Raw genomic sequence first — 52,967 nt, 5'->3', positions numbered from 1 at the left:
GAAATTCTAGTATTTTAATTTGTTCCTTAATTAGCTAGCAAATGAATTAGCTTTGGGTTAGCCTTCAAGCAAAATGTCCAGCTGTGCTAACAATGTTAATGGGAGTATATACTTGCCACAGTTATTAAATTGGCATGCATGACACCGAAGTCTCGGTTCCACACACACCACACCATTTTTTGGATTAGCCAGAAGAGTTGAGGCTGCCAAGATGGTGGCCCACCTGGGCTTTAAAACCGCTCTTCAGAAACCTATGGGTGACATCGGAGAAGCTACATACATCTTAATGTACAACCCATGGTCTTATCAAGGCAGAATACTCATAGGTGTGCATAAATGAAGTGTAAACGTTTGATAAATACCAACATTTTTGTACTTGCGAACGTCCAAATTTTTCTTTGTACAAGTGAGTTTAGCTTTTCGATGCATCATTGATGAATCTGGTCTAGGATAATCTTTCTATGAATGGATTAGTTGGCAAGCAAGCTTTCTTTATTTGGAAAAATTGAAGAAATATGACTGATCATTATGGAAGCAAATGGGGTGGTCTTTTAAAATACATTAATGCAAGAAATGATGTGTTACAGGAGTGTTTGGACTTATTGATCATTCTGAGAGAAAATAAAATAAGTCGTATTGGAAGATATGAATCAAACGCATTAGGGAACATTTGCATTGGTTTATTTAGAAAAACTGATACAATATGAAAATTTAAAAAAAAATAAAAGTAAGAGACAAAAAATACCAAAAAGGCAAATATTACATTAAACAACACTTGCAGAAATGGTATTCTTCATAGGCCTATATCGAAAAAATCCATTTACCCCCATAATTGACATAATATTGGTAATTTAAACACGCAGGGAGTATTGAATTGTGAAAAGGTGTTACAGGAAGTAGTAGATTCATGCTAGTTAGCATGACACGGCGAGGACCGTCCCTCCCAGGAAGACACCAGCCGACATCGCCTCCTGCTCCTCCTGCCTGGTTGTTGAGGGCCGTCCCGGAGAACAGTCCACGGTCCTCTTCTCGTATTGGACATTGCCTCATCACTCATTCTTATTCAGCGAGCGGGTTAGCAGGTCTTGGCCCCCTAAACATCTGGTACCCGCTGCTTTTTCATTGCTAGGTTGAAACCGCGTTTTTTTGTTTTTGTTTTTGTTTTTTGTTATTGTAGTCGAGGTCCATTTACATTTCGTTGGCTTTGCATCCTTAAAGAGTGGAGGAAAACACACATTTAGATTCAGGCAACGTGACTGCATGCCATGAGAGACCAGAACCGCTAGATGCCTGAAATAAGAAGCAGCAGCAGCAGCGAGCAAGTCTGAAAAGGACCGGTTGTTTAAACCAACGCGGATTTGGGATTTCACCCAGCAATACAACTGGCACAGCAAGGTGAGCCTCTGAAAACCTATTATTTATGCAGCCAAATTTTCTGTACCGAGTGGGCTTTGGGGGTGCACACAGCCGCAGCTCGGTTAAACAGTACTGTTGTGGTGGTAATGATGAAGAGGCATCATTCTCCTCCTCCAGTGTCTGCTGCTGGTGTCGGAGGCCATCGGCTCTTTGCATCTCCCTCTGCCCGAGTGGAGATCAATTGTGGTCGTTGACCTGCCTGACAATGTCTGCTTCTTGTGTCGTTTTTCCACATGAGTATCAGTTTACAAAGTATGGGCAAAGTGTGGGTACTTATTTCCAAGTGCCTTACCCAAGTCTTAATTTAGTCCCACATTTTATCTTGCATGTTTGTTTGATTTTAAATCATTATATGGAGGAACTGCTTTTAAGTCTGACCCTGTTGGAGGAGCATCCGAAGCAATTGAAGTTTCTGCATATTGTGCAACTCAACTTGTAATAACTTGTAATTTCCTAGAAATTGTGTTAGTGAACAGACAGCATGTGCTGCTATCCCTCAAAATGTTCACAACTTTATCGTTTCGACATTTTGATCCTAATTGACATTAATGAAGCAAAGTGGCTAGAGCTTGACATTATCCTTTTCCTAGTTTCTTTCCCTTTGTTTCCTCCCTCCTCTCTTCCCCTTCTTCCCTCTCTTCTTTCCCTTTTCTACCTCCAGTCACCTTCCCTCCCTCTCCTCCCTCCCTACATCTCCGCTTCGACCCCCCCCTCTCCATTTTCTCTTTTTCTGTATACACTTGAAACCCATCTGCCCTTCTCCCCACTTCTCTCCACTTTCTCCTTCCCCTTTGTCCTCTCACCCCCTTCATTCATCTCTGTGTCTCTCTCTTTTTTCCCCTCCATCGATTTGCCTGCTGGCGTTGCTAAGAGACAACAGCAGTCGGAGTGCTGTGAAGGATAGAGGGAAAGAGGTGATGCTCAGGGAAAGAGGTGAAGATTTTAAGGGGAGATTCTCTTCTCTTCCCTTCTCTTCTTCTCTCTGTGTTTTGATTTTGTTTGTTCTGAATGGACAATAGATTAGATCAGTGGCTCCCAAACATTTAATGTCAGTATATTTCCTAACAGATGCAGTTTAGGCGGTTGATAAGATTACATCTTCCCGTCTGGTTTAGTAGAGAAGTCTGAAACTATCTGCGCTATCTGGCAGCCCGGGGACCTGGCAGACAGCTAACCATCTAAACTGTCTTTATTATACTAGCTGGTGGACAGGTACTGCTGGAATAGGCTTCTGCAAAATACACACAGATGACAGTGCTTGTTGGTTATGTGAGGAACTAAAAAAAACTCATCTTCAGATGTCTTGTTTTGTCTGACCATCAATACAAAACCCCAAAAATAGGCAATTTACAATGACACAGAATAGAAAGAAGCATGGAGCTGTGAATGCTTACCAGTTTTCCTTGAAAAGATACTTTAAGTGGTTAATCCATTATCAGGCCAACAAGAGGATGAAGGATATAAATCTCATACACCCACTGTCGATACTGTACCCAGACACTTTGCATTCATGACCTTTAACACAGTAGGACCTGAACTGCTATTAAAGCACCTCTATGATCATTTTCACCAACTGATTTAACCAAATTCAGTATCACTTTGTAATAGGCTAAAACATACCCAAACCAACGTTGTTGTAATGAAACAGACTTCACTTTATCATTTTGTCTTTATGCCTAAATAACTTGATGATGAACATTGAGACATTGAGTGCTGAAAGTCGATATTAAAAAAACATCCTTAGATATTAACACACGATATCTCAGCTTTTTTATGCTTCATCAGGAATGTATGGGTTTACTTTGAGTTGATTTGATTGACAGTGGTTAAATAAAACCAGCAGCCTGATTCAAATTGAGATAAATCTTGATGGAAATAATGTGAAATCTGATTTTTCTAAATGAAGCCTTCTCCACGTTCAACCAGAGAGAGAGAGAGAGAGAGAGATATACAGCAATGCATTGTTTTTAAATACCTCAAATAGCTTTAACTTTAGCAGAATAAAACTGCATTACATGTGATATTAGCAAGCCTCCTCTCTTATCTTCCCTTTCTCTCATCCCATGTGGACATATTTTTAGAAAAACACAACAACACTTTATTTTAGAAAACCCAGAGGCTTAAATGTAAACAGGGACATCCTGACACTAGCTTAGCAATCCATGTAGTGTCATAACCTTCAACTTGACTTACTGGTTTAATCATGTAGCTGTTAGAAATAGACTGACACCCAAGTCAAATCAAGGGCAACAACCACCCTCAATATCTTAACACATCAGTGTTTTATTGTGGTTTTTCAGTCCTAACAAAAACTGTTTACATTGTCATATAGAAATTTGCTTTTACGACCCAGCTTTTGAAAGTGTTTCATTAAACTATATCTTTTTGAATAGGTCCTGTTGTAATGAATGCATGAGTTGCCACACACCATGTGTATCCAGTGCATTGTGCACAATACCAAAATTCCCATTCTGGATTTTTCCTGGCTTTAAAAGAGGCTTAGAGCTGCCTCAACAAAGCACTCCTGGCTTTGTAATCATGGCCAGTTTAACACCTAAACCCCCTTCTATTCTAATTTCATGCCTGTATTGACACTGTGTTTTGGCGTAGGTTCACATAACGCTGTCCTATTTGAGGCAGTCTTCAGTTTCTAGATCCATTTTATGTCCTATTTTTGTTACTAAGAGCACAAGAGCAGAATGAATATCTTCCCCATAAATTTTAATTTGGAGGTTAAACAGCTCAAAATCTGTCCTTTACTTCACTTGCAGTGGGAATGCTCATGTTGGGCTCGTAGCACTTTATCAACCCCTAACCTCTTCTCCTCCCTCCTCTTTTCAATATTCTCATTAGCAAGCAATGCTTAATTTGTTTAGCTGTAGATTTTACAGCTATCTAGTAGTGCTTATAGCTAAGTGACCAGTAAAAAAGATGTTTCCCTCTGTCAGTTGAACTTAAATTCTTTCCAAGCATGAATTCTCTGCAGATGAGGTATAAGCACGCTTACAGAATTGTATAAATCAGCAAAATAGACGCCTACAGAGTCCAAGATGTAAACAACTGATGTGCCAAGTATACACATTCAGAATTCTCTTTGTTTAATATTTAATGTTTTAAGATTTTTCAAATGTACACTGGCAACCATAACGAGTTTGGCCCTTACAGATTGTGTGTGGGGAAATTCCTGTTTGAATACAAGAATGCAGACACAAGAGACTACAAATAAGAATGAGAAATATATATATATATATATATATATATGTATATAATATTATATTTGTCCTCTGGAGATGTTAATACCCCAAAAGGTCCAGTATATGATGATTATATTTTTACATTTGGAATACCTTTTTCATTGAAGTCAGAAAATATTGTTTTGTGTATTTTAATATATGAAATAAAATGCATATACTATGACACGTGATGATTTGTCATCAGACCCTATTAAATTTAATTCAGTTAGAACAACCTGTGACAAACTAACGTAGAGGTACAGTAGGACAGCCACTGTCGCGAGGCACCGATGCATTTACTATATCATTGGCAATAAAATTGGAAAGGGCCTGCACATAAATGTGTCTCACCATAAAACACTAAAAAGCAACAGTGACCTTGGACGCCTGAGAGAGCCACTGAATGAAAAATGTACAAGACAAAAACCACTTAATGTGCTTCAGACATGTCGTGTGCTCTTTCTGCCTGAACCACTTTACCATAAAATGGTTCTGTTCAAAACTTGCAATGTAGTGTCCCAATTTCTCAGACCAAATCTATTCTATCAGAGAGAAACCCTGGTGCAGAAATATGCAAAGACTTTAGAACCTGAATATCTGTTTATCTACTCTATATTAAATAATAGGAAGAAGAATTTTTTTTTTCTCAAATTGACCACCCGCTCTATGTATACAATCTAATCAGGAACATTAACATCTACTCTGTGGCTTGCAAATCTGCAACACATACAGTGTGAGTCAAGACTCAAGTCTAGCATACGCTACAGGAACATGGTGTCAGCTGACAAACTAAGCACAGAGCCAAGAGGTTGCTAATAGGATTCTCACCTTTAAACCATGCCTGTGTACACACACACACACACACACACACACACTCTCTCACACTCTCACACTCTTTTCTCATTATACTCCAGCTATATTCTGAGAATACTGAGAACAGATTTGAAATGTAAATCCCTTCTCTTGAATGCCATGAGTCGTGTCAGGGTCTGTGACCAGCCAAACACAGCAGTGCCAACAGAGTCAGCAGACAGCAAAATAACCGCTAATGTGTTGACTGCAGAAAAAAATGTGTTTCACTTCTGAACACAAATTCACACATTTACAGGACAGTGCTTTTCAAAATAAATGCTAATTGCGATTTGATTGCAGTGGGGGATTCCAACTCAGACTATAATGTTGAATATTTTAAGCGCTTTTTTTTTTTGTAATTGTGGTAGCTTTAATGTGACTATTACAAATAAACAAAACTAACCAGCTGTTACCAAAAATGTGCCAGCGTTACAGGTGGTGGCTGTTGATTTCCTGTCCCTACTAGAGCTGAATGATATGCAAAAACAAAATCATATTGCCATTATTTGATACACATTGCAATGAGTCACAATTTTAGTGGGAATGCTAATTACTGCATTTCATTTTCCCTGAAAAGAATTTTTAAAAATGATAATGATGTGATTTTATTTTCCTAAGGTCTGTACCAAACACACATGTTCCCTTGAATTTGAATTGTTGGTTTGGGCATCTCTGTAGCACAACAATGCGACACATTTGACTTTTTATTAAGAACTCCTGTGATTTGGATATTGCACTTGGCCATATAGCAATTTCAATTAATTGTTCAGCCCTAATCCCTACTCTGATTGACGTGTCTTTCCTTCCTGGTATTGCCTTTTGGTACTAATGAAGTTCTGTGCAAAATTCTGTGGCCGGTCATCCAAAAGAAAGTAGCCCAGTCCCTTTTTAAGCACCAGATTTTAAACTTCAAAACTTATTCATGAAAGCTCTCTGTGGGCAAAATGTGTGTAAAATCTGGCAGTGACAGCAAATTTAGTGCTTAATGAGCTGTAGAAATTGTATGATGTGCATCCAGTTTGAACACTACCTTGAGGTAAAAGCCTTTCAGTGAAGTTAAGTGTATGGGCTTTCATGAAAGGGCACCAGGCTATTTCATTGTTTTTGGTGGAGGGTGGGTTATAATGCAAACCCCTCCAGCGAACCCCTTCCATCCCTAGAAACCAAATGTAGTAGGACAGAAAGAATGGGTGTGATTCTGAATGATGAAAAACATCTTTTTCTTCTTTCTTCTTTTCACAGGCTCACGTACACCCACAAGGACAAACATCTCACATAATCCTATCATTTTAAACTACTTACAGTAACTGTATTTTACTCTCTCACACACACACACACATGCACGTACAAACTCAATCCTATCACTGTAAACTACTTAACTTTCTCACACACATTGAAATCCTTTACTCACACAGGTATTTGAATCAACAGTAAAAACTGTTTAACGTAAAACCAAAGAAAACCCCTGAGCCGAGTACTGTACCGTTATTGATATGAATTACTGGGAATCAATTGTCTGACTTTTATTTGTGTTAATCTCCATCTTGTCTTGTTGTTTATCTCTAATTATTTCTCCAATAGAAATCACATAGCTCCTCAAACCATCAGATGAGATAGCACAGCCAATGTCTGTCCATTTATTTCCACTCTGTTTGTCTAGTTGCTAATCAATGGCTTCTGTTACCCCTGATAAAAGCAACCGCAATCATTGATAGACGACAGGGAAATACCACTTTGTGCTCATGGAGCAGAAAGTGGAAACCATTTAGATCAAATCAGTGCAAATTTTAACTGAATGATTATGTAATTTGTTATTTCCAACAAGTTCATCATGTCATACAAATATACAGACGGGTGACAAAAGGAAAAACCAACAAAGTATCTCAGTGAGGTGTTGGGCCACCATGTGCAGCCAGAACAGCTTCACTGCTCCTTGGCATTGATTCTACAAGTCCCTGAACTCTACTCTTCCAAAAGATATTTCCTCATTTGGTGTTTTGATGACGGTGGAGAGAGCCGTCTAACACATCGGTCCAAAATCTCCCACAGGTGTTGAATGGTTGACATCTGGTGACTGTGAAGGCCATAGTATATATTGACCTTATGGTTAATGGAGAGATATGGAGAGTGGTATTGTTCCTCTCTCCTCCGGTCCTGGAGTGTGTGCTCAGATCACACTGCTCAATTTGATTCTGTAAATCATCTGCACATCTTCACAAAATATTTGTTTGTAGATGGTTGTTGACATAGTGACTTCTTGCACAGCTGGTTAGTTAACTCCTGTTGCTGACAAGCTAACTGCTGACTATTCTAGCTCTAGAAGATGGAGAGAAACTCACCGAGCTTCTTTCTATTTTGTTTTCTTTGTACTGTTCCATTTACTCTCTCCTTGATTATCAGGACTGTACATAATTTCATTCAAAGAGTTTATTGACGAGTGTAGAAAGCAATCCGTGCTTATGAATGAACTGCCAGCGAACTCTTAGTGAGCAACTCGTCTAAGGTCTAACTTCACACAATTTAAAAATGTATTTGTTTATTATGAAATCTTGTCTCATAACTGGCTGTAAACCATTCCTCTTTTAAGGAGCAGTCTATACTCAGACAGAGGAGGCAAAGATCAAGGTTAAATTTCCATGTTTTTACAGATTAACTTTCACTGATTGTGATGATTCCAATGAAATTACTTGTTTTCCCAAAACGTATCTGTCTGGGGAGTATTATGTAATGAACTATACTAAGAAGTTTTATTGACTGTCTGCTCCCATCCTCCATCTCTTTTTCTGCACTTGTTTAAAGCACCAGTATACACTATTAAAATGAAGTTAGTTTTCAGCTGTCCGCTAAGACCAAACACTCAGCAAAACCCATCGAGCGTTACCCGCTTGATGAAATCAATGCCCAAATATCAGATTAAATCTCCCAGAAGTCACAGTTTGCTCTGCAGAGAGTTCAAACCCAGCTCAATAACATAATTATAGATCATCATCCAGCTCACGTGCCCATTTCTTAAGGTGGAGCCGCTGATGTTCATCTTATCATTAGAAACCTACAGTGGCGGAACTCAGAAGCCCTGTCCAATCTTGTCTAATTAACACATCAGGAAAAGCCTCAACTAGGTTAATCTGATACCTAGGGAGCAGACAGAGTTTTATTAGAGCCACACAAATCTAACTGGGTTAGCGTCTCTTCTCTTCTCTTCTCTTTTCTTCTCTTCTCTTCTCTTCTCTTTAGCTTTCCGCTGTTCTTTTGATGACACAGTGCGCCGTCACATTTGGTCCAGAGAGATTTGAAACTGGGTTAACACGCAGGTCATTCTATTGATAAAGCCTCAGAAAGGTTACTCCCTCTCTCAGTCTGCCTCTCTCTATTACTCATAATGGGAGATGGCTTAATTGCACAATACACTCACAACCGAATTCACAGAATAAATTGCACAGAGGCACAGCGTGGAGGTGTCAAACTGATGTTCTTTTTAATGAGAGGAGAGCTTTGGTTGACAGACAAACTGTGAATAAGATGGATAGGCTTGGAACAGATGTACTTGATTCCAATCAACAGCGTGTTCATAGATGGGAACAGACACACAAAATGTTGGATTTGTTGTTGAATAAACGTGTGATCTGGCAGGTTTGTGGTGGCCTGTGTGAGCAGAGACATTTGGACAGATTGATCCAAAAAGTACAGAGTGTGAGACTGCCCCAATATCTGCTTTGTCTTCTTACAGGTGCACTTTTGTAATTTTACTCTTAATCCAGAAAAATGTGCCACAAAAATGTATTTATATATGTATGTCATGTATTTGGAGGTGAATCTGACAGAATCTATATTAGAATCTCTTTTTCGTTTCCCCTGTGTTATTGTATTTTCACAGATAGTCGGGTAGCTGCCAAGGCAAAATTATGTATTTTTTTTTAATGTGATAGTAATGTAGATATAGCACTTTGCATGTACATCATTACATTAAAGTTATAATGTACACACCTATAGCTCACCCGATTAAGCGCGTACCATTAAGGCCGAGTCCTTACTGCAGCAGCGTGGGCTCAGATTTGGCCCAGGCTCTTTGCTGCATGTTGTCGTCCCTCTCCTTTGTCTTTCCTGTCAACCTACACTGTTGCTATCAATAAAGGTTGAAAAATTTATTTGGCAACACCTATTGTTACTGGTGGCAGCAGCTGCAGCTGGGAAAGAGCAGCTTTTCCAACTATGGCCTGACTGGACACATTGTGTCACATTTCAACAAACGTTAGATAAAGATAAAATTGTGGAGTGCATGTGTGCACAATTTCCTGTGAATCCCCTATGTATCTATAGGTCATTTCAAACTAGTGCAGGAATGGCAGTCTCCGCCAGTAATAATCAAAACGGCTGTACAGTTATTGAAAGTAATTACACTGAACGGAAATTACAGACAAAATGCCAGCCAAAAATAGTATCAAAAATTAGGTTTAAAATAATCAAAATCTTACATGTATTAATGACATTAAAAGGGACTTTCATTTATCTTGTTGCATTACTCTTAGACAATGAACTTGTTTGGCTTTTCACAGCCACAAATTCATACTGGTGTTTTTCACTGATATGTCGAGTATTTTTCTCTCTTTTTCTGTCTGAGTTTGAGCGGCTGGTGTGGCATCATAGGAAGAGAAAAATGCCACTTGTCAGCATGATGGCTGTCTGCAGGTAGCTGTTAAATCACTTGCGATGACAGTCCCAGATTCCCCCGAGTAGCCCCTGATCAAGGACAACTACCAGTTGTGTAGCAATTGTGTACCTGCTACAGAGAATCTAGCTTTTATAATGTAATACAGCATAATATCAGACAGGTGTTTTCAATATGTCAATATGGCATTATTTTTGGGAGATTAATTGTGACAGGCGACCACTCTGATCAATGTGAGAGGCTTTGCCAGCTGTAAAATGTAACTTAACGCTTTCTTGTGTAGTTCTTTACATGCCTTTCCAAGTGGTGTGTGTGTGTGTGTGTGTGTGTGTGTGTGTGTGTGTGTGTGTGTGTGTGTGTGTGTGTGTGTGTGTGTGGGTGTGGGAATGAATCAATCAATTAACTTTTTATCATCTATTCATCAGTAACCTATCAGCCCATGTGTGTCTGCATGTCACACTCGTTATAGCCGCCTCGTTCCATACGGGTGATAGGAGACAGAATAATCCATCACATCCGTTTACTGCTCATCTGAGGGCTTTATTCTCTCAGGATTATCGTACCGTCTTTAAATGGCCTGACCTCACCTGGGAGCACATGTATGGACAGCCATCATAACTCTTTCACTTCACTGATGATCAGCTTTGAAAATGCCCCATCCTGCAGTTCCAGATAGCGAGTGGTTGACGTAGCTGTTGCTATTTTGGTATCAGCTCTACGGTTAGAGTCATCACTGGTACCTTGAAACCGACGGATCTAAGTCTTATGGCCAGATGATTTATGAACATATTATCATCAGAAATGCTCAAGTCACTGATTTTCATACCTTCTTCCACAGTGTTTCCCTGTTAATCCAACTTGTAACGAATAAGCTGCTGGCTCTGTTCCTAAAGTTTAAAAAAAAAAAGTGAGTTTCTTTCTGTTTGTCTCTCTGTTGTATGGCAACACAGATAGGAGCAGCTCCCAGGGCTGCTGTCTGTCAATTGTTCACTTCATCTCATCTGTCTCCCAGAAACCTTCTCATCCCTTTTTGTCTCTTTTCACCATCTCATCTCTCTGTGGAGCGAGAAAGAGCACCCAAGGGAGAGAGTGAGGAAGAGGAAAGGGATCCTTCCTGCTCTCTTTTCAAGAAAATGTGTAGGGCAGAGGCCTAATTCATCAACTTCCCCCCCAAAACCAGAGAGACACGTCTTCCTCTGAACCACCACCTGGATTGACTTCAAAAATTATACCATTAGTTTACTGTGGTTGAATATGCATCAATAAGCTGTGAGATTTCAACCGTGTTATATGTAAATGGAGACAGGTTGGGGTTTATAGTTAAACCCCCTCTAGTCATAACTGGATGTGTCCCTCGTAACCAATAGTAACCTCTCTCCTGACACTCATGCGTCCAGTAAAGCTGCTTTCCACTTTTAAATTCTGGCAGCCAGGTTCCCCTTCCTCTGAAAGAAAATGAGAAGTATGAGATCAAAACTGTGACACCTGACTCAGACATACGACGTGAGGATGACGTATTGTCATGGCAACACTGACATATTCTGACTGGAAAATTGAAATGCATTTGCAGGTAACACATGGAGTATCCAAAATGACTCTGTGCAGCTGTTTATGGTGCAGAGACGGTGTGGGGCAAAATAAATCAGCACTTTATTGTAAAATAGTAACCACTGCTGATTGCAAGTATCTGATTTTATTGTACCAATTAGGATGTATTTCTTTCATATATTAAACCCCTATTATGTACGAAATGTTACTTTCTGTGCTTCTAATTGTTTATCTAGAAATGATTCTTAACTGAAATGTTGTGCCCTCTGGGACATAATGTTTTTTTTTCTTTTGATTTGCTTAAAATATAACAAGATTAGGCCAGACATGACTCAGTGTATATTAGTGCACTGTTGTCAATTCTGAAGTTGCTTTATAAACTTGGCTCCATACTGACTGGTCTTTGAAAAAAAAATACATTATTCAGTCTCTGTGCACCACAAAATATTGACTATTTCAACTTATGTTGAAATGCATTCTCTCCCCTGTTGACACTGCTCCTGGCTCACAGAGCTCATTCTTGGTAATAACAGCTGTTAATCTGAAGTTTCTCTTTGTGTATCAGTCTACTTTAAATTAGATATCTTATGTGTGTGGTGTATGTGCATTGTGATAAATGTGACACATACAGCAGATGTGTTGCTGACTCCTGATACAGTGCTAGACAAAACGTTTTGTGGCCCACAACATGGAGTTGTGTTAACGAGCTGAGAAATATATTCCTGTTTTATCACAGTAACTGTCTGAATAGACCATAGAAAAAAATATTAAAGGGCCAATCCACCCCTGATACCCCTGATGATGTCATCGGCGTCGGTTAAAGGCAGGGCACTTGGGCTGTTGAGCCGATTGAGAATATGAATGGGACTGATAGTGTTTGATATGTAAAGATTTTGATGAAGTCTTCAGATGTAGTCGGCGTCAGTCAGGTTCATCAGAAGTTGTTACCGATCAGTCGCTGATTGTGTTGTCTAGTGTATTTACTCGCTCCCTCCTGACTGTCAAGTTAACGACTAAACAATCTGCGTTTGGGTGAAAAATTCTTCATGTGTGTTTTTCCAGTCTTTGTAGGTTTCAGTTAGTCTTCAGGTTTGTCCCGAGCTGAAGTTGTGAGTGAGTATGGAGACTGCAAAAAAACAATTATAACAGAACAGCTGTGTTACAAACTGGGGACATGGAGTTTGACATGAATGTAAAGTTGAATCTTGGGAATTGTATGACCCAGCTTTTTTGGAGCTTGATTTATACAAGGAATTAAATATATATAAATGTGCATGTTTGCTGTAATTGCATCCAGGGGTAACGCTGTATGTTGTACGTTTTGAATTTCAAAGGCCACCAGATGATTTGCCACATTCTCGCCTTGTTTTAACTGTGTCATTTTGTTCTCGTTGGGCCTGAACTCTTTTTTTGAGCACCTCTTGTGTGTTTTTGCTTTTCTCTCATCTCCTGTTGTCATTTACATACAGTATAGCCTACAATCCATAGAAATGTGTCATTGTTTTTGGTATATGTGCATTTATTACCTCCACTGTACATAGTAATGTGTAAGCACGGAGGAAAGATGAGCAGGCCTCTTGCCATCTGTGAACATGGCAGAGGGGAGATGGGCACACTTGTAATGATAACATTGTTTACAGAGCGTACACTTGGATGACTTACGTTATCACTGCTAGGGCTTCACATTGCATCCAGACAGCCCAGGGGTCTATAGAGGAAGGCTTACCAACAGAGTTTGCATCAAGGGCTGAATTCCAAATAATGTCATTCCTGCCTGCCTGTGTTTGGATGGATAGTCTCTGCAGCAGTAGCAGCTGGCACCGGGCCTCAGGATGAAGGACTCTCCTCCTGGTCTTCCCTTTTGTATTCCTCTCGTCTCCCTCTTTGGGACTGAAGACTAATGGAAAGAAAAGGAAGGGAGGGGAGCGGAGGAAAAGCCCAGAGACACTAGCAGGGGTAGCAGGGACGACGAGAGGGGAGAGAGACAAGTGGTTGGTTCATGCTCTCTATGTGGCTAAAAATGAAGGAGCACCTTACGAATGCAGACATGCCATCTGCGTACTCAGGCAGTCTCGCTTCTTGCACCTCCCATGGTGATTGGGTACCTGCAACTTTGAGTGCATAGGCTGCTGTGAATAATGTAGGAGATGTGCACATAAACAAACAGCATTGTTCTTGTAATTCAGCGTAGAGCTAGTTGGTCTTGGCTCTTTATTTTAAGTAAATAAAGAGAAAAGGGATTATACATTTCTCACAATGACAATCGTGTTCTCAGTTAACACTGTTTGTATTAAGATAGTTAGCTCGACATTAGCCGCAACAGTGGGGCCAGCCCTATAATTGCAAATGTCCATGACTGACTGACTGACCGACTGAGTGATCATAATTCCACCATTGGTCAGCCGAATTCCACGTGACTGAGTTGGAGTTTCCCCATTGGTCGTGGCTCTCTTAAAATGTATTGGTGCAGAGAGGCAGAGCGGCGGTCTGAACTGTGTGAGAGACAAAATAAGAAAGGTCTCTTTAGCAACAAAATAAAAATAGAATAAAATAGCTCAGCGTACTCAAAAACATAAAATAAATACAACAACTATGTATGTTTTCAATTTTGCACAATGACCATAATTTGTCCAGCCACATACCAGGTTTTGAACTAGCCTTGTTTATGTGTTAGTTACATCACATACACAATTTCACATAACACTACAAGCATGTGCAAGAGCGGGTTTTTCATCTAAATTTCTGTGTACTTCAGGGATGTTGAGCAGTGTCCCAATTGCTTAACAGTCACATAATATCACCTCAGGGATTTCACACTCGCAGTGAAATATAGTTTGTGCCAATGTAGCAGAACCAGTCTTTGACAGTATGAAAAGCTGTGAACAGGTCAGTGTGAAAGCAATGGAAATGATCGGTCTTGTTGTAAGGTGCATGTAGGTCACGCAGCCCTCACCTAGATGCATATTAGAGAGAGAAATACAGCATGGATTAAAAGGCGAGCGGGGAGCGAGTGTGAAAGAGAGCGTGTGTGACAGCAGGGGTGTGGATAAGAGGCTCAAAGGAAAAACTGAGGTGACAAAAGAGGTGGAGGTATTGAGATACAGGGAGTAATCAAGGCTTAAATGTAAAGCAGTGTGGAAGATATGAGGAGAGTGTTTGACTGTGTGTGTGTGTGTCAGAGAGAAAATCTTGGCATGAGACGCATGTGTGAGAAAGTGACAGTTGTGTGTGAAAGTGAGCAGTGCTGCAACAAATATTTGAGATCTGAAGAAACTTGTGACAGACGTGAAATAGAGGTGCTAGCATGGACCTATTCTAAAACTGAGAGTATAGGTTTTTTTTTTAGTTTTGTGATTTATACTGTTAATTTATGTTGCCTACAATAGCATGCTTTACAAAAATAACCCAGGCCACTTCACTGCTGCCTTTATTCAGCTGTCAGGGAAGAAATATTGTAAGTGCTCTTTAAGTGCACCCATTTTTTCCAGTGATTGGACAAATGCGATGCTATCCAGTTCAGATAGAGGCTGTAACGACTCATAAATCCAAAAAAAAAAAAAAAAGTTGAGTTAACAAGTGAAAAGAGAAAGCCGTGTCCTTTTTCTTGAGAGTAATGACTTGGTGGTCAAGTCTATATCTGCACAATCAGACAGTACGGAAGCATTGAGAGGGAGAAGGGCAGGCTGAAAATGAATTAAAGGACAAATACAGGATGATGATTGATGATGATTGAAATGCATAACTATTATACCATGAAAAGGATTTAACAAATAATAGGATTTCCTTTCATTTGGCTTGAGCTGAACTCTGTTTTTCTGGCTATCACGTTTCTCTGCTTCTCTTCATTTTGTTTTCATTACCACCTCCTCTGCCTTACACTCCCACTATTCAGAGGTTGGAGTAGCTTTACAATGTAAGCACACAGGCTTGCATTAGCCAGTTAGCTGGCGGACTCTGCTTAATACCAAAAGTTGAAGTAAGGTTGCAGAGCATAATGCTGCTGTTAGATAACGGACAACAACCTTTTTAACAACTTAATGAACAATATTAGCAGATAAAGGTGTCGATCTAGCCTAGGAGCTGGATTCTTTTTTTGTTTCGACTAGGGATACAGGAATATCCTGAAATAGTCATGAGCAGTTCTTTTTGGTTTAAAGGTACTTTGTGGGGTTTTTGATGACCAGTACGTGAGTTACGTGGTTACGCATTCCTGCCACTAGTTTCATAATATTCTGCTTTTTGACAATTGGTGGTGGTAAAACCTGAAGGAATGACGAAATGTGCCGACGAAGGCAGTGAAGAAGAAGACTGCTAGCCAGGAAATGTGGATGTAAACCACCAAGGTTACCTGGTATGGGGGACATTATGACGTCATGCTGTTTGTGACACTCAAGAACGCAATAAAGCAAGAATGACACATAATAGAAATTCATACTTACACCACAGGTAGAACAAGTGGAGTCAGATTAGATCTCGTAGCACCTTTCATCATAAATGTGAGACCAGATATTTAGCATGCAACATGTTGGTATGAAAACTATTTGCTAGTTTATGAGATAATTGGCTTATTTAAGAGGAAACTTGAAATGAAAACAATAACTCAACAACAGTACATAGCAGAACCTTCATATTCAGACCACAAGTCCTCCATATATAATAGATGATCTGATTAGATTTTGATGTCCCTTGCTGGATATCTTTGTGTATTTATTCATGAAGGTCATGGCGGACATAAGCAATCTGAGTTCTTCTTGCCTCCCTTCATGATGAAATCCTTTTTCTGTTGCTCAGTGTTCTGTATTTTATCAGGTTTTAGGATCTGTGTTTTCTTTCAGTTCCTCTCCTCTGCCTTTTCTCCTCGTTTGAAGTGAGCATTGTTTCAAAGTGAAAATTTGACAACTGTCTGACTATAAAATATTCCAGTTTTAGCTTGGATGTTGAAAAGGCTTTTCACCCGCTAATCACCTGCAAAATGCCCACTGGGTTCTGGCAAAATTGTCTTACGAACCAGGCAGTCATGAAATATAAAGGCATGGTTGAGCCTGTTCGTCTGCTAATCCTCGCAGTGCCACTACCCTTTAATACTACAGTAGAGTGATGCATCATGTGTCAAATAATAAAACAATGAATTGCAAGGAGAAGAAATCTTTTTTCAATGTTATCATTACAAAACATTTTTTCCAGTTTTTATTGAAATATATTAGCAGTTCAAGTCCAGTGAATAACCTTAGATGATACAAAGGTAAGCATAAAGGTAAACTGCATAAGGTTTAAAGTTAGTTAAAGTTTAGGTCACCAAAAGCTGAGAAATCAAAGGACAGTAGTTAATTTCCAGTTTTCCTACAGCAATGAAAGTAAATGAAATCTTAAAAGTTAAAACAAACAATTCTTGCAGGTGCCCCAACTTTAGTTCATGACTTCCTGTACAAAGGCAGTGATGAAATAAACTGTTACTACACCCTCAGGCGTATTATTAGGACGATACTGTACATCAGGAAGTAGTGTGGTCAAAGTACACACAGACATTACACTTTTTAAATCTCAGTAACAACTGGAAAAACATGTGTTCACTGGGAGTGTAAATTGATAACACACTTGAAATAGACAAACAGAAAGAGAGAGAGAGAGATGATGATGATGAAAGTAAGGTGTGTACACCTTTTCAACATTGCCTACTGTCCTGTGTAGAGATGCCCCATTAGCATTCAGTCTGTTGCGTTTAGCCCCTCACTCACTATCATTTTAATAATAGTGTAATTTATTGCCTGAGTAATGGAAACTAATGAATTGCAAAAACAAGGGAAGGCCATTAGTGGCTGTTTGGTTCTCGTTAGGTTAATGTATTGATCGTTGTGTGCTGTTGGTGCGTCATGATGTAACCACGTATAACACCCCAACAAGGAATCATTAGAAGTAGGTCACTTTGTACAACATTAGTGTTTTATCATGTTACTGGTCTGTAATCGGCAGTACAGGATTAAACCCATTCAGTGAAATGAAAAGATGTGAAAGGCGTGTGGGTGCTGTGGGACACAGTGCTATGTTCTGCATATGGTGGGAGAATTCTGCCGCATCTGTAACATTGGATGATTTCACAGGATACTAACAGACACACACACACACACACACACACACACACACACGCACACAAATCAAACCACCACCACCACTGGCTTAGTGCTGGCTTCTGTTCACAGACCGGTTCTTGTCATGTTGGAGACGGTCCGGTTCAGCTGAAAGAATGTGAGTTTGGCAGAACGTCATCACAGCTGTGGTGTGAAAGGGGGTCAGCCCATCAGGGTTCAGCGGTACAGTGTGTGTGATGTGGCGGTGTGTGGCGGTGGAGGCGCTGTAAAATTGGAGAGAAATCAGGCCCGAAGCAAAACATTCATGTGAACAGAGTGTCTTCTAATGTGCTACCCTGGTAAGGCTAATTCATCTTACACTGTTCTGGGATCAAGGTGTAAATTATTGTTCAGCAAATGAGACGTTGCCTCACTTGAAACATCTTTTAGTCAGCATGAGGCATTATCATGGCCTGAATTACATCTTAGAGAGTTAATGGCTCATGTTTTTCAAGTCTTTTCAAGTTCGGATGTGGGTAGGTGTGTGTGTGTGTGTGTGTGTCTGCATGGACTTGTTTCAGGAAAGCAGCGACCAACTAATTTCTAACATATTTCCTGCCTGAAAAAAATGATGTGAGTAGAACATTACATTAATGTGATAGTTTAGTCACATTCTGCGTTTTCTACGTTTTCTACTTTTTTGGCCACTTGGAGGCAGCTAGTCTAGATTTGTCTGATGTTTGGTGCTGGTAGTGTACAGTGGGTATCTTTCTCTGAAAAGAGATGCCTGCAGCTGCTGCTGGAGGGAGGTTATTGACGGTGCTCAGGCTGAACCAAAAACATAAAGTTGTCAGCCTTAAATCCAAAACGATGAGCTGAAAGATGCTAAAATTCTGTGTAGGTGAGAGAACTGCAGAATTCATAATGACGCTCTCTTTGTTCACTACAATACACAAAGTCATTTGACCCATTATCTAAAAATATTGATTAGTGCAGCAGCTTTAAACTGTACTGTAACTGTAATTAGCAAATGAACAAAGTTAGGAATTGGTATTTGGTTTACCCTCTGCACTGAACTGTAAAAACAAGTACCATCACCTTTTCAAAATTTTGGCATTTGTTCTTATGACATTCCTATTTGTGAGTCTTAGTGCTGAGTCTGCAAGACAAAATCCAACTTGTTCTTACTGGTGCACTGTTCAGCAGCACTTTGAGAATGTACTTATTGAGCAGTCCATAGTCCTTTTACATTTATATTCAACTTGTTAATGATTTATTTCATTATATTGCTCAGTCCAGCTGTAATCCATGTCCTCCCACATTCAGGCATACACCTTAGCTTGAGGGGGTGATAATATCTCCCCACCGTTAATGTTACAGATTCCTATGTATAATAAAAGAATAGCTGGGGGAAGCTGAGCCTTGTCGCGGTAGAGATGCTCGGAGCAGGTCATAGTTTGATTCAGGAATCTGTTGCCATTAGAAAAAGCCATGTTTGTGACCTCTCTGGCACCTCATAGCAGCACAGCAGGGGGGGTGAGTGTTTATCACTCTTCAATAGTTAGATCACACATTTATTCTCACTCGCTCCTCTCTCTCTCTCTGTCTCGCTCTGGCAAAATTACAGAAAATGTGTGCTTATACGACACGCAAACACCCTCACACAGTATTAGAGATTCATACACACAAACAGTCAAGCATTACCCTTTTGAATTCCTCCAGCAGAAAGATGTCTGACGTGTTTAATTGGCCACTGGGGAGATCTCTCTCTCTCTCTCTCTCTCTCTCTCTCTCTCTCTCTCTCTCTCTCTCTTTCTCTCTCTTCTCTCGTCTCATCTTCCTCTCTGCTTCCCTTTTACACTCAGCAGTCTTTCAGCCGCCCTTCCCTCAGTTTGACTGCAGATTAAAGTCTAGACTTGCTGAAAACAAAGATTCCTCGTTCAGACTCACCAGTTTTCTGTCACTTAATTCAAAATAGGGTGAAATCTCAAATTAATTTCCGGGACGATTGTTCTCTTCAAGTTTCCTATTCAAACATGTCTCATAACTATTAACTATTTATCTGCAAATTATTTTTTGTTCTCCCGGCTCTCCCAGACCTGACATCAATTGACATACAAACAGATGAGGCTGCTGTTGTTTTAATATTATCTCATGTTAGATGAGGTAAATTGAATTATTCTTAGAACATTGTATTATATTATATACATTATATTCTGTCCAATATACAAACACATGCTTCTTAAAAAAAAGTAGAAGTGGTTCACTGCTTTGTTTAACAATGGCCTGGCGCTGTAGTTATAAATCAACCGCTTGCCACCTGCCCTGTTTGTCATGCTAAGGATGGTTCCAGAAACCTTATGGATAATAATAAGCAAATAATACGTCTCAGCCAGCTAATAATAGCAATTAATTAATTAACATCGACAGGTAAAAGGGCAGCGCTATTTTAGCTGTCGGCTTTAATCTAGTGAATGTGTCCTTGACCTTTGTTAGAGGATGTCATTGATAATGCCGTTATTGTATGTCCTCCCCACTTTTTAAATTCCTATCCTGGGAACGTACTGCTCCCATGAACCCTCTGACTTGTTCCTCAGTATGCAAATTCCCATCTGGTGTGATTATCTATGACTGTTTGTCAGTTTCTGAGAGCACCAGGAAAACTGGTGTTGGTGCTTTCATCTCCAACGCAAAAAAAAAAAAGTTTCCACCTACCTTGTTAACCTTTAAAAACCAACCAGTGTCCATTATTACAAACTCATAATATGCAGCTCGACTTAATTATAAATTCTAATCATAGAAAGTATCCCCAACAGTCTTCATTTTAGGAAATGTGCATAAAATGATGCAAAGGGCATCCAGAATAATCATTAACTCTAATATAATAGCTTAACCACAAAGAAATACAGTCTCCAGTGTTTCAGTGGTATAAGCATCGTAAACACCTGCCTCCTTAAAGTGCTCACAGAAATATGTGATATTATCATACAGTGGTTTCTGAGCATTTAAGAGCATTTAAGACTAACAAGATTTTAGTTACAGCACATTTATGATAAATACACTTTATTAGATAAATCTGTACAAGCTATTGCAGTCGAGTACAACATCGCTGCCATAAACATTGTCAGAAATGTGTAAATTCAGTTGTATGTTTATTGTTGTCATAGTAACAGGTGGTGTTGTGCTGGTCCACATTATTTTGGGAGAGTATTAAACACATCTCTCCATAAAATGCAGTGCAGTACAAAAGCTATGAATTCAGTGCTAAAACTTAAAATTGAATTAACATTTCTATGACGGTGTCAACAAACACTGAACATTAAAAGTACACTTCATGGGATATTAGTTGTATTGGATTCCATTAGATTGTATAAGTACACAAACAGAGGTCATATGACATTTATAAAACTCCTATTATTCTCTACAGATTCTGCTTGTCTCACAGCACCGTGTACATTTTTCCAGGTCAGGACACTTTTTTCTGAAGTGATCTTTTGCCATAGGACCCGGGCTCTTCTAATTATAGTCATGCTGACAGTACTAAACCAGGAACTTGCAGAGCTTGGAATTATTCAAAATGCTGCTGCCAGGGTCTCGGTGAAGACAGAAATAAGAGACCATATAAAACACATCTATTTAACCTATACTGGCTTCTTTTGTCAGCTGGAATTTATGTGGAAGCTCTTTGAATTATCCGTAAAGATTTGAATGGATTAGTTCGTTCATAGATTTAGGACAGCCTGTGATTTTACACCTCAGCTCTTCTGCTGATCGTATATATATATATATATATCACACTTAATGTACAACTTTCAACCATCTTTGTTTTAGGTATTCAGACACAAAACTAAGAAAGGCACAATATACACCTTTAACAAGAAATTAAAGAACTACCTCCCCTCTTATTTTACTTGGATAATTATTTATATAATTATTCATTATTTATTCGTTTCTTCCTTTTAAAGTTCTTTTTGTTTAATTGTTTTATTTGTATTTATTTGCGCCATTTATTGTGTATGTTGTAAAGTATTAACATCCTAAAAACCTGTTTTTTTATTTTTCTCACTACATGTATTACAATGCAAAAATAATGGTAATAATAGTTTTGTTTAATTTTTGTTCACAATCGTCTTTAACCATTCCTACTTTCATTTGTTAAAAGCTACTTTGTTATGGCACTAAGTGCTTCAGTTTCATGATAGAGGAAACTGTGCAAAGGAATGCACAGCTTGCCTTTTGCTTAATTAAGAGAAATTTCTACTCAAATAACCTAAATAGGTTTGATATCTTCATATTCCATAATATGCTATTGAACTCGTAATTGTGGAAATAGTTACAATCCACGCTGCAATCAAATGAGATTTCAAAGGATCTCAAACTTCTCTGTCACATCCCCTTTTTGAAGCCAAATAAGTAAATAAATTGCCTATAACCAGTAAATTAATGTTCAAATGAAAACTTCCAGGTTAAAAATGAAAAGTTAAGATGCCAGAATTTTTATACTCAAAGACAAATCTCTCCTCTCTATATTAATAGCAGCAGCCTCACAGTGATTATTTTTAGTTGGATGCGGTTAACAGTTAGCACAGAAACGCTATTGCAGCTATCAACATGTAAGTTTTCCTTTTTTATTTTTAAAGCGTGAGCTCTCAGGTGATTATTTCAAGATGTATTTTTCAGACAGTGATCCGACTGTTCGCTTACAGCAGGTATGATCTGTCAGTCCTTGGAAAATGTTAGAACTGATTTCAGATCACCTCATCAGTCCTAAGTAAAAACACTGAAGAACGTCGCCGTGCTGATCAGAGTGGCTGTATGACACAATTAACTGAAGGCAGGAACGAAAGAATAATCTCTTTCCATAAGATACAGATAGTGGGTTTCCATGACTACAGCCCAGTTGCAGAGTGAGGCTTTCTGCTTGCAGTTTATAAAAATGGAGACACTTGAATTTGCTGATAAATAAGCCATTATCTTCTTTTCAAACTGGCTGCTCATTGTGTGTGGGATTATTTTCTCATCGTCCTATATTTCATTTTCGTGTTTTTATTTTCTCTCTTTACTGTGTCGCTCAAGGCTTTCTCTCTGTGTTTCAAGATGGTGAGTTCCATCAAAGTCAAGGATGTTTCTCTCGAATACATCGAGGCACAGACGTAAGATCCACATTGTTGTGGAAATTGTTTCTTGAAGTGCTTTTCCTGTGAATAAAGCTCAGAGGTCATCGGCTGTGCACCTTCCATTTGAAATACCCCAACAACAGCATTAAAATTTGAAATCATCAGCAAGAGGAAGTGTTGATGCTGATGAGGTTACCAGAGGTCAAACATTTCTGTTTTGTAATTAGTCTTTACGTGTCACAAAATATTTTCTTAGTCTCTGAGCTATTTTATTTTATTGTATGTTATGGCTTTGTAATAAATTTGGTGTCTAACTTAGAGACTGAAGCAAAAGCAAGATTTAAAACAGTGTAACTTCACTGATTCAGAGTCAGACTTGCAGAGCATCTGTGTGCACTGTAATCGGGTACGTAATCAATAAAGATGGAAGGGAGAGTGTGTAGAAAAAAAGAACATGTAGAAGGAAACCAAAGGAGAGAACGTGGTTTGCGGAAGTACAGGCAGGGCGAAGAGGATAGGAGTGCATAACAGAAATATGGATCACATTAGTAACATTAACTAAGACCTATGGTCTGAAACCTACATTTGTAATTTATGCTGATGGAGGTTGTGGCCTCTCTTGTATGAAATTGCAGTGAAGCATTCGCACTTTTGCCAAAAGCCACACGCAGCCAGGATAAAGAAGAAGAAGAAGAAGGTGAAGGAGGTGGGTACAGAGAAACGAAACCAAAATGGCTTCAGTTTTTTTTTGTTTTGTTTTGTTTCTTAGTTCCACCATCCACAGTGGTGATTGAGATGAAAGACAGGGAGAAGCAGCTGGGGAGCTAAGTTGAGGGAATAGATTTTTAAAAAAAAAAAAAGCAAAGAGAGAGAAGTGGCACGTTTGAACCTTTTTAAAAAGGTCAAAAAGACCAGCTGCTGCTTCTGCTGTGAATAACACCAGAGAGGGAACAAGGTGGGAGCGATGGAGAAGGCGTGTGGTGGGCGATGTGTCACACTGGGCATTATGCACCTGTAATGACAGCTACAATCTTTCATCGTCATGAACACAACTCTTGTTATAATGACTGGAGGTGAAAGGGGGAGTCAGACAACTGGTATCAGAAGAGGAGAGAGTGTAAAAAGTGGGTGGTGGAGGAGGAGGTTATGAAAAGTAATTAAAAATGGTCAGTGCCACGATAACAGCTGCTAATAACAGATGTTTTCTACAGCAGGGTTTTGCTGATGTCTTATTTTATACTGATGATGAGAGGAAAAGAGACAGAAAATGGATAAAAGGAAGATGACTGACAAGATTTGACTCATCCAGGCAGGTTAATGGCAGGTTTGCGAGAACATGCTTAGCAACAGCAGCAGTTAAGGCGAGTGATTAAAGTAATTAAATGTTGTAATTAGACCTGGAAGTGAAATCACAATGATGCAGTATAATAGAGTAAGTGCATTCATACAGTGCATTCAGAAAGTGTTCAGACACCTTCAGTTTTTTTCATATTTCGTCATGTTCTCTGTTCTTAAGACTCAACAGTTCACATTTTGTTGCCTAAAGCTTAGCTGGCTGCTCTCGGGCTCAACAAATACTTCACTGTATTTTGCAGATGGTATCTGTGTGTGTGAACAGCCTCACGTCCCACATTTCTTAAGGCATATACCTTCAGATATCCAGGACAGAGGGTTCAACAAAGTAGTGGTGAGAGATGAGTGGATTAGGTTATAATGGTATTTGATATGTAGATCAAATTTAAAGGAGAGTGCTGCTGATATTGTCTATTTTCCCTATTTTCCCTAACCTGTGGGATTCTGCCCCAGGCCCACTTATTCCCACCGAAGATGTAAATCCTTGAAAATAGCTATAGGAATAATCAGTAATAATTCTAATAATCAGAGGCAGGATGTTATAAAGTTGTCACAGCAACTGTTTTATCTTTTTGTCGTGTCAGTCGCGAGGCAAGCGGTAGAAATTAATCCACCAAAAGTAATCCACCAGGAATGTGCAATTTTACGTATTTGGTTAGCCAGCGCAGTGCCTTGCCAGATGACGTGGCATTGTGCTCCAGCAAAAGTTGAGCCTGGTTCAACTTTTTTCCCAGAGCCCTCTGCGTTGGCACCCCCACTGCACTGCTGGACTGGCCTCATTCAAATGAATGAGAGGGCTGCATTTTTTTAACGCAGGGCTAAAGTCGATCTGAACACGGCCTTTGTCTTGTTGGACAACAATGCAGCTCTGTGGCACAGAGAAATAATCTATATCAGGCTTTAGCAACACAGGCAATACCTGTTAGGATCAGTTCATATTGGTTCTGGACTTTGAATGGGATTGTTGAGTGTTGATTGTTGAAAAATAGAGAATTTGGACAGACGTATTCTTTAAATGGTGTATGATATACTCTACGTTAATTTATTCACAGTCTGTGGATGCTGCATCTCCCTGAAATGATTGCTAGTATGATCACAGTTAAAATAACATAACCCTAATTAAAGTTGTTTACCTTCTTTTCATGGACTGCAGACCCACAGCAGAACTGTCTGTTGCCAACTGCAGGTTTTCACTGTCAGTAATAATAATGTGGTTCTCACTGTTCCACAGCAGGTCACATCATGTGGAGTAAAACTGCTGCTAGGATTGTAGGAACTGTCTACCACACATGTGGCCAGGGCTCTGTACCACTCAGTGGCTGAAAGCCACTTGCATGGGGATAGATTTGCACTTTACTTAAGCCATTGTTTTGTTCAGACATTAGACAGCCTCACCTACAGAATAAAGAGAGGAGGTGAGACGGAATAGACTGAGGCCATCATACACCAGTGCACTCAACAGGAGGCTGAGTGAAAACACAGAAATCTGCCAGCACAGGCTAAGAGCCATTGTGACAGAAAGGAGGTTGACAGGAGCGTATTGGCTGATAATTGCTAGCTGTAAAAATGTGATGGCTTCAAACGTCAACATTTTTACCCTAACCCCCCCCCCCCCCCCCCCTTTAAAAATGTAACACCGTAATGTTCACTGCTAGTTCATTTTAACTGACTTACGTTTGTATGTTTGTCTATGAGTATGTTTTAACACAAGTAATTTGACTTCTACTTGAGCAAAATTTCTTTTAGGTAACAGTTAGTGGCCGTTCACATGGTCACGTGCTGCTGTAACCGTAATGTCTCTTTTCCAGTTGCTGGTGTTTCTGTTACTGGCAGCCTTTATTGCTGCTCTGTCTCAACCCAGTTAATGTTGCTATTCATCGCCAGCTACCAGCTGTACATTTAAACTTACACTAGTTCTGCTCAAACACAGCTCGCTCCTTTTAGCGACTTTCACGCTAATTCCACTGTTGTTTACATGCTATTCAGATCTGCTAGTTACTTTTGCTTAGCAGTTAGCGACGGCTTCGCTCTCTCTCTCTCTCTCTCACTCTCTCGCTCTCTCTTGCTCAGTGTGTCTCGGATCAACAAATGAACTAGATCATTAGATTGTGATGTTTATCACAACTGGCAATATGTGCTACCTTACCTTGGACACACAGCTTCGCTTGCTCCAGTCTTTGCCCATCTGTGTAAACAGTATCCGTCAGTGTTGATAGGCTATTGCTCGTGAGGTGCAACCGGTCAGATAGTGTTGTGTGCTCCAGAGCACAGAGTGGTGACTACAGACAGGGAGAGGAGTCAAAGTATTGCATTTTAAAATTAATTTATTTCATCAGAGATTTTGGTTTTAAAAAAAACACAAAACAATAATGGTAAAAATGCTGAATCAGCCAGGCCGATAATCGGTCGACTCATTGTATGCAGACAGTAGAGACAGCACAGGTAGGGAACACGGGGGGAAGTGACTGACAGTTTCAAGTGGTTTGGTCCTGTTAAATATGCACTGAAATCAATGTGAGGAAATGTTACCATTCAAAAGGCAGAGCGATGCACAAAGATTGGACAGAATACAAAACACAGAAGTCAAGCTCACATTCTGAAAGCTGCTCCCCAGGTGCATAAATGTATTAACACCTAGACAGGTGATGTCTCTGGGCTGATGAAAAATTATATTTAGATTGTATTCATTAAAGATTAGGTGTGTTTTCTTTCACAACAATGAGCCGTGATGGCTGTGCAGAAAGGAGCATTTGCTCAGTGAAAACCTGATGAGATGAATCACGTAAAAGAAGATTTCTCTCAAGGACGTTATGGATAACAGTGGGAATACAGTTGAAAATACGGACAGCTGTTTCCATTAACAGCTGCCATAGTCAACAATTATCTGTATTTGTCCTTTGCTTTCTCAAAAATGAATAGTGAACACAATAAAGAATGCTCTCAGTTGCATTGGGAGCATTTCTTATTAAACCAAAGGGGCAGAGGCGAGATTCATGCTCAAATTAATTGTATGTCTTGGCTTCAGTGACAAATAGAAGGAATGCTAACAAGCCTTTTATAAAGGGGCTGAAAAATGAACAATTTACCTCAAGTGTAACTGGTGTGAAAACCAGCCAGCTAAAGTTGATGTTGTAAATCTGCAGTGTATTAGTGACTTAAAATACAACGGCAGTCTTGTCACGGCCACTGTGTGTTGCTGTGTGTTGCTGTGTGTTTCTGTGCATCTGCGTGTTGTTTGTCACTGCACTTTTACACCCAGAAGACATCCAGTGACAGCGGTAAAGTTATGAAAAACCACATGGACAGGTGTAGGACTAACGGTACCGCAGTGTGTGAAGCTCTCTGTCATGGAAGTCTTGATATACGCAGCAAATATAGAGGCAGGAGATAAAAAGAAAGACATATGTCAACTGGAGGAAAGCAAAGACTGTCCCAGTTCTGTAGCATTAATTAGATGGGTCAAGGTTGGGGATTCTGTGGTTTGTGTTGTCATTAACAACCCTGCATGGCTTGCTGGCTGCCATGGCAATGCGTCAAAAATAGAGTAGTGGAAGATAATCGTTCATTGCTGGGTGGGTGGATAGGTTGGTAGCAAGAAAGCGGTGCAGACTGTCTTCACAGTGTAATCAGTTGTAAGGATTTCTGTCCCTTTTTTTCATGCAAATGAGTTTCTCTTATTTACCACAGGACTGCAGCAAGGTTTAAATAACTGTAAAAATCTGACAATTATTTTCAATATCAATTAAACTGCTGATTATTTCATTTTGATTAATTGAATATTTGCTCAGTCTATTAAAAGAACAATATGTAAGTATTTTAGTTTAAGACATTCAAAAATTAAAGATTAAAGATTGTGAAGAAATAACAATTTTGATGTGATGTCAAAGACGTCAAATGTTTTGTGTAGCAGAGATATCTACTAAAACGATAGCATGCTAAGCAGGTAGTCCCGGCGCTCAAGTCTTATAGTACCGCTGCTTACCTGTAGCGTCCAGTCTGCCGTCTGTCCAACATGAGAGGATGAAAGAGCAACTGCGAGTGGGCAGCCATCACTGTAACAGCTGATTATTGTTCTCTGGTCTGTTTTCCTCAATCCTCCCCTCCTTTTTATTTTTCCCGTCTTAATGCTAATGACTTATCTGTAGGTCCACGGCCAAGTGCAATATCCAAATCACAGGAGCTGCAAATTTTTGATAAGGGTTAAATGTGTCACGACATACCATTAATGAATGAAGCGCTGTGGTCCTACAGAGCCAGGCGTAAGGAAACATGTTTGTTTGGTACAGACGCCACTAAAAATCACCGTCACTTCTTTCAGTCAAAACGAAATGTAAAATTTACCATTCTCACTGAAACCGTGACTCATTGTGTAGTAATATCTCTCAACATATGATGATTTGATCAGCCAGCAGGAAGTAAGGATTTATTAAGTCAACATCCAAAAGGCACTGAAAGTCGGGAAGTTGTATATGGACACAACAATTCAGAGATGTACTGAAGGGCTTCACCATGCAAAGCCTGATGGGCAATAACTAAGATTTTATATGTAACTCTAAATTCTACTGGCAGCCAATGGAGAGAGGCCAACACTGGAGTTATATGCTTCCTGCACTTTGCCGTAGCAAGAAGACAGGCTGCAGCACTTTTGTCTTCTCTCCCTCTTCTAAACTGAAACATTTTGATGAAGCAAAACAAAGCAACTTGGCGGCATTTTGTATTGGGCTCAGTAAATAGCTCCCACAGATGCATGATCTGGTACAGTAGTAATAAAAACAGCAGATACCAAATGTAAGAGGAGTTTGTATAGGAGGCCTGTTCCTCTGTTTAGTATTCTGCCTGACTCTTTCAATCTGTGTCCTGTCACTCTACTTCAGTATTTCCAATTCAGCATAGTGACATTTTGAAATTTGTTCAGCACCAATCAACAGACACACAACAGAGCAGAGCAGAAGTTTGTTCCATGTTCGCCCCTGTCCCTCATGATGGACAGTCTGAAAGACACACTGAGCAAGAGGAGCAGCTGCTGGAGCCAAAGAAAAACAGGAAAATAGAAACAGTTTGGTGAGCTGGGTTAGACTGAGCGAAGAAGAGAGGTAATGAGAACGTAAAAGAAGGGAGGCAGATCAAAGCGGGAAAGGAGAGAGGGATTAAAGTGGTCAGCGAGGCTAATGGCAACAAATGACAGTCTGTCTGTTCTTTCTCTCTCTTTCTCCACAGGTTTTCTACAGAACAGGAAGCCAGACTTCAGGACAGACAAGGAAAGACACAAAAAACACAGACATGGACATTTTATAATGAAACAGTCACTTTCGCAACTTTACTGAGAGCAGTGATTTGTGTTTTATGGGTCGAGAAACACATACACATCAAAAAGTAGTTGTTATTGCGGTAGAAAGTCAGCAGTGTAACTTGGATCAGTATGTGTGCAGGTGAGTTAAGCAGGTGTTTAAAGGGCATCAGATGAACATGGTCAGGGTAGACAGCTGGCATAAAGTGGGCACTGCATGGGTTCTACCCTTGGATTACAGTTTAGCAGATTAGCGCTAAGCAGCAGTCGCCTCAAGCTCACCGGCCCAATGAAACTTACGCCGCCAGCCAATAGGTCGTTCACAAACACACACACTGGCACAGCTGTTGAACACAATTAAATTAGTGCAACTGGCAGACGGTGTGCAACCCTAGCTTAACTCCACACACACACATTATATCACCGGTATATATACACACACACACACACACACACACACATGCGCACACTCTGGGCAGCAGGACAGATGCTGCCCCCGCCCTTCCTGCCGTCATCCTCTCAAAGCCAGCTGGAGAGAAGATGAGATTTGGGGCTGATTGGTTTTGTCTTTTTTTCCATTGCACCCTTTGCACATCACTCCATCCACCGCTTTCAACTTTCCTTGGTGCAGCCTCGACCCCGGATGAACGATCTTCATAAAGTACTTTCCATCAGGAGGACATCCTCCAATCTGCTTCTGATGCTTTGATTATTTCTCCGAAAGTAGTTCATATTTATATCCTTTGTCTTTTTTTTTTTTTTATTCTTCATCTCTATGGAGTCTCAGCTGAACAGTGAAAGGATGATGATGAGTTATCAACTGCAGCGCTGACATCTAGAAGGTGATAGAGGGAAATGCTGCGCTTTCATTGAAAGAGCGTCATGAAATCCTCTGCCACTATCTTTAAGAGTTTTTTTTTGCTTTAAGATTTCATCATTCACCATAAAAAACTGAAACTTTTTATCCCAACTTTGAGAACTTTGTGTTTGAGGAAAGTGCGCAGAAGAACAGCAACAGAAGAGTTCTTTAAACTCCACGCACCAAATAGGTCACAGAGACTCAGTGAAACAGACACAGACAATGGACTGAGAGGGGTTCAAGAGGAAAGGAGAGACCTTGAGACTGAGAAAGACTAGACGAGGTGAACCTCAAGAGGAAGGCAAAGAGAGGAGGGAAAAAAAAGCACTGAGAAAACGGCAGATAACAGAGGAACCAAGCAGAGAAGAAAAGACACCAAAAGCAAAAGAGAAGGGAAGAGAGGTATTTTTTTTTTGTTGAGGATGGCTAGGGACGTGATGGAATACCCTTCAGGCCAAACCTCCTCCCTTGTACTGCTCCTCCTCCCTCTCCTCCTCCCTTCTTCCCTCCCTCTCTCCACTGCTCTCAACTAGTCTGCCAGCCTTTCTTTGGCTACGTCGCTTTAGTGCAACGAGAGAGACAGAAAAGAGAGAAAGCGGAGCACTGGAGCCAAGCTTACCATTCGCACAGATGGCAGCGAAAGCGAGAAGGACCTGCTGCATCCATCCACTGGATTTCACTGAGGATGGACACTGCAGCTAATGAAAACAAGAGGGAGGGAAAAGAGAGAGGTGGACACAAAGGCAGTGAAAGCCAGAGAAGGTGAAGTTAGAAAGTAAAAAAAAAAAAAAAAAGGAGGGAATGAACAAATGATAGAAAGGTGGAAAAAGCTGAGGCTGTGCTCGTAGCTGAAGGAGAGATCACCTCACACTGAAAGCAAAGGACTTCCGAAGCAGCCAGGCTCCAGCTGTGTGTGATTCAGCTGTGACTCCTGCATGTGTGTATCAGCACATTGCTGTGTGTTGTACGAGCACATCACATAGCTGTGGAGGAGAGGGAGGGAGAGGATCCAGTGGGAGACGAGAAGAAAGCGGTGGAGCATCGCTGAGTGCACAGCTTGACTGTGAGACAAATTGACTCTGACACACTGTGTTCTGTCAGTGTGTGTGTGTGTGTGTGTGTGTTTCACTGTTCTGATATCGTGGGTGATCCTGTGGTTCAGAGTCATCGTCAGGGGGTCGTCCCAATCGCGCTGACTAGACCTTGGTGGTCGTTGCACAGAGGCGGAGGAGGTGGTGGGCTGGGGACAGTGGCAGGCCCAGGGGTGGGGGCATGGCCGTGGGGGGGCCGCATCCCGTCCTCCACCCTGCACCGGGACAGGCGCTGGGGCTGGGGGTCCTGGGGCGGTGGTCCATCCAGGGGAGCTCCCAGACTCTCCGAGCTCAGGCCCTGGCTGAGCGGAGGGGTGGCTTGGGCGGCAGGGGGTGGAGGTAGTACAGGCGGAGGAGGCGGAGCGGAGAAAGGAGGCAGGGTGAGATGTTCCCGCAGAATCTGGGTTCTCCTCGGCTCGCTGGTTCTCGTCTTTCTCACCTCGCTCTTCTTCTCCGTCTCGCTCCGCGGGGGCGTCAGCTTCAACTACCTGGAGCCACCTGGGTGGGAGGAGTCGAGGCGAGTGAAGCTAGTGCCCAATTATGTGGGCGCACACCGCCTGACGCCACCTGACACCCCGCTGCAGAAGACATGTGCCTGCCCACGCTGTGTTGGAGACCCAGGTGTTTCTGATTGGTTCGATGAGAACTACGACCCGGATATCTCACCTGTTTGGACCAGAGACAACATCCAGCTGCCCTCTGATGTCTACTACTGGTGGGTGGTAAGTAACCATATGTTATAACTTTACCTGCTAGAGGTTTGCAATACAGATGTGAAGTGGGAGGAGCCGCTGATTCCAGAGGTGTTTTTCCCTGTTTAAATTTTTTCTTTAAATAATATACTGAACATAGAAACAAAGGACTCTCCTCCAGTTTTTTTGGCATTGGCAACAGTTTTGATTATTTCATCTTTGCCTGTGAAATAACGCTTTGTTTGTCATTTATACCCATGAGCCTCGGTCACTGTTGCCATAGAGAAGATTCCAGTCAGAGGCACGAATCAGAGCTGGAGTGAACTCAAAAGGCTTTGTTGTTGAATTTGTGAACTAAACGTGGCACTGCAGTTACTGAATTCATCAGAAATGGATCTGAACGGATTTCAAGCTGCAGACTGTGTTTTCTCAACACTGTCATTTTTAGCTCCCGTCCTCCGTTGGTGCTGAACATTACCGAATTAATAAAGCCTGGTGACTGGTTTGATATGATGCACCTTAGGAGATATTTTCTAACACACTTGGAAGTCTGGTACACTCTTGATTTTAACCAGCAGAGTTTCCAATTTTCAATCATGTAACATTGTCTCTGAGGAAAAATGAAGGGGACTTTTACCTCTGGAACCAAGGGTAACCAGAATCAATCTTGAATATTACGTGTATAAATCTGTTTTCTGCTAGACTCCATTTTGGTGGATAATTCAACCCTTCTGAATTTCTCTCACCTGCAGACTGTGTTTTTCTGATTCAATATTTCTAACATCATTGATACTCATTAAAAACAACACAATAATAAGATGGGTTGTACACTATGTCCTGTGTACCTCACAACTTGTACGAAAACAGAGTTTTACAAACTGTGTCTGCAACACCATCAAACACTTTACATTGTTGTGTATGGCACAGTAGGAGCGGAGGCGCAATCGGTCACATGGAAGATATAAGTTTATTAGGGCACCAACATAGGGGAAGTAATGCATCATAATCGCATATCTCTCTCTCCATCCTTTTCCCTCCAACCAATCCCTCCTTACAAGTATAACATGCTCCTCATGTATCCCTGCCAGTCATATGTAATGGTGTTAGTGGAGAAGTGGAACATTACAGGGTTGGCCACTGGGCTTTTCTGAAACCACAACTGAGTAATGACTAAAAATGAAATAAATACATCCTCAGAGAGAGTGTGAGCGAGAGATAGAAAGCACTTAATTAAAGAATTCTTGCATTAACATCCCCCCTCAGTGCATGTGCGAGTTGAATTTGTCTTTGTGAGTAAGCTTCCACGGCTGTGTACTCATTTGTGTGTGCATTTCAACTTGAAAATATAAATGTGTGTGTTTGCGTGTTTGTTTCCAGAATTATCTTCAGTGTTGCGCGGCGTCCTTCAGTAGCAGGTTTTAGAGTCCCGTTTCAGCACAGTATCTGTAGTCCTGCGCTGAAATGGCATGAAGCTGCAAACACAGGCCGACAGCTGCCAAGTCATTAGGTCACACTGCAACGGGGAAGAGGGGAGAGAGACAGAATGAGAAATAAATGAGAGGTTGAAAAGACGAAGAGGAATGGGAATGGATAGGGAAGGAATAGGGGGAGATCAAACACAGGATAAGGCAGGAACATGAGAGACAGGGAAAAGGGAGTGGTGAAATGATGAAAGAGGGAAATAAAGTAGATAAATAGGGAGGAGGACAGAGACAGAGTAGGGAAGGAATGGAAGAGTGTGAAAACAAACTATAGAACAAAAAGAAGAAAGGTACAGGGCCATACCAAACAGGATATATATCAGTCTCTGCAGACCTATTCGATCAGGGTTTCTCTGTTTGGACTCTGTTATTCTGCATGAGACAGCACACTGTGATACTGCATGACTTATCTGCTCATATACTGTACAAAGATGCTGGCCATGAATGCATCATTATGTCACTGCAAAGTTTTTAAAATTGTTAGTGGGTTTAAAACAAGGATTTTAACTTCTTCTTTTTTTTTTTTTTTTTTTTTTTTTTTTAACTATTGCTCCCACTCGTCCGATGACTTTCACAAATTTTGTATGGTTTTAAACTTAAAATTTAGTGGAAAAAAAATCTAGAATATCTTGGAAAGGTCTTGGACGGATGGACAGCATTTGTGGGAAAACCTGCATTTGTGAAAGAACGTGTAGAAAGGTCTGTATTTAGAAAGACCAACAAGTCATTACCTGTAGGGATGATACCTGCTGACTTCGAAATGCAACTGTACGAGAATCGTGCCATGACTTTATTTCTAATGCTCCCTGTTCCCCATTAATAGAAATGGCAAACTTACTCCATGTTTCCCCGTTGTTTGATAAAGTCAGTATAATCTTCTTGCACAGCAAGAGCCACATCAGGCCTCTATATGTCTTTCTAACTAATGTTTGTTTTTCCGGGCACCATAATGTGAAGGTGAAGGGAAGTTCAAGTGTTTGCTGTTGGGAATAAGAAGACAGAATAATGTGGTTGTTTCCTGGCAACACTGATTTACAGTGAGATGTAGCTGTGTAAGTGCTCACCAGTCAATTATTTGCTTTTCCCTCATCTGAGAGAAATTCTTCAGTCCAAAGTGGTTTAATTTGGAGAGTCAACACATCCAAACCAAATGGTGAAATGAATTCCCTGCTTGGTGTTTTTTCTTTCTCCCTCGTCCCATCTATTTGCTTTTAGCACCCAATCCAATCAACCAATGTTAGGAAGGAAGAAAAAGAAATGATTATGTGTATGCATTATTCAATCAGACCTAATGTTTTATTGTGCACTCTTGTGTCAGGAGAGGAACGAATCAAACATTCAATGAGAGAAACATTTCAAAGAATGATTTGCTGTCCAGGACTTAAATGATGTTTTAGTTTGGCGAAACATTTTTGCACACAAGATTTTAAACACTCAGCCCCCTAATTTTAACTGATCACATTTATTCATCTATTCACATTTATTCATGCAGGTGGTTTTCAGTAAATACATTTGCATTTTTGCAATTTGCATCATACTGAGAGTTGAGACAGAAGAAATGCTTGAGGTTTGGACATTTGCCTCCTAATGTTAAGAGTCTAGGATTTTGTCATTTGTGAATCATTTACCATATTTAGTGAGCTTCCATTAGCTACGTATCAGTTACACCTGGAAGTTACTGTGTGCAAATATGAAGCAACAACTTATCTTCACAAGAAATATTTGTGTGGTGTGATGCCTTTTTAATTCCGTGTTGCATAAATCTCCACGCTTACAAGGCTAAGTTTAAGGTCAGCTGGTGCAGATGTAGTAGCAGTGGTTTGTGTGAAATATTGTTTTAAATGGAAAAGAGAGAAGTTGTATTTATTTGTAATTGAGGGTCAGGAATCTTATACTTTAGGAGGCAGAGGACAACTGACAGGAAGGAAACAAGACAGCACGGGCATGGCTGCCGAAAAAACATCTGCCAAAAATTAGTTGCCCCTGAACAACAGTGGTGCAGCATGCCAAGCCGGCTCTGGCATCATGCAGAGAGTCGGAGACGAGAAGAAGGCAAAGGATGGAGGGATCAAGGGGGATGGAGAAACAGAGGAAAGCAGGAACGAGTTGGAGAGAGAGAGAGAGAGAGAGAGAGAGAGAGAGCAAAGGGAAGTAAAGGAAAGATTTAGAGGTCTCAAATCAGCACTGATGAGCTGCATGGTGCACAGGCGTCCCAGAGAGACAAAGAGATGAAGAAAGACAAGAGGAGGAGAAGAAACAAAGAGAGGAGCAAGGGAAATTAAAGAGAAGGAATTAGACATGAGGGCAAGGAGACTGCTGGAGAGGATGTATGAATGAAAATGCAAGCGAATGAGATCTGTGTTGGGAGAAGCGAATTAAGGCCGATGGTGGGTGAAAAGGAAGTGGCTACAAAGGAGTGGGAAATGAAGATTGCTGTGTGGGAGAGAGTGAGAACAACAGAAAGGAAAACATGGTTACAGAGAGGAGCAGCCATGTGGTGGCTGCCAATATCCTGATGGAACTTTTGTGTGAGTGCGTTTTTGTTTTGGGGGAATGTGTTTTGTGTGTGCAGGTGCTTTCTTTCTCTTTACACGCGTGAATGCACGTTTGCCTGTGTGGTTTGGCAGATGCTCAAACTGGAACAAGATTTTTTTTTTTTTTTTTTTAAATTGGACAGCTTCTCTTTGTTAGCCGCTGCTACTACGTTTCATCATTCTCTTTACATCCCACAATGAGGCAGCTCAAAACCATGATCCAAAAAAGAAAAAAGAAAGAGATACTCCACATTAAAATGACTAGACAAAGCAGAAATACATATTTATCCGCTTGACTGTGAAGTGAACATCTGGCTTCGCAACATTTCATGCCTCTGTGGATCAAGATCATTCTGTCAATCTGAAGCGACTCGTGTCTGCCTTAGGATAAATTCACAGATTTTCAAGTCTCTCTTAAATCAATAGTCGGCTGCCCACATGAACACTGAAATAGGTTTTGTCAGCTGGAATCATTCCTCTTGCTCAAACAGGCCATTTATATACCCCCTCTCAATGTAAATGATGGGTTGGTTTCTTCCACAGTTAATCTGATATTTTAGCATGAAATTTGCTGTTTCATGCTAAAACTGTTTGATATACATCGAAGTACAGACTCAATAAGGTTTCAATTTTTTATTTTACTGAAATAACAGTTATTCAATGAGGGTTTCAAAAGGTTAATTGTAAAAACCAAAAACAAACTGACAAAAACAGAAGTAAAAAAAAACTTAAATAAGAAAATACAAAACAACTGAAGATGTAATATTTATCGCCTGCGGGTGGCGAATCTATCAAATTACCCATATTATGCTTTTTGGGGATTTTCCCTTCAGTGTGTTACATACTGTAGCTCTTTTGTGCATGTAAAAGGTCTGATAAGTTACACAGCCCATGGTAAAGGGAGTCATTCTCTGCTTCTGAAGTCCCTGACACACCTCATTTATATTCCAGGCTTTTCTTCCGTAACTTATCTACACAGATATGTCACACATTTACATAATGTTCAACTGCTGGCTAGTTGGGCACACCCTCAAACAAAGGGAGTTACAGTCGGTAGGAGCGCAAATTTCTTTTGTGTACAACTAACCAACGGTGTAGTCCCAGTGTATGAAAATCACATAAAGTATAATTTAATTTACTCTTAAAAACACCCTTGTAAAGAGCACTGCAGATGTTATACATAAAGTAAGATATAAGAAAGATTGTGTTAATGTATCTGCGTAGTTTTTGTTTCACTCACAAGGGTTTAAATCTTCTAAAGAATCATATCTATCATTCAGTATTTTAATATCGGCTTTAATGAAGTGACCTTTAAAGTAAAAACACTTGAATGGATTTCATTGTTTTCAGACAAGATGTTCAACAGTGCATTAAAGACATTTTTACAGTGGTGAAAAGAAAAAATCTGAATCTGAAGTTTTCTTGTGCAGGACACTAATAGCTGCACATTCACGGTGTTATGTGTAGGCTACATTAAGTCTTTCTCAGTTGGGTAAGTTGAAGACATAATTACCTTCAGTATCATCTTCCTCCTCACTTTGTCCTTCTTTCAACTTCATTTACATCTGCTGTTCTTTCATGTCTCCCGACTTCTTCTTCATTCAACGCATAACTTTTTATTCTAATTTTAATTATCTTCTATTAATTAAGCAGAGCCTTGTTGTCATCTCTGCTGTCACTTGTTTATCCCCCCTGAGTAGAACAGAAGGTCCTTGAAAACCTGGAAAGACACAAAGAAACTTAGGCACTCCGTCTGTTTAGGCGTAATTTTAAAGAGAGCCACATGTAGTCTGAAAAAAGCAAAATCCAGCACTTCTTGCTTTCCTTTTGACATTTTTCATCCTCTCTTTCACTGCCATCTGTTTTTTAAATTCAGCTTGTTTTTGACATGTGGACAGCAATGCCCCTGCTCCTCTGACCACCGCTCACCCAGTCTGACTGCATCCTGTCAGTCTGACACATGGCTGTTACCTAAACACACACACAGATACAGACACACACTCAAAGGCAGGCGCAAGTACTTGCTTATTTGCACATGAATGCAGGCAAATGCATGCATACACACGTACATGGGCACACAGAAAGTAACTAAATTTAAAGTCTGTTGTCAGATCCAATTTGTCTGCAGAGGAGAAACTACACATCCTAACCATTCTTCCTCTCTCTCTCTTTCTCTCTCTAGATGTTACAGCCGCAGTTTAAACCCCACAGCATCCAGCAGGTGCTGCTGAGGTTGTTCCAGGTATTTTATATTATTAATTCATCTTTCCATTACCATGGTGCTTTCAAATCAGCCAAGTCATTACTTCACACTCTTGGGCAAAGGCTGACAGAAACAGATTGTCTTTATTAGACATCAGGTTTATCAGTGACCCAGCTCATTCCTTTTTGAATGTATCTGTATATATGTCGTTTTTTTTCCATCCTGACTCTCAGCACAGCATCATGCTGTCACATTAGGCTGGATATTCAAATATCTCAGTCTGGCTCCCCGGGGGCAGAAAGGACTTATGTATTTTTCATGGAAGGTCTCATGAAGAATTCACCCCAGTATTGAGAGCAGGATGTATTTTTACAATCAGGTCTGAAATGCAAGTTAGGTTATTTTATGTCTCTTGCTGTTCCAGTGCTAGTGTCCTACTTCATTTCCTTTGTAGCTTGAATCCAGTCTTACTTTACTCCATCACGACTGTCCATCGCAGGTGATCCCCGGAAGGTCGCCGTATGGCTCATGGGATCCGGGGCGGTGCCTGCGTTGCGCTGTGGTGGGGAACTCTGGAAACCTCCGCGGCGCCGGATATGGGGCCACCATTGATGGACACAACTACATCATGAGGTGAGAGAAGTAAATGCAATGGATAGATGAGCAACCTGATAGAAAGCAGAGTTGACGCAGGGCTGCGCCAGACAGACCAAAAGATGGATAAGATAGACGCCAAGACGAAGGCTGAAACTGGGAGATGAGGAGAGGAAGAGGCGGAGGCGGAGGAGGCGGAGGGAGACAGCTGAAGAGCAGGGGCGAAGAGAGTTCATGTGAGGAAAGCACTATACCATCACAGTGCAGAGTATGTGCCATTAAAGTTACATCATCAGCATTAAGTTTGTGTGAGCGCGAGCGGGAGATGCACTTATAAAATAGATGATAGAGTACTTTATTAATCCGAAAGGAAAATTGCAGACTAAAGAGGCAGACAGCTGATCTGTGCGTCTGATACTATATTTAATCTCACTGTTTAATGCTGTCTGCTGTCCAGCTCTCCTATTGGTTAAGAGAGAGGTCACCTGGCTCGAGCGAGGTCACCACAGAGAGCTTTAGGTCCAAAGAAGCTGAAAGGCGTAGATTGTGTCTCTCGCATACACACCCGTGCACAGAGGCACATAAATCCCTTTGTGTCGGTCTCTTCCCCCGGCCGTTGTCACGCAGCACTGATGGATCACAGAGCGCGATTGTCAGTTGGCATGAGCACGCGGCTATATGTCGTTTACTGCAGCATTGTGTGGAGGCCACGTGCTGGTGCTGTGAAAGGAATGACTAGTATTTTGTACGCTGAAGCCATTAGCTGGCGTCGCACTCTCAGCAGGCTTGTGTGGGCAGCCTCCAACCTCCATCTCCTGTTTCATGTTCTCATGACTGCGGTTTGATTCTCATTTGTTCTTAAAGTCAGCGTGGCCCACTGCAGTCCCACCCACCCACTGTCTGTCTGCATTTTCACTCCCGCTTTCGAACAAGCATCTGTTTTGTTCACCGACATATGGGTAGGTGCACTCAGTGGCCATTTTTTTTTTTTCAGGTGCATCTTCCTGTTTACATAAACAACTCACTCCTCCAGACAGTGAGTCACATCTATTGTAAATACAGCAAAGTTCTGAAGCACACAGAAAGCCTAGTGGTTTAGTTCCTGTCTGACTGAAGATTACACTGGACTTAAAAAGGCTTATTATACTATATAATAAGATGTAACCTGAAGCAGATGATCTTCTTCTGCACAAGAAAAAGAAACTAAAGAGAAAATTTTACTCTGGCACTATTTTCAGTTTTGTATTTCTTTAGTAACAGTTCATCCTTTTGGCCTTTAACGCTGAATCCCAAAAGGGAGGAGAAAAACAAACATGTTAAATAATAAGCTTTTTGAATTGGACAGATCCAGACCAGCTGTTTTTTTTTTTTTTAATTGAGCTTGCATTCACCAAATGGCCAAAGAAAAACACGAAATCAAATAAACGTTAATGTTGGCCCGTTGTGTACAGATAATGTCAGTTTTGTGTTGGTAGCAAAAGGCTGAAAAGTCAACGAATGCAGGTTTAACACACTGACATGAAACTGATGTTGATCTTCTCTCACTGCTCCTTCACAATCCGCTAAGCCATGGAGCAAGTCGGCACAAGCTGCAAAGATTACAGGAACTACATGATGCCATCAACTAGGGCTGGGCGACGTGGCCAAAAATATTATCACAATATTTATTTTTCATATTGATCGACAAACCATTTTCACCGACTTAGTCATTTAATAGCATTACTAAGGAAGGAAATTCACCTTTTTAATTTGAAGTTCATGGGGTATATTCAGGGGTGGGGTGGCACCTTTCTAAATGATGGAGAAGGTTTGTTGTTGTGTTTCCCGACTTCGTTGCCACAAGTTACTTGCAATGGATATGGCTCCGCTGTTTATGCAGCTTCAGAAATTCAACATGTTTTCCTCTTGTTTTGACCCTCCATGTGTCAGCTACATGAGCTCATTGCTCAGTGATTATGCAGATGAGGGTTGACACAAGCGCACAAGAGATACATCAATCAAAAGTGACTCTTTACCACCATTGTCGGAATTTTTTTTCATAATTATTTAGATGATTTGAAATCCCCGGCAGGAGGCCTCACACATTGACAGATAGCAACATGTGAAGACATACAACTCTCATGCTGTTTCTCTCTTGCACCTAGGATAAATCTGGCCCCCACAGTGGGCTATGAGGAAGACGCAGGCAGCCACACCACTCACCACTTCATGTACCCGGAGAGCGCCAAAAACCTGGCTGCCAACGTCAGCTTCGTCCTGGTTCCCTTCAAAACACTGGATCTTGTCTGGATCACCAGTGCTCTGTCCACCGGCCAGATTCGATTGTAAGATGACACACACACACACACACACACACACACACACACACAGATATGCATAAGCATGGATTAACACATATGTCAATGCACATAGAATAATAGAATACTGGGTATACAGTGCATACAACATTTATTGGCATGCACCATTTGACTGAAGGACACACAGACACATAAGTATAGTTTGAGGGCACACACACACACAAACACACACACACAAACACACACACACACACACACACACACACACACACACACACACACACAGCAGAGTTATTAGAAGCTAGAAAGTTACTGGGTTGAAACAATTTGTCAGCCGTCAATCATCCAAAATTCATAGCTGCAGCAATCACTTAAAGTGCTGATAGAATATGTTTAATCAATTCCTCTCTCTCCCTCCCTCTCTCTCTCCCTCCCTCTCTCTCTCCCCCAGTACCTACGCTCCAGTGAAGCAGTTCCTCCGCGTAGATAAAGACAAGGTGTGAATTTTCAGCATTAACGGCAATTACTGTCGGCCATTCGCACATGCTCACAGTGATCTGCAAACACATTAATCTACAGTGCGTTGAGGAAGTATTCAGACCTCGTCATTTTTTCAGAATTTGTCATTTTGCAACTTTAAGCTAAATTTTTTAAATTCATTTTGTCTCTCATCAGTCTCCACCCAGTACACCATAATCACAAAGCGAAAAGAGAATTTTTGAAATGTTTGCAAATGTGTTAAAAATGCATTTAAATGATATTAGCATAAGGCTGCAACTTAAAAAATGTGTAAGAATCAAAGGGGTCTGAATTCCTATACAAATGCACTGTGTGCAGCCTCACACACACATACACATGCACTCACACACACACACACACACACACACACACACACACACAAACACACAAACATACAGTGACCCTGCTTTGCTTCAATTATACCATCCCCTCCCCATTGTTGATGAAGGATTACAGATAGATTATAAACCTTCCCTTTGTTTTGAATAATCTTCTGCTTGCTCTTTAATCTGTGAAAATAAATAAACTCAAACTAATCCCCGCCCTGTGAAGACTTTGTGAGTAACCTCGCCTGGTCAGAGACACAGTTTTTAGTGTCTTTGGAGTCGAACCAAAAATATAGATTTATAAGATTTCCTCCTCTGCTGCGCAGCTCTAAGCAGCCTAAAGCCCTGTTTGTTGGGACTGAACATTTTGTTAACCAAAATGAATCACTATTCATTTGCTTAATAATGCTTTTAATCCGTCACAGCAATCAATAACTCAGAGAGTATTAACATTTAACTTTGCAAAATCTTTTTCTTGTTCAGCTGGACCTTTTGAATGTGCAGCAGATACGAGTCGCACGAGGTTATCTTCCCTGTGTTACTGTATAATCTGAATCTGAATTCAGAGAAACTTGGATTAACTTTTCACAACAATGAATATTTGTAAAAACAAATCCACATTTTGTGGCAATGACGTGTATCGTTCTGAAAATGAGACTATGGGAGAAACCGTGAAACAGACATGCGGGAAATGTTTTCCTCTCCTCCTCCGTCCCATGCAGGAGCTTGTGAAATTTACAGCAAGTAAACAGTATGTTACAGTATTTTCCTCTCTCTCGGTCTCTGTCCACAACCCAGGTCCAGATCTTTAACCCGGCATTCTTTAAATACATCCACGACCACTGGACCCAACATCATGGGCGCTACCCCTCCACTGGCATGCTAGTGCTTTTCTTTGCCCTTCACGTCTGTGATGAGGTCAGTGTTTCTCTTTCTCTCTTTGCTTTCTCATCAAACTGTAAATCCTTTGCTTCATGCTGAAACTATACTTGCATCCTATTCATCCTGCACAGATACACGTGTCATCACACACTTGCTTTCCCTACACTCACTTGTCGATCTCCTCCAGGTGAATGTGTTTGGTTTCGGGGCGGACAGCCGGGGAAATTGGCACCACTACTGGGAGCAGAACCGCTACTCCGGAGAGTTCAGGAAGACTGGTGTCCACGACGCCGACTATGAAGCCCAGATCATTCAGCGGCTGGCCAAGGCCGGCAAAATCACTGTATTCCCTGGAAAATAACCAGCAAATCACCCTGCGTTTATCTAAGGGTTCATGTTAGAAAACTGGTTTGGGAACAGACACTATAGAGGCTGCTTAGAATGTGTTAGATATTCTCTCTTTTACTTACCTGCACCAGTTTGGGTTCCCAGTTGAAATAAACCCAATGCTTACTGAAGGCAAGACGAAATGAAATGAACTGTTACCAAAAAGTATCGATCCTTTAACTTTCCCTGATATTTGGGAAACAGTCCACCAGTCTTGGTTCTGATTGGAGAACACAGTGTAGACTCATAGGAACCAGAAACAAGGAACATGTAGATCCATATGTAGTTCAGTTCTGGAGTTCAGCCTTAAATTATGACTACGAATTAACTGGCTCAAGATTCCACCTCTGATGGCCAGCATCAGGAGTGAAAGACAAGACCACAGATCTCCTTTCCCAGGGCAGCTTCATCACAAATACCGACTTTGACTGTGTACAGCGCTGAGACGGCCGGAGAGGGAAAGAGCTCACAAATAAATGTCCCACTCCTGGACTCAATCCAGTGGAAGTGTTCTTCTCGGATGAGAATTTAATCCTCATGTATTAACAAAAATACAATATACTACATACTGATAATACCACAGGAACAGCACCATAAGCATCTAGGGGGCTATTGTTCTACAGCCATGTGGTGTCTGACAGCGAGCTCACAGCTGTGGATGTTGGCAAACACCAGGAGCAGGACTGAGGCTACGGACAGAAACTGTGGCGCTATCAGAAGTCAATGTACTGTCAAACAAGCAGCAGAATCACTTCTGCAGCTCTGACTGAACCTGGGTCATGTTTTGATTTGCCCTCACTGGAGAAAGAAATGTTCTTCTCAGATCATATACGAGGGGAAACATCTCTTGCCACTTCTCACTGTCATAACTCCACTTAATGTGAGTTCTGCCTCAGTGTTAAAGGACTTTGACTGTGATGGGCTGTAAAACGGTTGGTTATAAGATGATGGGTGATTGCGCTGGATTTATAGCCAATGACTGTCCTCTAAACCCCCCGAGGTCCTTACCAGTTTCAGCAAGGCTTCAACACCTTGCAGCAGATCCACAGAAACACAATTGAGACTTTTGCCTCTCGGCCGTTCTGACTCAGAAAGATCGCTGCAGCACGAGCATGAGCTTCAGCTTCTGTAGCCTGATTTTAAATGCCACAGCGTCCAGCTCCAGTCCTTATTCACACTGGCACGCTGTTCTGGGGGAGTGTTGGTGTGACTGCGTGAGACTCTAACGAGGCCAAAAGTCCATCTCCTGGGATTTCATGTTTGGATGGAGGCACACTGGTTTCTGGACTGGAGTTTAATCCCTATGTGGTCTGTCGGGGTCTAATTTGGGAGAAGAGGAGGACTGGACACAAAGAGCTGGGGCATGAAGAACCAGTCTGACAAAGCCAGCATGAGGAATGCAACATTTGCTCTGGTGTTTTTATTGGGTGAAAATAAAAAGAAGTGAGTTCAGTGGTGTGTATCTGCAGCAACTTCACACTTCTACACAGACTGTACAGGGTTCACCACTTTGGTTTTGAAAGGACTGAGACTCTGCTTCTCTTCCCTTTCACAAATCTAACACTCCAACCTGACATCCCAGTGAAGTCGGAGACTGTCTGGAACATTTCGCCCCAGATTAGGGCCCATATGATGGGGTGACAGAAAACCCCACCGGATCTGGAAACTACTTAACTTGCCAGCAGCTTGGCTTCATTAACCACTAGCCCTGGTCCCTGCTCAGCCAATTACAACTTCAGCTATGTCTGGAGGGAGTGTAGCCACCGGACGCCTTAGACTTCACCTCCGCACAGCATAAACTGCACCTCCCGTTCTGGTTTTCATGATGATGGTATATCCTCCTGCAGACTGCAGACTTCATTTGTTAGGTTTGTACTGTTTAGTGTTGAGTTTACACCTTGGCTGCATTTATACTATTGGCTCGGATTGGATTTTCTTTTCCATCCAGGTGGCACATTAAAGGCTTCTATCATCATTTGGCATCAACAAATAATGCCCATTCACACATTTACAGCCTCCACCGTTAGCTATTTACATCTTTAATGAGGAGACATAAACAAAACATCAATGGAAAAAAGAGACTGTGCTCCACAAAGAGGTGGGAAAGTAAAACTATTTGGTTTGAGCTGAGGCAGTATATCCATCTAAAGATGTCGAACAGAGATGTGTTTATCGATAAAACAGCCGCTGGCTGCTAAGGAGAAGTACTCAGGGTTCCTACGTAGGTCTGGAAGAGAACTTAGTCTTTCAAGGTGTGATGAAAAATATTTTTACTGCCCATTTACTTATGTATGGTTTTGAATGATTGTTGATCAGTTTTAATGACTCAGCAGTTACTTGTACATGTTGTGCAGGGAACTCTGGCATTTAAACCTTATTTTATTTATTTCAGTTAAAGCTACTTAAAGTGATAGTTGTCAAGGTATGAGTCATAGTTTACTTAAAGCTCCTGAAAATTGATTCAAAGGATATTAAATATTTATAAACAAGCAACATTCAAAGTTAAAGGTACTCCATGGAGTTTTTGACGACGAGCAGGGCTACGGAGGAATGTTTATTACCTGTGGTCCCCATTTTGTTTATTCAAGAAGAAGTCAGTGTAGCTGTCTAGTGACTCATAATGTGTAATACAGTGAGCTGAGAAAAAACAAACAAATCTGCTGCCTCAAAAATGGCCGAGAAGATAGTTAAAATTGTGAATAGAGTCTCTGTAGGAACTGTGAGTGCCAACCGCTGCAGCAGATGGTACATCATGTGCAATGACATGTGACCTGTGTATGTGTGAAAACACAGCACATTAAAAGTCAAGGGATGTAAAGTTTTACATCACTTTTGGTTAGATTGGAAGATTTATGGTAGACACACACACGCACACACACACACACACACACACACACAGACACACACACACACACACACACACACACACACACACACACACAGTGAGGAGGGTTGGAGTGTCATACTGCCCCCAGTAGGTGATGGGAAGATCTGTGCCTCCTATTCTGATATCAGTTCTGTTGTATTACTGTATGATCTTTGGATGATATTGTGTAACCACATATGACTCTCGTGTACTCTCTGCTTTCTGTGTTATTATCCTATTTTGCACATAACAGATTTTATGGGATGCTTTAGTGTTGAGCTGGGCTCATTTTAAGTCAGTTTGGCTGAAACTGGACATATTTGTGTTTTCTCTCTCTCCCTCTCTCTCTGTCTCAAACACACACACACGCACACACGCACACACCACACACACACACACACACACACACACACACACAAACACACACATTCATGCTTTCGTGCCTTGTCCTGCTGCTGGACGTCTCTCACCTACAGCTGCTCCATTGGCAAAAGACACCTGCTACCTTTGCATTTTTTAAGTCACTCAGACACACACACACACACACACACACACACGAACATGTCTTCTGGCTGAGAGCTGTGCCTTCTGAGCTGTATGCACACACACACACACACACACACCTACATGAAAACACACACTCTGCCTTCTGCTCGGGGTACAGGCGCCTCCCACTCTTCACTTCTTACTGCTTTGTACACTGACAGTGTTTTTTAAGGAACGCTGTAGGCTAAAGGAGAGGATGTGCTGTGAATTCATATTAGGTCGTTTGCTACTTTTTTTTTTTTAACATGTAGTGGAGGGTTTTGAGGCATTTCTGCTTTTCTAGACGGCGAGGAAGGGCAGGAAAGACGGCAGACACAGAGGGTCATCTGCTAGATTCAACTCCCTGATATTGCAGATACCTGCTCTGTCTTTCCGTATCTGTTCTGAGCCACTCGGAGACTGTAGAACAACCGAAGGGTGAAGATGACAAAGCATCTAAAGGTTTAGACATATCAGTGTACCGCTGCTGTCATGAACTCGCGCCTGGTTCAGTGTTTCCTAGGAGTTGTCAGCTATCACGGCCCCGCGTTATTGATGTTTGTTTCCCAAGATGCTCCCTCCAGCTTCAGGATGAATGTGTAAATTGTTGTGGAGATAATGTGGCTTTCATCAGGACATCTCTGGGCTCCCTGGCAGCAGAATAACACATTCCTATCACATTCGCTGCCTGCAGTCGACTCTGCGCCCCCCACCCCCCAAGCAGACAACACCCTGTTACAGCATGGGAACTGTTATCAGCTTCTTCAATTTCTCACAGTTGTACACCACAACATTGTGATCAGACAGAGGGGGGAGCAGGGTTATCCCTCTCTGCTGTGCTAGCCTAAATTAGGAAGCACATGACACAGATCTGACAGTATTCCCTGTAGCATTTATAACCTAAAGTAGGTCTTTTCTCCTGTCGCTGACCCAATACACTGATTCCTTTCTTTCTTTTTATTCTCCTCCACAGTTGATTCTTAAAATAGTTTCTGAAAATGTGTGGAGCACAAGTTTTTCAGGGTTAAGTTCTGTGTTGTTGCTGTGCAAGGAACATCAATCAGGAAATAAAGAGCTGCATAGCTTGAGAGTATTTTGGGAAACGTGGACCTTGATTGTGTTTATTTGTTGTTGTTGTTGTTATTGTTGTTGTTGTTGTTGTTGTTTTGTTTTTTTTTGTCCAGGGAGCAGCTAGTTTTCTCAGGTGAAATTTTAATGTGTGGTTCAGTCACTCTGATAATGGCGATAGAGGTGTAGTTGACTAGAGTGGTGAGTTTCTGCCACAGCTTAAACTGGACTCATTTCCTTTTAAAGGTGCATTTTTTTTAATTTTTAATTTTTTTTTTAGGCCGGACTCCTTAAAACATCCCCGCAGTAAAATCATCTTTGTTCTACTTTGCTATAAGTAGAATCCAGGATGCTTTAACACCCAGTATTATTTATTACACCAGTGTGTCTCGCACATTATGTGCTGAGGCACATTTCAGCCACAAACATCACCCAATTACTGATCCCCTGAAAATATGTTATCAAGCTTTGTACAGCTGCACAAAGCGGCAGACACAAACAAGTGAAATATACCACAATTAAAATTTTCCTGGAATAAAGGAGGCTCATTAAACTCATTAAATGTATTTTCACGGGGTAATTAAACAGAATGAGTGTGGAAATGAACACAATCTGAAAGCACACCTGTTCAACCAGGAAAAAGTGGATGTTTTTGTGTCAGGGCGAATGTGTGTATAGCATCTAAATCCCTCACATGCATCTGCTTTTAAGGCAGTAGTTTGACATTTTAGGAAATACATTTATCACTTTCTGTTGCTATAACTAAGATGAGAGGACAGATATCCCTCTCATGTCTATGTGTTTAATATTACAGCTACTTATTTTAGCTTAGCATAAAGACTGGAAACAGCAGCTAGCCTGGCTCAGTCCAAAAGTAACTGCGCTTAGGCAAGAAATCATCTGGCACATACCACACTTTTTTTATTTTAATTTAAATTTTAAACAAACAAGATATAACATGTTAACATAATATAATACATAACATAAGCAGTAAGCTAGTAGATTGATTCTGTTAGAAAGAAAGTGAATAATCACATTTCCCAAAATGTCAGTCTATATCCTTTAACTGCGATGCTGAGGGGCTCACTGGGTAGTTTTTCTCTTGATGTACTCAAGGGTTTATTACTTTAAGATATTAATCAGAGCGTCATTATTGAGTTCTAGTTAACAGGAAGTCAGAAAATTGGATCAATTTGTGGTTGTCTGGCAGGGGAGAAACAATCACGGCAGTGTCTCCAGCTGTAACAAAATAGAATCTGTGCCAGAGAAAAAGGAAACCACAGCCCTTGTGTCTTGAAAAGTACTTTAATACCACTCACATCTCCTCATCCTGTGTCTTACCAGTTGCTGCAGTTAAGCTCGGTGTCATCCTGAGGTAATGGAGAATAGCTCTCTGCAGCAGGGACAGAAATTTCACTGACTGTTAGAGAAAGAGCATGATGATGAAAACACTGCTGGTCCAGGCTGCTGGCGTTATGATATTGCCTGCGACTGTTGCCACTGTGCTGCAGTGTTTGAAGCTGAGGTGGGAACAGCCACAGGCAGCTCTTTCCTCCTCAGTTCACTGGTCTGCGATGAACAGTAAGGGGCTCTTTAGCAGCAGTCAGTGTGCTGCAGACTGCACATATCAGACTATCTGTGGATTGTAACGCCAACACTCATACCTCTATCAGCTATTGTGCTTGTCCCTCTACAATCGCTAGGACAAAATACTGGACTTATCAAGTAGGATCAAAAGCTGCTTAGTGGACATCAAATTTACAGGTGGCTCAGATGAAACTGATACTGTATGAAAAAGGCGTTCATTGTCTCGGAGTGTGGGTGAAATCTTTCCATGAGGGTGGTTTCCTGCTGTCTGGATCTGTCATTGTCTAGTACTGGCTTTAATGTCTCATTCTTCAGTAGGAATACCTTTTGGACAAGGCAGCACGTGTATTTACTACATTGTAACATCTGTATGATATGTGGTCAGATTCTTTGTATCTAATGCTACTGTAAATAAATGCTTCATGAAACATGAGGTTAAAGTCTGATGTTGGTGTTTGTGAAATGATGGATGTGATTTACACTGAGCTACTGAAACAGTTTGCTATGAACTGCAGAGAAACATCTGCACAAAGAAATCATAAAACTAGCTTTAAGTTGGCACTAGTGTTTTACTCAGTGAAAAGTGTATTTAAAGTTTAGGAAATGTACTTTTTACTCCGTTGCATTGATCTCACAGCCAATTACTTTTCAGATAAATATTTTATACATAAAATGTCCTTTTATAAAATAAGTATTGTTATAGATTAAACCACCCAACAATGTATAACATTGTTCAAACATTAGCATCATCTAAATTCTGCGTACAAAATAATGAGTAATACTCCAAAAATATAATATACATACAAATATAACACTATAATGAATACTATTTACTTTTACTGTTGATATTTGATGTATATTTTGCTGCTACTATACATATATAAACATAAGTCTAACTCTGAATTTCTCCAAATTTGGCACAAACATTAATTTGGACTCAAAAAGGAACTCATTAGGTTTTGGTGGTCAAAGGTCAAAGGTCACTGTGACCTCAAAAAATAAGTTTTTCATGTCATTTTAGATCTATGGCCCATGACTTTACTGTTTTGCGTCACTCTCACGAGCTTCGTGTTTGAGGCAGATATTTGCCTCAGGTGGTGGTGGAGACCAAAAACACAGCTAAACATTGACCTTAAATTCATCAAGTGACCAGAAATGTTTGTGTGCTGAGATTGTAAACAAGCAACAGGGTTGTTGTATGCACTTTTAATTTACCAATACTGATACTGTCGGGGCGACTTCAGGCCTGAACAAAGTGCACTATACCCTCTCACTGAAGTTAGCACCACTGTGTTTATTACAGGTGATTTTAGAGCTTTCTAATGAATTTATATCTCAATCGTCGTCGTCTAATGATCTCAGTGCAACCTTGTAATTGATGACAATTCAGTCTGTCCCTGACATTAATCACCAACACAAACATATCACACAAAAACAAGACAGACATGTTGCATTTACCAGATTTATTTATTCTATTCCCATGAGGTGACATTTCTCTGACATGGAACAGCTACAATGATAACAGACATTTTCAACATTTCTGCCCTGAATCAATATTGAATGTCAGGGAAATGAAGTGAGACACAGACTGATTATTGAACACGTTCATGATCATTTTATACAATAAATGAGTTATTCATTTACTAAATTAAACCTGTTATTACAAATGTCAGATAATGGCTTGCTATTTAAAAAGCAAGAATATGATACAACTACCGCGTGTACAACCAATCGCAGGAGAGAACTCAGGCTTTCACTCACACAGATGGACGGAGCCACTGCTCAGAGATCAGATCATAGGGCTTCAGCCAACAAGAGGACATACTGTGTAAACTGTACCTAAACCATTTAAGAGCTGGGCTGACTTTTCACTTTTTCTTCCAGAGGCTGAGCTTAAGTGGTACAGGAAGCCAAAAGTTAAAGCAGCCCTCAGCAAGCAGGAAAGAAAAAGTGCTTTGGGGGTTGTTTCTAAATGAACAGGGCTGCGGTGAGATGAAACACAAACAGCAGAGGCAGGATCAAAGTTTCAGAGTTTATCAAGAGCCAACTTTGTAAAAGCTTTTTGTCTGAGCTGTGCAGTACTTGCAGGAGGCTAAAAATCAATCAAAAGTGCATCACTTTTCTTTTCCTCTGTACACAAGCATGCAATGAAAATTAATTTCTCAAATCATCTGCCCCCCCCTTCTTTCACTCAACTGCATGAAAGGATCTTTTATATTCAAGCTATTTCCACAGAGATGAAAGTTACTTTGGCAAGCCTGTAATCATACTTCCAAATAAATATACGAGTGGCTCATTTACTGCAGGCTGAGTGTCAGTGGTCGTCTGTCAAATGGCTGGAGCAAGAAACTGAGTTTTGTTTGTTTTCTAAATCTTTTCTGACCCAAAAGGAGAAGAAAAGAGGAGAGGAGGATGGAGGAAAGGAAAAAGGACGTTTGATGATTTCTAACTCAGTTAAGACTCAGGACTCCTCAACCATCACCTTATTTCCGCTTTACTCCCCGATCCATGTTTGCAACATCGTCTCCTCTCTCCACCTCCCACACGGGATCCTCTCTTCTTAGTTCTCTCCCAGTTTGAGCCGTGCAAACTCGTTGGCCATCTGTAGCACCTCCTGCAGGCACTGTGTGTTCCTGCCCGTGGCCTGGGCAGACATGTCCTTGCCGCCTCCTTTGCCGTCCAGCAGGGGGCACAACTCCTGAACCCACTCACTGGCCTTCAGACCACGATTGGCCACATCCTGGGGAAAGGACGGGTGATAAAGGTTAGATCTGTTGAAATCGTGGCCTGTTAGGGAGAGGCTCCCTGCACCTGTATGACCTAATGAATGAGAAGGTGTGTTACCTGAGGGACTTGACACAGGCAGGTGATCTTGCCGGCGTCGGGGTCTACGGTGAAGAGCATTGCAGCGGTCTGAGGGGATTGCGTCTTCAGCAGCTTCAGTGACTCATTCAGAGCCTGAGAGAAAGAGAGGGAGGGAGGGGTGAAGAATGGAAGGAGAAAGAAAGAAGGGGGAAAGAGAAGAAACAAGAAGGGAAGAAAGAAAAACAAGTCGCCTAATCAGCACTATTGATGTCTCAAGGTCAGAATTAATGGGCCACAGAGCTGATTTGTTCCCGTGGCAATAACACAATGAGATAAGCTATGAAACTGCCTGAGAAAATGTGCAATACTGCAGAGATAAAGTGAATTTTAATACTGTTTACACTTTTCATTTGTTTCAAGATGCTGATGAAGTCTCTGAGTTATGGATTTACTCTGCGTCTGTGCAGGTGCTTCTTTTAACAAGGATGTGGTTGATTTTCAGTTTGTTTTACAAAGCATTTAAACATGCGAGATGAAAACTCTCACCTTGGCCGAGGCTCCGGTCTCCATCTCCATTATGAGCAGCGCCTGGTTGGGGCTGCTTTCGATCACCTCCTTGGTCTTTTCCAGGACTCTCTTCTGGATGTCAGTCTTGTAGTTACGGTCCAAGTCATCCATGATCTTCTTCAAGCCCTTCAGGGTTTCCCTCATCTC

The 52,967-nt window shown here is 41.0% G+C and overlaps 2 protein-coding genes across 2 annotated transcripts in view; one reads left to right on the top strand and one right to left on the bottom strand.

The window, feature by feature from the left end:
* Positions 1-30,818: 30,818 nt before the first annotated feature.
* Positions 30,819-43,376, top strand: st3gal2 (ST3 beta-galactoside alpha-2,3-sialyltransferase 2). Its single transcript, XM_022749852.1, has 8 exons — positions 30,819-30,866; positions 31,559-32,209; positions 38,377-38,436; positions 38,897-39,030; positions 41,136-41,315; positions 41,740-41,785; positions 42,932-43,051; positions 43,203-43,376. Exons 1-8 carry the CDS (start codon positions 30,819-30,821, stop codon positions 43,374-43,376), a joined length of 1,413 nt encoding a protein of 470 aa, XP_022605573.1.
* Positions 43,377-50,896: 7,520 nt separating this feature from the next.
* aars (alanyl-tRNA synthetase) overlaps positions 50,897-52,967 on the bottom strand; it is a 19,924-nt gene continuing 17,853 nt past the window's right edge. Inside the window, exons 18-20 of the mRNA XM_022749968.1 lie at positions 52,800-52,967; positions 52,293-52,406; positions 50,897-52,188 (exon numbers count right to left, since the gene is read on the bottom strand). The exon at positions 52,800-52,967 is cut by the window's right edge and continues 39 nt beyond it. Of these exons, the coding sequence (XP_022605689.1) occupies positions 52,009-52,188; positions 52,293-52,406; positions 52,800-52,967 (462 nt within the window). The 3' untranslated portion in view covers positions 50,897-52,008. The remainder of the gene's footprint in view (positions 52,189-52,292; positions 52,407-52,799) is intronic.

Source organism: Seriola dumerili, unplaced genomic scaffold, assembly GCF_002260705.1.
Source record: "Seriola dumerili isolate Sdu_G_001 unplaced genomic scaffold, Sdu_1.0 BDQW01000147.1, whole genome shotgun sequence".
Lineage (NCBI taxonomy): Eukaryota > Metazoa > Chordata > Actinopteri > Carangiformes > Carangidae > Seriola > Seriola dumerili.
This window is presented reverse-complemented; position numbering and strand designations above follow the sequence as displayed.

Excerpts from the sequence above, each read along its gene's own strand:
- st3gal2 (XM_022749852.1), top strand. The coding sequence starts at position 30,819 with ATGGCTAGGGACGTGATGGAATACCCTTCAGGCCAAACCTCCTCCCTT. Across the intron at positions 32,210-38,376 it reads ATGTCTACTACTGGTGGGTG|ATGTTACAGCCGCAGTTTAA; the intron begins GTAAGTAACCAT and ends TTCTCTCTCTAG. Across the intron at positions 38,437-38,896 it reads TGCTGCTGAGGTTGTTCCAG|GTGATCCCCGGAAGGTCGCC; the intron begins GTATTTTATATT and ends TGTCCATCGCAG.